Source organism: Glycine soja, chromosome 10, assembly GCF_004193775.1.
Source record: "Glycine soja cultivar W05 chromosome 10, ASM419377v2, whole genome shotgun sequence".
Classification (NCBI taxonomy): domain Eukaryota; kingdom Viridiplantae; phylum Streptophyta; class Magnoliopsida; order Fabales; family Fabaceae; genus Glycine; species Glycine soja.
The window spans coordinates 45,892,787-45,964,875 of NC_041011.1; the positions used below are offsets into that span (position 1 = coordinate 45,892,787).

General features: G+C 31.6%; 5 protein-coding genes and 2 long non-coding RNA genes across 7 annotated transcripts in view; 4 read left to right on the forward strand and 3 right to left on the reverse strand.

Moving 5' to 3' along the window:
- The window catches only part of LOC114370608, a 4,316-nt gene extending 3,501 nt beyond the window's left edge, over positions 1 to 815 (forward strand). The window contains exon 3 of the long non-coding RNA XR_003657883.1: positions 647 to 815. This is a non-coding gene — a long non-coding RNA (uncharacterized LOC114370608). The remainder of the gene's footprint in view (positions 1 to 646) is intronic.
- A 2,235-nt stretch (positions 816 to 3,050) lies between these two features.
- LOC114372373 (caffeoylshikimate esterase-like) lies at positions 3,051 to 4,382 on the forward strand. Its single transcript, XM_028329884.1, has one exon. The coding sequence runs from the start codon at positions 3,230 to 3,232 to the stop codon at positions 4,205 to 4,207; it is 978 nt and encodes a 325-aa protein (XP_028185685.1). The 5' UTR covers positions 3,051 to 3,229; the 3' UTR covers positions 4,208 to 4,382.
- Positions 4,383 to 16,318: 11,936 nt separating this feature from the next.
- LOC114369906 (patatin-like protein 6) lies at positions 16,319 to 21,909 on the forward strand. The gene is made up of 4 exons (XM_028327182.1): positions 16,319 to 16,873; positions 16,973 to 18,255; positions 19,261 to 19,577; positions 21,361 to 21,909. Exons 2-3 carry the CDS (start codon positions 17,134 to 17,136, stop codon positions 19,528 to 19,530), a joined length of 1,392 nt encoding a protein of 463 aa, XP_028182983.1. The 5' UTR covers positions 16,319 to 16,873; positions 16,973 to 17,133; the 3' UTR covers positions 19,531 to 19,577; positions 21,361 to 21,909.
- Positions 21,910 to 34,522: 12,613 nt separating this feature from the next.
- LOC114370154 (chorismate synthase, chloroplastic-like) lies at positions 34,523 to 44,726 on the reverse strand. Its single transcript, XM_028327439.1, has 13 exons — positions 43,587 to 44,726; positions 42,633 to 42,783; positions 42,323 to 42,399; positions 42,182 to 42,240; positions 42,002 to 42,085; positions 41,814 to 41,906; positions 40,259 to 40,339; positions 38,987 to 39,118; positions 37,681 to 37,783; positions 37,444 to 37,538; positions 37,273 to 37,338; positions 35,434 to 35,518; positions 34,523 to 35,075 (listed from the first exon to the last, which is right to left on the reverse strand). Exons 1-13 carry the CDS (start codon positions 43,723 to 43,725, stop codon positions 34,930 to 34,932), a joined length of 1,311 nt encoding a protein of 436 aa, XP_028183240.1. The 5' UTR covers positions 43,726 to 44,726; the 3' UTR covers positions 34,523 to 34,929.
- Positions 44,727 to 53,908: 9,182 nt separating this feature from the next.
- LOC114371807 (uncharacterized protein At2g29880-like) lies at positions 53,909 to 54,274 on the reverse strand. The gene has a single exon (XM_028329137.1). The coding sequence runs from the start codon at positions 54,272 to 54,274 to the stop codon at positions 53,909 to 53,911; it is 366 nt and encodes a 121-aa protein (XP_028184938.1).
- Positions 54,275 to 55,901: 1,627 nt separating this feature from the next.
- LOC114370688 (aminodeoxychorismate synthase, chloroplastic-like) lies at positions 55,902 to 65,559 on the forward strand. Its single transcript, XM_028328080.1, has 15 exons — positions 55,902 to 56,060; positions 56,230 to 56,267; positions 56,383 to 56,762; positions 57,028 to 57,159; positions 58,458 to 58,525; positions 58,978 to 59,042; positions 59,203 to 59,269; positions 59,762 to 60,043; positions 60,144 to 60,267; positions 60,944 to 61,269; positions 61,640 to 61,719; positions 61,975 to 62,077; positions 62,628 to 62,710; positions 63,837 to 64,454; positions 64,866 to 65,559. Exons 3-15 carry the CDS (start codon positions 56,408 to 56,410, stop codon positions 65,344 to 65,346), a joined length of 2,784 nt encoding a protein of 927 aa, XP_028183881.1. The 5' UTR covers positions 55,902 to 56,060; positions 56,230 to 56,267; positions 56,383 to 56,407; the 3' UTR covers positions 65,347 to 65,559.
- A 6,503-nt stretch (positions 65,560 to 72,062) lies between these two features.
- Positions 72,063 to 72,089, reverse strand: part of LOC114369194 — a 3,513-nt gene continuing 3,486 nt past the window's right edge. Inside the window, exon 2 of the long non-coding RNA XR_003657557.1 lies at positions 72,063 to 72,089. This exon is cut by the window's right edge and continues 2,387 nt beyond it. This is a non-coding gene — a long non-coding RNA (uncharacterized LOC114369194).

Consider the following 72,089-nt stretch of genomic DNA (forward strand, 5'->3'; position numbering starts at 1 on the left):
TGTATCAATTTCTCTCATTAAAAATAAAAAAATCAACCTTTACTATCATGTCTGTGTTAATTTGATACTTAAAACAATTTTTTTTCCCCAAAATGTTCCTCTACTGCTAGGTGCATAGAGTCAACTTGTATGTTCTGGGTATAGAAATCCTCTAGTCTATCCAGTTTGAGCTACCTTTGTTTTGTTGTTTGCAACGCAGTCACAACAGTACATCTCTTGGTATGATACAGTTCTCCTCACTAGATCTCTTTACTTTCTGTAAAATTCCTGGTTTGTAGGTTATTTGACGCAGAATATTTTTGTAGTTTTGTTGAATCCTCTAAATGAAGTACTAAAATTCTAATATATAAACATTTGAATTGTGAAAAATATAAACCGTAAAAGGACAAGGTAGAAAATATTTAGATAGAGACCTAGACAATGAAGGCAATATTTGCTACTTAGTAATTTGAATTCATATTTAACTTATCTTCCTGTCATACAAATGTTATTATGCTTTTGTTTTTAATTCTTCTATCATATAGGTACTTTTATTTAACTAAGTTTTGAGCATCCAGGATATGAATCAGCCTGACCTGCATATTATTTAGATGTAGCACTTTAAAGGGTTGAAATGAGTTTTATGAGCTATGAATTTGTTGTGTAGCTTTCAAGATGAAGAAGGGGGTTCTCATTTTGAGTGAGGTAATTCAGATTCTTTTTTAGCTGCATCTTGGATATTCAAGATGTTCAATTGCTCTTCTTATCTGAAAAGTTATACTGTATCTTACTAAGATCACTATAATTACAAATAAAGCTGACATTATGCACTGTAATCTCTCGGGAGTTCAAGGACCGTGTCAGCAATGCAGGTTTAGCTCTTTAGCTTAGACAGTTAAACATGAAAGCAAGTCAATTGTCAATATTCTCATTTAACGAATGAGATTGGCATGCCTTTGCTTTTGTTTGCCTGAGAGTACAATTTCTGAAAGCTAGTGGTAATTAAAATAAGTCTTTGCATTTACAGGTCCCACATTGTGCACAACATGAAACAAAATAAGCTTTATAAAGCCTCTGACAATGCTGTCACCCATGCATTTAGGCCTGGTGAGCCTAAATGGTGGATGCTTGGACCTGAATTTTTTAAAACACCATTTTGCTTTTTTCTGCTGTTTGGTGGGTTTTAGTTGAGCCTGTTAAGTTCCTTCCACTCTAAAAAAAAAAAGTGCTGCTAGGTGCACCCAGCATTATTGTTGGTACACCCAGCACTAACCACGAAAAGGCAGAAATATCCCTTACGGATCAAGTTGATTCGTAAGTTAATTTTTAAGACTTACGGATCAACTTGATCCATAAGTCTTTTACAGATCCGTAAGTTGATTTTTAAGACTTACAAATCAAGTTGTTCCATAAGTCTTTTACGGATCAAATTAATTCGTAAGTTTTTTACGGATCAAGTTGATCCATAAGTCTTAAAAATAAACTTACGGATCAACTTAATTCGTATGGGGAGAAATTAGCAGGGACAATTTTGTCATTTTCAAAGAATGCTGATGCACCTAGCAACACAAAAAAAAAGGATTATGAGCCCAATTACTGTGGTACTATGACAATTGCTATTTGCACTCTATGAATTGCTTCCAGAATGACGTAGAACAAATTAATTGCGCACATGATATTTACAGAAATGGATAGCTTTTTTTACTTGTTCCAACTACTTTCTTCATCCTCATTAATTGCAAGTGGTAAGTAAAACTTCAACATCCACCTCTCGCATCACATTAATGTGCCACTGTAGGTTGTAGTTGTAGTTGTAGGTGCTCTTCATTCAACGTGACCACTACTTGGACTAAATATAGGCAAATATATTCAAATGTAGTGTATGCATGAATAATTTAGTGAAATTCTAATTATATAAAGATTAATTTAAAAATTATGGAAAACCTGCATAATTAATTCAATAGAAGTTGTAAATTGAGAATGACTTCATGAATAGCAAACTAATTTATCAAGGTAGTCTGCTCTAGTCCGATTCCACGGTAGTATTTGTTAGACATCTTTGAAAGAGAAGAAAGAAAACATACAAAATTTATGTTATGATTGGTACATTTTTTAAAATAAAAGAGAATATGTGATTAAAAAATCACACATTTTGATTTCCTTGGAAAGTGGTTGAATCAAGGTGAACAATAATAAAATAAATATTTCATTCTGTTTTTGATTAGGAAACAAACGTTGTTTCTACAATAAATTTAAGTTTAATATCTTTACCTACTCTTCCTTTATTACTGTAAAGGAAAAATAAAGAAATCACGGGTGTTGGCGATATCATCTACGCGGGCTATTAGATTATTGACATCAAGATATAATATTAATTTAGTTCATAAATAGTATAGTTATTGTACGTATCTAACTTAAAATTTTGCTTCCAAACGCTCAAAACCCTGCGTTTCATACTATAAACGAAAATGCAGTGCTCAAGTAAGACTTCAAAAAATTCACACACGCACACACAAAAAAACAAGTAAAACTTCAAAACATTTTCTTTTGTTCTGTCTCAAAACATCTTTATTAGTTTTGGCAAATTCACAAGTTTGACAATTTTGCATGAGAACATCTTAAACTTTTATAAAGTAAAGTTCATATTATCAACTAATAATTTGTCAAAAGCATAAAAAAAATTATTCATCTAAAACTCGAATCACTTTGAACTATAATTCAATTTAAATGAACTTATTTAAAGGAGTAAAAATATATTTTTTTTTCCACTCAAACAAACAAACGTTAAGATGAGAAAATAAGACATATGATCAACACTTAAAAAACAAAAAGCCATTTAATACAGGAGAATGCTATATAATCCATTTATAATCTGATTAGACACCAAGAAGTAACAAAATAAAAAGACATTTATTTCTATCACTGGTCATGTAAGTAACCAAAAGAAGACATCAAGTAGTTGCAATCCCCATTATTCCAAGAGGCTATTAAAGGATGAATATAGGAATTTAAACGGAATATTAGTAAAAAAAAAGAATCATTATCGTTTTAGATGTTGTTTTAAATTTAAAATTAATTATATAGTAAGCAGTAAATAGTAGTAACAGATAGGATATAAATAGTGAAGGAAAGTAAGAGTAAGATAAGAAAGCAGCTATTGTGTTATTGGGTGGAGTGTGAGAATCCAAATATCTGTATCTATCTATCTCCCTCTGCAATTATCCATTTTCTGGGGCGCATTTTAGCAACAATGGTGCACCCAATAGCAGAGGCAAACGAGGAAAGTCCGTTCGGGAAACTAACGCCGGAAGAGTTCTACGCGCATCACTCAGTGAGTCACGGTTCCGAGTTCGTGACGAACCCTAGAGGTCTCAAGCTCTTCACACAGTGGTGGACCCCACTCCCTCCAAAAACCATCATTGGAACCCTCGCCGTCGTGCACGGATACACCGGCGAGTCCAGCTGGCTCCTCCAGCTCACCGCCGTCCACTTCGCCAAGGCCGGTTTCGCCACCTGCGCCCTCGACCACCAGGGCCATGGCTTCTCCGACGGCCTCGTCGCTCACATCCCCGACATCAACCCCGTCGTCGACGACTGCATCACCTTCTTCGAGAATTTCCGTTCTCGCTTCGATCCCTCGCTTCCTTCGTTTCTCTACGCCGAATCCCTCGGCGGCGCAATCGCGCTTTTAATCACTCTCCGCCGCCGCGAAATGCTGTGGAGCGGCGTTATTCTCAACGGCGCCATGTGCGGGATCAGCGCCAAGTTCAAGCCGCCGTGGCCGCTCGAGCACTTCCTCTCCGTCGTCGCCGCGGTCATCCCGACGTGGCGCGTGGTTCCCACGCGCGGCTCCATCCCCGAGGTGTCGTTCAAGGTTGAGTGGAAGCGGAGGCTGGCGCTGGCGAGCCCGCGGAGGACGGTGGCGCGTCCACGAGCCGCCACCGCGCAGGAGCTGCTTCGGATCTGCCGGGAGCTTCAGGGGAGGTACGAGGAGGTGGAGGTGCCGCTGCTGGTGGCGCACGGCGGCGACGACGTGGTGTGCGACCCCGCGTGCGTGGAGGAGTTGCACGCACGCGCCGCGAGTAAGGATAAGACGCTGAAGATATATCCCGGGATGTGGCATCAGATGGTTGGGGAACCCGAAGAGAACGTGGAGCTAGTGTTTGGGGACATGTTGGAGTGGCTTCGTACACGCGCTCAACGCGCCCCCGTGCACGGTGTTGCTTAGGGTCAACTCTTTTACTTTATATTATAATAATAATAATAATAATATTATTATAATAGTGTTGGTTGGGCCAGGTTGGCTTGTGCTCTGATAAGATATTATTGTTTATTCCTATAAATTGTTATGGGTTCCATTCCACGGTTCATAAAAAATAGAGTAGTGATAGTTTCGTTGTTAATTAATTCCAAACTATTTATGAATTTTAAAGGGTTTTTTTATAAAAATAATTGTATAATAAATGCAGTGTATAGATATATAATACTTATTCAATATCCTATGTTTATAATTCTTTTTTTTTTTTCTGAATATGTTTATAATTCGTTAGTATAAGTTATTTTAAATTAGAAGTATAATTTTTGTAAACGATAAATGTATAGAAGTATTTATAGCTGTTATATTGTTGTCCTAACGTCCAACCTCCAATTTTATGGGATATCCGTCCACCAAAAGCATGACCCACCAAATTTTGTCGCGCCAACAAAGTACAATTGTTTCATTTTCTATTTTTTTAAAAATAAAATCAAAATATACTTATATTTTCAATTGAATAATTGTTAGTGATTTTTTTAAAAATTTGTAGGACTTTATTGTTCTATTAAGTTTTTTAATTATTTTTTATATTTACCAACTTTTAGTAAAGTTTTTATACTTTCAAAATTTTGTACTTAAAAACTACTATCTCAACAAAAAAAAAACTCTTAAAAATTAATAGTTATTTACCTTTTTTATCTCGTTATTGCCTCCTCTATTCTTGTCCATGGTAAATATTGGTCCAATTTTCTTTATCACCGAACGCACATTACAATCATTGCTAAACCATCAATTCACCCATTAAACGTGGGAGCTCTAAACTCAATTTGGAGGACAAACTCATCTTTTTGACATGTTTAGCTACCTTAAAAGTACGCTTACATATAAATTTTTTACCTGAAAACTCTTTTGTAGGAGTAGGACTAGGACTCAGGTTACTTTTGTAAACTTTACATACCTATGTATTAAGCCTATAAAAGTATGAAAATGGTTAAAAAAAAAGAAAAAGAGGAGTCTAAGTGTGGAATATTAACAAAACAAACTTAGTCCTTGGACCACTATAATCAATCGGATCTCCACCAATAAGCAATAAACAGATGCAATTTTGGAACACCCTAACCAAATTTCATACTTCTCTGATAACTCACTCTACTTTATGATGATATCCACCTTGGCCAATTGGCCCAAGCCCAACATCAAACCATGATCCTTTGCATCCTCCGAGGGAAGTGCTTAACAATGGCCACACCACTTGGGATTGAAGTTATCACAATTCAAAATTTTCTCACCATAACCACCAAAACATCCTCTTCAGCTATATCGGAATAAATGCAATGTTTTGATGATGCTTAAGATTGTAACAATAGAAGCAATGAATTTGATATCATAATCTATTTTTTGTGATAAAGAAGGCTACATCATTGGGTTGATAACGATTAAAGAGATTATTGAAAATCTATTTCATCGTTTTAGTTGCGTTTTACAAAAATAAGTTGTAAAATAGAGTTTTACAGAAACTAGTTGTAAAAGACATACACAAAAACACGTTTTCGTCAATGTTCAATTTTAATCCTTTAATTATTTTTTCTTATTTTTATTCCTATACTTTTGAAATTTATTTTTATCCTTAAAGTAACATTTAATAGCGCTTATAAAGGGGTATCTAAAAAAAAAAATTCAGATTAAAAGTAGTGTATTTCAAAATTAGAGAGACAAAAATAAGAAAAAAGAAAAATATTAGAGAGAGAACCCGAATTTTGAATAGTTTAGAAGGACAACAAATATATTTTATCCTATTAATAATTTATTGTGGTGGACTATAAGTCTAAAACTATGCAAATATCCTTAAGCCCGCTTAAAATAGCAATCCCTATTTTCATTATTTTGTTTACTGTAGAATTTTTGTCAAAGATGAACGTTGCGATAAGTTATCAATTCTGTTATTCTACGCATGATATTTTACATTGTATAAATGTGTATTGAAATTAAGGGACATGATTTTTTCTTTGAAAAAATATGTTTTTGGTCCTTCAACCAGAGTTAAAAAAAATAAAAATAATAACCATTAACTGATGTATAGAATGTGTATGATCTTAGAAGTAGACCATATTTTTTTTTTATAGTTTCCCCCTTTTGGGAGGATGAAGTTTCATAAGAGGTATAAAAAAATGGTAATTTCATTTTTTGGTTGATGAAAATTTTACAAACATGGGACTTGGCAGTTGTTTGAAATTACATGCAAGCCCATACATAGCAGGCTCAATTTGTGGGTTTTGCATTTTTGTTTAATCCATGAAACACGATGACAACTCAACATGATAACACAGAAGAACACATGAGAGACAGTTAGATATGAGGTCTGTTACTTTAAAGGGAATATTTTTATAAAAAATTGTGTGGCTCATTTTTTTTTTAATGGATTGGACCTTTGTTGGGTGTGTTAAATTAATACCTTGAGAATTGGTATTCTCACCCACCACATACTTTAATTTTTTCCCCCAAAATGTTCATTCAAATAAAACATAATTCCATTGTAGTATAGGAGATGCATACAAAAATAAAAATGAAAAATCATTTTCCTGTAATAAATATACAACGAAAATGTATTTTTGTTTTGTTTCTTGTACAACGAAAATGGAGAAAAGCATCGGGGGTGTTATGTGATGCAAAGGTACCGATCAAGCTAAAGGGAAAGTTTTATCGGACTGCGGTAAGACCGGCGATTTTGTACGGAACAGAATGTTGGGCGGTCAAGAGCCAACATGAGAATAAAGTCGGTGTAGCGGAGATGAGGATGTTGCGGTGGATGTGTGGTAAGACTCGACAGGATAAAATTAGAAACGAAGCTATTAGAGAGAGGGTTGGAGTAGCGCCTATTGTAGAGAAGATGGTGGAAAATAGACTTAGGTGGTTTGGGCATGTAGAGAGAAGACCGGTAGACTCTGTAGTGAGGAGAGTGGACCAGATGGAGAGAAGACAAACAATTCGAGGCAGAGGAAGACCCAAAAAGACTATAAGAGAGGTTATAAAAAAGGATCTCGAAATTAATGGTTTGGATAGAAGTATGGTACTTGATAGAACATTATGGCGGAAGTTGATCCATGTAGCCGACCCCACCTAGTGGGATAAGGCGTTGTTGTTGTTGTTGTTGTTTTGTTTCTTGTACACACGCCTATGCTACAATAGAAACACATCTTTGTTGTGTATTTTGTATGCAGAAATATATTTCCATTTTGTTTATCTTGCCCTCCTTATATTACAATGGAAATGCGATTTTGTTTTTGTCTGTGCCAACTGCAAAACGAAATCTTGGTTATGTGTCCTCAATAGAGCATAATCCTGATTTTGTTGCAACCAAAAGCCAAATTTAAGGGATGAGTTGAAAGGGAAGGTAAGAGAGTTAATTTTGTTTTCATATTTTTGTGAAAATAGAAATTCCCTACCTCTATACTTTGGGCCATTTATAGATCTGGCCTAAACCCATTTTGAAAACCTGAAAACTAGCTGAAACTACTGGTTAAAATGGTGCAAAAATTGGACCCAAAAAAATAATAGAGGAAAAGAAAGAAAAGCTGGTTTTTAGTTTGCTTTCATTGTTGAGTTGTTAACATTATGATTTGCTTTACAGGTTGGACAGTTGAAGATTATAAAGTCAAAAACCCAAGTAAAATAGTTGAAGAAGTGGAATTAATTTCGCCTAAAGATCGGGGAAAAGTTTGAGCAAACCATGCTTTAATTTTATGCACCACGCTAATCTAGTGTAAAGAACAAATTAGCTAGTAAGAATTTAGCTAGAATTAAAATAAATAAGAAAATGCCAAGGTTATTATTTTTCTCAAGAGTTCAGTAATTTTACATCACGGACATGTATAAATTTAGTATTATTTTACTATTTGTTTCTATCTTTTTTTCATTTTCTTTCTCTTGAACGGACCATAATGTTTCATAAAACCTCAATGACAACTCTTGAGAAAACTTCGGTGATTTTTCATCGGAATTAACTTATATTTTAATTATTTAATCAGTAAACTATTAACCCAACGTTATAATCGAATAAAAAATCGGTCTAAATCTTGAAGTTAAATAGCCCATCCTCACACGCTTCGGCTGCTTTGTTGACTTTTATTCTTTTTAGTGCAACACATTTATTGACTTGTTTTATCTCTCTTTTTAAGGGAGAGTAAAATTAAGTTGTTTGATTTTATTCTTCTTTTTCGACCACGCTTTAACTGCATATATTTACTGTGTTTGAGAACATGGTACATTGGTACAGGTACGATAAACCAAATTAAATTTGCTTAAAGATGTAGAAGTCATACCTACTAACTTTACAAAAAAAAAAAAGTAGAAACCACATCAATAACGTGTGATAAAAACATGTGTCGGTACATGCTTATTACATTTTTTAGGCAAAGTCTCACAAATATGGGTCGTGACAAGTACAAACTTTGTTTGGTCGAAGCAAAATACAAATTGTTTTTAAGTGACATCATTTTTTATGGGGTCAATAAGGTAACATCATGCAATAAATAAGCTTTCACCCGTACATGAATTCGTGGAGTAATCTACATGGATTAACAGTTCCTAAAAAGCCTATAAAGTTTTGAGCCCAAGAAGTCCCTTTCTAACGGGGGTGGCAAGACAACATTTGTCGTGGTTGTAGTGCACCACGCAAGCACCTACATTTTTTTATGATTCCAAATACCTACATATATAGATCAAATGTAGTGTTGTAAACCAACAATTTATAACCAAAAAATGTGCTTGATTACGGTCAAGTAAAAAGCTAGGGTACTAATGAAATCAAATGATTCCTAGTTGTGGACATTAGAATATCGCCTCGTGCCTCGTTTAATAATAAGCTTTTGTTGTTGAAAGATCCTTGTCTTCTTATTGGGTCCGTCTACCAATGTTTGAATAGATTATTGGGCTCTTAAATCTTGGTGAAACGACGAAAATGGATTTTTTTTTAAATTATAAAATCTAGGTAAAATTTAAATTAATATAAAAAAGATAAATTACAATTTTTGAATTAAAGATGGTAAACTATATTATAATTTTTTTTTTTATTTTTTCATCGAATTCATAAAAAACTTTACGACTTTAATTTTTATTATTAGTTTTTTTTATTGAAATCGTAAAACGACTTCAATTTTTTTTGGAATATAACTTTAAATTTGTGAGTATTTTTTTATTTTTTAAAGTCGTAAATCATTTATCATTTTAAAATCATAAATAATTTTTTATTTTAATTATTTAACAAATTAATATATGTTTTATTTCCATGATTTTCCAGCATACGAGAGAGTAGCTTTAATACGTTGAAACAGTATGAGGAGGCATTGAAGCTTTAATATTGGTGTTTATTTTGAATAACAGAAAGTCCAGCATTGGATGTATATGTGTATCCATTAATTACGAAGAAAAGAAAGTAAAATAAGTCACTGTCTGGGTGTGGATATAGAGACAAATTAATAGACTCGCAACAAATGGACATGGCTGGGATATTGAATAGGACTAGGATTAATTGGTAAGAGTTTAGGAAATTAATGTGAAAGGGACCGGAAAGTTATGGAGATAACTAGTTACTAAAGTTTAATGATGAATACAAAATTTCTTATTTCTTATTTATTATTTGTGGTTTTTTTTTTATTTTGTTACTAAAATTATTTATAATATTCATCAATTGATAATTTTATTATATAATATATTTATGAAAGTAAAATAAAACTTTTAATATACTAACGTAACATTGATTAAAGTGAAACTAGATTTAAATTTTTTAAATAAAATATCAAATTTAAACTTTAAAAAATTATGTATAGAAGGGATAATTCACTGAAAATGCTTAACCACTAATCAACTTTTCATGATGATTTGATTGACAAAACTAGTTGACACTTCACACTGTTATGTAATAAAACAACACTTTTAAAAATTTTATTATTAAGTAAAAATAAAGATTATAAAATTTAATACTTAAATATAAACATATTAAGCATATATATTATTTTTTTATTAAAAAATAGTTTATAAAATTTATTTTAAATTGAGAAGTATATGCATTAATACAAGACAACATATTTTATCACGAGAGACATCTTGTATAAGAATAAAACGATTAAATTTAAACCGTATAATTATAAATGAAAAATTAAGATTCAATGTAAAAAATTCACGTTATTTTTTTAAAAACTCACATAATTTTTAAGTGGTCACATGAAATTAAATTTTGATTGTACATGTTTGATTATACGGACCAAATTAAATTCTCTCACTCTCATATAAAATAAAAATGATATTAATATATTTTCAAATTATTTAGTTTTTTATATGTTAAAAATTAACTTAGTCTAATAAAAAATATTATTTTATGAATATAATATAGTAACTTGAATTTTGTTTACTACAAATAATTAAATAAAAAAGAAATCCATTTATTAACTTGTTTTTCCCTATTTAATTTGTAGTTTTTCACATTCAAATCAATTCATAATAAGCAAGAATATTATATCTAGTTTCCTATGAAAACAAACCATCTTTATAAATAGATTATGAATTAACAGCGAAAATAGTTATTTCGTACTGTCATGGATTTATAAATTATTATGGTTAGTTTGTTAATTTTTATAATAATATTTTAAAAATTATATTAATAATAATTTATTATTGACAAACACTAAAAAAATTATACTAATGCATTTATATTAAACTCTAATACTAAGTTACTAACACGGTTACAGCGAGACAGAAAAAAGAAGAAGATTGAAAGTGAAAATTTAATAAACGAACAGATTGGGGGAAAAAACTTGTAGAATGCATCCAAAGCTCCACATGTTTCTGGCCACAGCAAAGTTTGGGCAAATTCACATGACAAATTGATTTATATTGTGAAAAGAAGTGGTTCCTTGAAATAGAAAATAAATCACGATCTTTACATGGAGAGAAAATCAAGTCAGTGATTGATGCCCTGCCATGGCAGACACGCATGCAAAGAATTGCTAGATGACAAGAACAAATACAAATAAAGAAGGACTCTACTCTATTATGATTTATGAGAATATCTATATTGATATGAATGCCCAAATGACATTGTAAAAGTAAAAGGAGTGATTTATTACTTTATTATCATATGAATATGAAAGAGCAAAGTTGAGAGTATGAGTGGTCATTCAAATGTCTTTCAATCTATTCAGCCTCAACTTGCTTGTCCGTTTCCTAATCAAATTGACTTATAATTCCTCTTTTAGAGGGTCACTTAGATTTATCAAAGTCTCTGTTTAGCAATTTCTTCTTTGTGATTAATGGCCAAACTTGGATTAGTGGAGCATGTTCGCCACTGTTGACTTTGGGATACTAATGGACTTTGCAGTCACAATTAGGCAACTATAGTCTAACATTATTCACATTTAAGTAATGACACAGCGACCCAACGGCTAAATCTATAGGGGTAAAAAACGATTAGTCACAAAAGAAGATAGAAATTTATTTTGCAATCGAACACAAGTATTGCAAAATTAAAATCATCCAATAGTTAAAAATAATGAACATTTGTCATCTATTGGGATGTATAAATTTCAAGGGAAAAGAGAAATAATAATAATAATAAAAGTAGTGAGGTAAAAAAAAACAAATATAAAAAACGAAATCTAAAATTATAAATGTATGATTAAAATGAAAATCGTAAACCACCAAATATATGAATTAATAGGTGCAAGATTGTTGCAGTTTAATTAGTGATGTGAAATTTAAGTATTAAATATATACTTTTATTGAATATTTTAAGGAGAAAACTATTTTTATTATATTTCTACTTGACTTAAATAAGATTATCTTTCATGAATAGATATTATTGGATATAGGAAGAAAACAACTACTTATATATGAAATTATGGATGACAAATGTCATCATTACAATGAAGATCATTTGAAAGTGAAAAAAAACGAGAAAACATTTTTTATAATATAAATATATTAAATTTTAACAATCACAAGAAAACTGAGAAATAAAAAAAGAGATAAAATATAAAATAAAATTAGTAATATATGATAGAAAAATAAAAAATAATATTGTAAAATATTATTATACGAATAGTATGCTTAAAAGAAAATAGTAGAAATCATGCTATAAAATGAGCGCCTTGCAAAAAACTTTCCCTGATTCTTCCTTTTTTTACAGTTTTTTTAAAGGTAAAACACATTTTGTTAATGAAGGGTGATTAAACACAAGGTGTATCCAATCAGATAATTGATAAGAATTCAATATTACTGTGGATCACGGTGAAATTCACATAGTTCCAATGATTGGTATCGTCAAAGAAGTGTCGTCTGAAAATGAAAAAAAAAAAACATATCTTGAGTCTTGTCGCATTTAAGATCCTCTCAGGGACGGGGCTAACAAATTCTGGGAGGCAAAACTGGCTGGCATGGCAGTAGAAGAATTTTTTGAAAAGAATAGTTTATTCTTTACCTATATCCGTTTCATAAAATAAATAAAATTAAAGCAAATGGCAGAATCTCTTGCTCATCTTTCCTACATTGTAAAACCTAAGTACATCATCGGGGTTAATCTACATCAGATAATTGACTAGAATGGTAAATTATCTTTCGCTATTAATCTTTAATTCTTGCCAATTAAAAAAAATTAAATACATATGTAAAATCATACTATATTTTTAATTAAGAAAGTCAAAACATAAATCATCGAAAATCCGTATAATGAGTTAATTAAATAGAAAACTCTATAAATCTACATATATTAATTATAAATTATTAATAAGTAATTGGTTTGAGTGATTGTAAACTTGATTTTTTTAAATAAGATTTTTGGTTTGAATTTTGTGAATAAAAAAAAAAGATATGATTAAATAAGAGATTCCACTAAAATTGACTAGTCAAATTTTCTGATGAAAATTAATCATACGTGAAACTAATGAATATTCCACACTAATATTATAGTATCAACAAAATATTAATTATAAATTTATTACATATTGAGAGGCATTTAAGATAACTACCTAAAATTGGCAAAAAGTTATCGTAAGTTCATTCATAGACAAGTTTGTATTAATTCATTCATTTTACTAGAACTCATCCGAATTTATTCACTCTAATCTCTAAAAGACAACCCCCCTAAAAAAAAATCTCACGGATACACCATTTATATTTTATCTTATTTTGTTTTTCATTTTCTAATTATTCATATCATATTATTGTTTCTCTCTTGTCATTTCTTATGATCTCTCTCTTAATAGGATGTATGCACATACATAGATATCAAGAAAACTTTTCCAAATATTTTATCCAAGGCGAGAACAACATATACTTACATAGGACAGATTGCTCAAGTACCAAGCTAGTTTATATTGCATTTGACGACAACTGATTATGACTTGAATTAGTCATAAGACTCGATCATAACCATTCGAGGCTGGATCGCATGCCCATATTTATAATGCATGTTGTTTTGTTTGTGTCCATGCAGTATGTCTTGTATTATGTGTCAATATATCTATCCGTATTTCTTATAAATCATTTGTAGTGATCCACACGTAAGTCACCTTTAAACCAAAAAATAAATAACTGATATGATAGGTGATGAGAAGGCGTTAATTAAAAACTTTTAATTTATTAAAAGAATTAATGACTTAAGAGTTAAGTTTTAAAAAAAAGGTTATAAAAACAAGTTATATAAAGTAAAATCTCAGGCTATAAACTAAAAAAACAAGTGTTAAAAGGTGTGTTCATAGCATTTTTTTTCTCTTAAAATGCACTTAACTAAAAGAAAATAGGACATCAAGTAATTTAGAAGGAGGTTTTGGGATGATCAATGTTTTTTTTTTGTCAGCTAAAAGGTGAAATTCATTTAACTGGTACCCGAAGTACCAAATGTTGTTACAATCAGATAAGAGAAATTATAGGCATTTGCACCCCAATGTTATCTCCCACATACATGAATCGGTTATCTATTATGGGCATCTGGGATGATCAATGTAAATTTGAGTATTCTCCAAGGAGTTGTTATTTTTTATTTTTTTTTTCAGTTAAGAACTAACTCTTATGGTGTTTGGTTCCAATGGTTTAATTGATATATTTTTTATATTCTACCAGTATATAAGGTCAAGTACATTTTATCCTTTCTTGTTTACAAAATAATTCTAAGTGCTGTCATATTAAGTATTCCAAAAGTTAGGAGAGATTTTAGTAAAGTAACAATAGGGTGAAAAGTATGCATACTTAGCTTGATTGTTTTTTCTACTAGCGGGACTTTATCCCATAATTCATTTATCGGATTTTTTGTAATTGACAGACAAGGTCTTCTCTATTATAGGTTTACATAGGGGGTTTTTGGTTCTCATGTTCTCCCATGGTGTCTTGTTACTTTTCTTTTTCTTATATGTTTATCGGATCCAGGCTCTGCAGCAAAGGATATTAGGGGAGGTAGTGCCAATCTTGTCGGATTCCTAATCCTCTTTCCTCTTGTTGGATTTTGTGTTAAACGTCAATGGATATATGTTCATTAGTTATAAATATATTATAGATTAAATAATTACATATTTTTTGTTCGCGATAATATATTTTTTTAATTACTATTAAGATTTTCAATAATAAGAATCTATAAATACATCATTATTTTAAATTAAATGCATAAAATGTTTAATGATTTTTTTTATCAAAATTGATTGAACCAAACGTATTTTTAATGTCTTAGAAAATAGAAAATAGAAAGTTAAAACAAATATATTTTCTAAATGTTTGAAAATGTGAAAACGAGAACTCTTTTTAGAAAATAAAAACAAAAAAAAAGAAGAAAAAACTAAATCAGACCCAGCGTCCCCTAAGAAAAGAAATAATGTAAATACAGAAAATTAAAGAATCGAAGTATTATTATTATTATTTTTTGAAATGAAGAGAAAAAAGAATGAAATTAGAAGAAATAATAGTAATATTGATTGGCAGTGGAATTTATGCACCTGATGAGCAGAAATTGTCCCCCTGTCCGGGCTGTCTTTTGTGGATTGTCCTTCCTGACTGGTCCCCACCGCTCCCCCTTATCTGCTTTCCGTGGCCAAATTAGTCAATTCCTTCCCCCAAACACTGCAACAATTAGAAAAACAACCATTTGGTAACAGCAGCAATACTGATACACACTAGTTCTACTTGTACTAGTGCTTTCCCTCTTCTCGCCGACTCAACCTATATAAATTAAACCCTGCTCCCACACGTAACCACCACCACAATTCTTCCCCTTACTTTCACTACGTATCAAAGTTTGTACACAACTGCATTTATTTTTTTATATTTAAAATTTAAAATAACAATATGTTATTAAATTGCTCATATAAATAACCTCTTATCTTTTTTATAAGCAACAAGTGTAATGTATTTTTACACTAGTAAATTTTGTGTCAGAATCAAAAATAACTATCGAATGTTATAGTTCATAGTTGGATTGGTAACAAGTTGAATTCACAATGATTTGAGTTCACTTTGAATACAAATACTCATCAAGTGGTTTGATATTTGAATATTTCTATTAAAGGATTGAAATTCAATTTCTGCCTTAAAAATGAAGTCATAATTCTAAATATAATTTTTATTTAAAATCTTTATGATTAAAATGAAAATCTTTTACTGATAAATTTTCTTAAACAAAATTTAGGAATTTTGGTGAATGAAATGATGCCGAAAGTTGGAGTGAATGAAAAAAATGTTTAGCACGGTGGAATATAATTGTTTTTTTCACATACAATTTTTATATTAAATAAAATCTCTAGATGATGTAAAATCCACTTTTGTATTAATAAGATAGACGCTACATGGCTGCATTGGAATGAATGTGAAGTGTACACGTTAGAAATTGGGAAATTGAAACGTTGATCACGGAGGAAAATAGTGCTGGTGCAATCTGAGCCATGGATGGGAAGAACCAAGATTGACGGTGTACAAGTGTCGGTGGCTCATTGGCGATGATGCTCCATTGCTCAAAACACAATTCCTGTTGTGGGACCCACGACATGTCCCACCTTTTTCTAATTCTCCGTAGTTGAGTTGAGGAGGCCACAAACACAGAACAACGCCTATTTTATCACGACCTCTCTCTCTCTCTCTCTCTCACATTCTTGTTTCTTATTATTTATATTTGTTTTTTCCATGATGGGCATTGAACAGAAACTGTAGAAGCCTGTCGAACAGTGAATTGTAATAGTGGTAAAATGAAAGAATGAATGGGTATATATATGTGTGGGAGTATACAGATATAGATATAGATATGGTGGTGCAGCTGTGGTGATTTGGCATTTTCTGGTTTTTGTTCGGTGCTTGTTGGTATTGGTTGGTTTGTTGGTTCCATTTGATGTTTACATAGAGGAGCTAGCTTAGCCACTTTCGGCAAAAGAACTCACAGAGATACATTTACACAAAGAAAGAACGCGTTTACTGTTTAGAGACCAAACCCCATCTTTTGTACCACTCAATGAATCATTAGTCTCATACTCAAACTCTGAAAGCGAGTGTTTTTTTAGAGCTGAGACAAATAGTATATATTTGAGTTTGGGTGATTGGAGAAGAAACTGAAGAAGAGAGATTGCAAAATGAGAGTGTGCTGTCTTGGTTGGTTGAGCATTCTTGTCAAATGAGGTATGTGTTTTCGAATGTTCTAATTCCTTTGAATCTTCTTCTACAAAACCAAAACCCCTTTCTCCTCAAATTAAATTCATATTTTTCTTTTTTGTATAGGTTTCCCTTTCCGAGGTGATTTATTTGGACACGCAGATTAAACTGCATGCAATTGACGCGCAAGATGTTTTAAAAGACCACGCAAGAAAGAGAACAAAAGAAAAAGAAAAAAGTCTTGTTTCTAAATTTTCCCAATTTTGAAGGAAAACTAAAAGAGAAAAATGGATTGTAGTAACGAGTTGGATATGCAAGAACCGAGCATTGAGACGGATAAGCTTAGTTACGAAATCTTCTCCATTCTCGAAAGCAAGTTTCTCTTCGGCTACGACGATCCAAAGCTCTGGTTCCCCAAGCAAATACCTCCCAAGCCGGAATCTCAGACTCCGGCAGCTACCGCCGCCGTGGACTGCGTCTCCGCAGTCAAGAACCAGCGCGGCAAGATATGCATTCTCGCCATCGACGGCGGCGGCATGCGCGGGATTCTCGCCGGAAAAGCCCTCGCCTACCTGGAAGCCGCGCTGAAGAAGAAATCCGGCGACCAGAACGCCACCATCGCAGACTACTTCGACGTGGCCGCTGGCGCCGGAGTCGGCGGCATCTTCACGGCGATGCTCTTCTCCACCAAAGACCACCGCCGCCCGATTTTCTCCGCCGACGACACGTGGCGGTTTCTGGCAGAGAAAGGAAACAAATTCTACCGCGCGGGAGGCAGCGCAAGCAACCGGGGGTTGCTGAAGAGGTTACTTTCCAGTGGAGGTTCCGGCTCGGTGTCGTCGGCGACGGCGGGTTTGGAGAAAGCGGTGAAGGAAGCGTTCACGGCGGAGAATGGTGGTGGGAGTTTGACTCTAAAGGACACTCTAAAACCGGTTCTGATTCCGTGCTACGACTTATCGAGTACGGCGCCGTTTTTGTTCTCACGTGCGGACGCGTTGGAAACGGATAGCTTCGACTTCCGGTTGTGGGAGGTATGTCGTGCCACCTCGGCCGAACCGGGTTTGTTCGAACCGGTTCAGATGCGTTCCGTGGATGGTCAAACAAAGTGCGTGGCCGTGGACGGAGGTTTAGCGATGAGTAACCCAACGGGGGCGGCAATCACGCACGTGCTGCACAACAAGCAAGAGTTTCCGTTCGTGCGAGGCGTGGAGGACCTTCTTGTTCTGTCCCTCGGAACGGGTCAACTATTGGAGGTGAGTTACGACTTTGACCGAGTCAAACGCTGGAAGGCCAAGGATTGGGCCAGGCCCATGGCCCGCATTTCCGCCGACGGCTCCTCTGACCTCGTCGACCAGGCCATCGCCATGGCCTTTGGTCAGTGCCGCAGCACCAATTATGTCCGCATTCAGGTATTTTTTTTATTATTATTTATTTTGGTTTGCTAGTCTAGTTGTCAATTGTCACCCCCTAGCCTGTTTTAGTTTAATAAGAAATTTTAAATTAAAGTCTTAAATATATAGTTATGTTAAATATTTGAAGCAAAAATTTGCCACCAATAATCATCATACAAAGTTCAAACAAGATTGACTGGAAATTACCTGTAGTCTATGCCAAAAAAAATTTCAATCGTCGCAGAATGTCACAATTATGGTTTGAAAAATGGGAAAAGGAAACTGTTGATGTCTTTCTATTTTTTGGGCTCATTTCTGGTAACTGGTTGAGTTTGTGAATTTCATAAACGTTAAGGGAGGGTATTGAATGGAGTAAATTTCACACCAGCCGGAGGGTAGGGGGTGTGGGGTTTCTGTTGTGTGTTTGTTGTCTGGATGTAGCTAGCAAGTTGGATGAGTATGTATGGGGGTAGCAATAGCATAGCTGGATTTGGACTTGTTAGAGGGATATCTATTGATGAACGGGTGTTAATTAATGAAATGCTTTTTGTCCATTTTGTATTGTGTATCAATGTTAAGAAAACCTTGTCATTCTTGAGCAACTTGGTTTTAGTTATACCATGGAAAATGGATACAAATGCAATTTGGTATTCTCATTTGGATTGAAGGAATGCCCATTTGCGACTCTTTCTTAATTAGAGCCGTGTCGTGTGTAGTATAGTAATACACCTTTTTAATTTTAGGTATAACTAATATGAAAGCCCATTCCATATCGGTTGGGATTATGATCACCAAAGTGGTTGATTTTAATTGAGATTAATGCGTGTATGAGTGTATCTTCACTATCTTGTCATTTAATTTCTTTCATGCTCATTCATTTTGTCCTTTTCAATTGAGTTTATGATCCTGGCAGCTGGCTGGCATTGAAATCTTGCTGACACCATTATAGGGCTGAGTGCAAGTAAAATATACTTACTAGGTATATTTCAGTTTTTACATGATGGATTCTTATATATGTGACAGGCAAATGGGTCAAGTATGGGGCGATGTGGACCCAATGTGGATACAGATTCAAGTCCCGGCAATGTGAAGATGCTAGTAGGAATAGCAGAAGAGATGTTGAAGCAGGAGAATGTAGAGTCAGTACTGTTTGGAGGAAAGAGAATTGGGGAGCAGAGTAACTTCGAGAAACTTGACTGGTTTGCTGGAGAACTTGTTCAGGAGCATCAGAGGAGGAGCTGCAGAATAGCTCCCACTGTTGCTTTCAAGCAAGCAACCCCAAAAGCGACTTAGGCCATCCATGGCCAACAACAGTTCAAAGAATCAACCTAAAGAAAAAGGTAACCACTCTTTGCTGTTTTTTTGTGTGTTTTACCTCAATAATTTATAGACATCCTTTCAAAGAAAGCGTTTTAGGGGACCCCGCTGAATAAATTACCAAAGGGAAGAAGGCATCTTAATTAAAATAGTGATGGCAATCAAATACTACTATTCAGGTGTTTTTGTTTTTACTTTTTTTTAATAAATCAAACATGCCCTACATTGCTTTGCTCAACTAACCCCATTTAATTTCTAATAGCTTCATTTTATCAAATCACAAGCTTTTATGTCGATGTATGACAGCATAACATTGTTAAATTCTTTTTCTTGTCCAGTCATTTCGCTGGTTACTTGAAAGTGTGTTTACCGAATGAACCCCCTTTCCTTTATTTTTTTTCTTTTTCCTTTTTTGGTTTATAGTTATTTTCCTGTTCTCTTGGTGATGGGGTGAAATGTTGAACATAGTATTTAACTGGTGGGGGGCGATCACCCACTTGTGGATGTCTTGTAGTGAAATATCATACAGGTTCATCCTAACTACCCCAGTTGAATTTCATTGACTAGCAAAGAATTGTTATCCAGAACAGGTGCTGAATTTGTCAGCTTCTGTGTATGCGTGGACGTGAACTTATCTAAGTTGTCTCCTTATTAGGTCAGTTTAGATTATCAAATCTTTTTAACAAGCAATTGTGGTTATATATGTCGTATTGAAGGAAGATGAAGAACATAGGTGATGTGGGGCCACCGACACTTATGTTAGTATTGGGAAAAGGGCATTGTGGTCAATTTATTTCAAAAGGGAAAAAGCGGGGTGGGAACTTGGAAGATGTTGAGAGGGTATTTTGATCATAAAGAATGAGATCATGGCGGGACACCCTTAAAAGTATTTCCGTAGTCCTGAAAAGGTGCTTCTCATGTCATGATGCCAAGGGTGGTTGGTTGGTTTCATTTATAAAAAATTGGTGTGGTTGACTATTAACTTTGCTCTTCAAAGTAAATCAAATAAGTATTATTGAGATTCTTAACTAGTTACTAACTTGTAATTGCATGTGCAGAGGGCATTGAGGTAATTTGCTTGAAAGTTTAGTATTCACTAGTTGTGGGTCATACCCCTAATTAAGTAGGTTCCTTTTTCTGCTGTTTGTCGTATCTTGTTTCCTCATTCGATCCGTATATTTGGTTGCACATCTCTCTTTATCTTTTTCCAACCTATGACGGTAGTTTTCTAGGCCCTTGAATAAATTACTAGGCGAATCAACTTTTGTAAATTTGTAGATTATTATTCGAACCACTTAATTTTGTGTGAGATTTCACAGAAACCAATTTTCATACTTCAATTGAGTAGAATGCGGCTCTTTTTATAAGTATGTTTCTGGGGTATCATATGGGAAATTAACCTTATTACATAATATTGACTAAATAAAGAACATTTGGGCAGTCAGAGAGAAAGAAATTGGTTTGCTAGATTCGGGGAAGTCTGACTATGAAGGGAACAGTGAAATGGAGACAACGTTACAAGGCATGAACGCTTCAGCAGTTTTTTTATTAATAAAAAAAGAAAATAGCTGAACAAAAGGTATTCACTATTAGGTCACTGCTCACATGTCCCCTAGAAGAGAGAATGTTCAACACAGACTCAAATCCAAATATATTCCTTTTTTTTCTTTCAAACTCGAATGATTATGTTTGCCAACCCCAACAGCCAATGGGGTTCTATGAAATTAAAATCTAAAGCATCTAATTATTTTCATTTTGACTAAATTCTTGAAGTTTAAATAATTTCATTGTGACTATTTCTTGCAGTGAAAAACCGATATAGTAGGAAGCAGGAGCAAGGAAAAAGAAGGGGAAAAAAAAACAAAAGAAAAAGGCAGATAGTATAGTATAGCAGCTTTACTTTTCAAGATAGACAAAGAAGGTTAGGGAGTCGAGTGAAAAGGACAAGTGGTGTAAAAAGGGTGGAAAATTTTTGTGGGATACTTTGCTCTCCAGAGGACAGACATTGTGGTGTCCACACTACCTTTCTATTAGGGTAAGAAACCAAGAAAGAAAAAGCCAAGTGTCTGAGTTGAAGCTTTTTAGGGTCAAACATGAATCAAGTGTGAATTTTTTATTTTTAAAATGAGAATTCAGGGTGGTTAATTGGATCACATTCTTCCATTCCATTCTAGTTTTCTTCTTCTTAAGGATATTTTGTAAATCTTTTTTTCATATTAAAAAAGTTTCATCCCTGCTTCAAAGGAACTGTGGAGGTGGTGGGCTACGTTGTTATTATAAATTTTAAATATGTGGCCACACTTGTCTCTGACCAAAGATCGATTGTTATTGTTCTTATTGTTTGTTGAATTCTTAGCATGGTTATGTTGAGTGTGATCTTTTTTTAATGATCATCACTGTCGCCTGTGACGATGGATGGCCAGTCATGTTCATGGCTCGGAACTATCGGATTAAGAAATTATTTTTTTATTAACATTACTAACATATTAAATGTTGTATTACTGACCCACTAGGGTTGATCCTTGGCTTAAAAAAAAAAAACAGGATCCAACCAATGGTGAGGGATTGAGGTAGAATGCATAAAGTTATATGTTTAAATTTCACCATATCATTGTATACTAAAAAATTGTATTATTAAACGGGTAGATTGATTGACACATAATTATTTTAACTTAATTAATAATCTCAAATTTAAATCTTGAATATATGATTGTACTAAATATTTAGAGAATTTTTTTTTATCATTCATAATAATTCATAATGATATAATTCAACTTGATAACAACTATTTCTCATACCGTGTCTTTAAAAAAACATTTGAAATGTTGTGATTTTTTTTTTATCGAAGCTTTTATTTTATTTTTATAGTTTTATTTAATCTTTTAAAATCTGGTTAAAGAGTCTAAATATATTGATTAAAAATTAATAAATAAAAAATTTATCAAAATTATAATGTGGTGCATTGAAAACATTAATTCATAAAATTTATTTATTTGACTTTTTATCTGTATTTGATTAGATTTTATCTTGTAAGAATATAAATTCCAAGGTCAATATGAGCTCTTTTTTTATAATTGATATTTTGCAATGTGTTCTGATTTGAAGTTTGTAAAAGTGAAATGCCTATTCTTTTGTTTATATTGCTGTCTGTATCAAGTGGTAGTTATTAGACAAGTACCCGTTGTTCTCCTGGCTCTTCTCTTTGCTGTGTGTGTGCCTTGTGGAAGAGTGTTATTTTATCTCCTTTGTGGCACCTAACCAAGCGATTTTACCATTTGGCAAGTAAGTGATGTTGCACTAAAAAATAACTATATAATGAGTTAGGAAATGAAGTTTTGACTATGGTCCATGCGCATGCTGAACTCATGAAGCCTTATTCTTCATGCGGTACAGTTCTATTTGCTTCTAAACAAAGCAACAAAACCCATCTGAGATATTTTTTTAACGTTTACAAAACAGAGGGCAAATAAGAATAATTGTTATAATAAACTCAAATCGACATTATAGCTTAAAAGACTAAGGTTTTGTTTGAAGGATTTTTTTTATATCGATGAGTACTCACCAGAGGAGAAGAAAATCAGATATTCAACTCTTTTTTTATAAACTAATATCAACTCATGTAATATGTATCTTAATTTTTGTAGAAGTTAGAAAGGAAAAAGTTTTTTAAAATTAAATATTGTAAAAGAATTGAAACTAAATATCCAAAATTTAAAAATTTAAAAATAGTTATATTTTTTTATTAAAAATAAACTTAATTAAAAATAACAATAAAAAAATCCAACTAAGTGCCTGATTGAGTAGCATATGAAACAGTCTGATTTGTATCAAAACAAGTTTTATATAACTAAGGCTACTTTTGTTTTATTATTGGATGTCTTTTATCCATTATTTGGTTGTGCAAAGAGAAAAGGAGAGAAGAAAAATAGGTAAAAAAATACACCGAAAAGAAAAATAATTTGGTTGAAGTGAAATAGAATACAAAAGAAAAATATTTAAATTAAAGTTGTTTGATAAATAAACAAATAAAATTAAAGAAATTGATAATTTATGAAAATACTATTTTATCCTTTAGTTATATTTTTCTCTCTCCCAACATAAGCTATTTCTAACAAATCACCTAAGTAAATTTATAGGTTTTCTCTTTCTCCTAACTTAATAGTATTTAACTTTTTTATTTCTCCTCGACGTTATTCCAACACTTTCTTCCTCTCAAATCCGGGTATTTCATATAAGATTAAATTTGACATGAATCCCACTACAAAAATTGAAATCTTAGTGTGTAAACATCCAAGATATTTATTCTCTCTTCTCTCCTTTCCCATATTTGCTCTCAACCAAACAAGCACTTAGTGTGTTTGTCTTTCCATTTCAACACCCTCAAACCAACATTAAGACAAAAGCAAGAAATTGTTACTTTCCAGAAAACGATTTTATATGCAACAATAGTCATCTCAAAATTTATATTTACTATGATTTCTGATAACTGGTAGGGCAGATTTCTTTACACTAACTAGATAGTAGATAGAAGTTAAAGTCTCCAATTTTTTATGTCTGCATGTGAATCAACAGTGTGGGTTTCCAACAATCAAAACATTGTGCGGCAATAGGATTGAAAGCTGACAAATAAGAAACAAGAAGTGAAAGAATAATAAGAAGATGATCTGGTGGCCATTACTTTTCATTCCCCGTAATTGAGGGTAACGTACGTTTTAACTTTTAGGACTTGTTGTTGGGCCCTTTGATTTGTTGACATTTTGGCTTTTGGATAGAAATTTTACTTTATGGTGGACACATTCTGGGGAGTTCAAATTTAGCAACGAGACAAGTTCATTTCGAGAAGGGGATGAGTCTATCATTAACCTCAACCACGATTTGATAATGACATATCAACGAGAGATTACAAAATATGATTGAACAGAATGCCATTTATAGGTGTTGGAGATATCCTATTTATTTAACTAAACGGCCAATCCTATATCCTTACTAAGTAAACTGAATTCAAAAGTCTAACTAAGAAAATGACAATAACGAGCACATCTATTTATTATTAATTAACCCATGCATGTCATGAATCACCCTTAGTCCTCTTCTCCAAGAGAATTATAAAAGTAAACTAAACTAAATTAATTTTTAAAATTCTTCAAAATTTTAAATGTATGTATTTTTATATTTTAATTTATATTTATATTAACAAAATTCTACCAATTAAATCTTCTCTTCAATATTTTCTATATATTTAAAAAATCATACATTACAGACGTATGGCTTAATCCCATTTTTATTCAAAAGTATTGTATTTAATGAAACGTCCCAATTAGTACATATGTCATCATTCAAGATAATAAATTAAACCTCTAATATTTAATTTGGACGAATATCAATCTGCCTAAGCTGCCGTAAAAGACTAAAGCATGACCCTACCATTGTTTCACATGCATGAGCAGACAAGAAATATGTTCTACTGTTCCAGTGAAAAAAAGTTAACGTTGTTGAGAGTGTTTACCAACTATTCAACTAATTCTTTTTGCAATTTCTGAGTAATCATGTATCAATATCTTACAACCACTGTTTGATCCTTTCCGTCCTATCTTACAGAAAGATACTTTTCCCTTGATCATTTTCCCACCTATAATTAAATAGCCCTCTACTAATCAAACAGACATAAAGATAAATTGATTGATTCTTGTCAAGTGTTGCTCTTTTGACATTTTTGTCTTGCTTTGATCACATTTAGCATCTCATAATAGGATGCTTTGTCCATCTTTTCCACTATTCAATGTGAAAGAAAGATCACCATATAATATATTCAGATAAAGCACCTTATATAGTCTTTACTAATTTCAGATTAAGCCTACTATACATGATTAAAAAAAATGTCACCGTCTAATCAACCAATTGGTGGAACACTGTGAGTCATGAGGTTAGAAAAGAAAGTATAGCTATATTGGAGGAAGTCCTAACTTAATTTCCTGTTTGGAAAGTGGAAAATTTCTTTTCTTTTTGGGGGGAAAGTGTGGGGAGGATATCTTATAAATTAAAGAGATAATGAAGTTAATATGGACCTAGAATTATAGGTGATAGCTATTAGCTAGTGGGAGTGCAATCTGTTCATTAATAAGTACTAGTCATTTTTAAAGTCATTGTAGCTGGTGCTAAGTCGTTGTTTTAAGAAAAATAATAGTGGGTACGTTCCCTTTTTGTCATGTTCTTTAGGGCTATTCATCTTTTCCGTGTACATGCCATTTGTCTAGATAACCTACTTATATCTTCATATATATTAATTTTGATGCTCTTTTGTTTGGTCCTGGCTGCAACCACAGGGTTCGAATTATCTTTAATTTGCCATTTGGTGCCGCCCTTTCCCCTTACTTTACATGTATAAATTATAGGGTGTTGGGGAATAATGTACTAAGATCCTGATTAATGAATCTAAAAAAATTTGTAGAAATCACAAGAAGAATCACACAAAAAAAATTATAAATAATTTTATAAAATCTTAATGAAAATTTTTATTTTTAGTTCCTTAACTAGTAATAACAAATAGTCATTAAAACATTGACTAAGGAACTAAAAAACATACTTTATTAGGATGTGAAAAATTACATTACTTATAACTCAATTTTTTATATTCTCCTTTAATCTCTACAATAATTATTATCTTTTTAACTTTTAATCAATGCTCTAAGAATATTGTTAAGTAAGACTCATTAAATATTAACCAATCTGGTCTTTATGGATGACCAAATTTCATAATGGAATCTTTCTTTTGTTATTCAAAATTATTGGCTTATCCTTGTTCCATTTGGGCATTTTTTGCTATCTTTTAACCCAATGAGCCTCCATTGTTCCCACCCGTTATGATTATGTTAATGGGATTAGCACGCTCATAGGGCCCTCAAACACGACTTCCTACTAAATTAAATTAGATTATAATAACAGCGAAAATGATCACGATGATAATGACAAAAAGTGGCTCATTAGAGCTCTATCCTCCGCACAAAATAATTCCATTTAGTGTTTAAATAATAAATAATTTACATCACTAATTGCTCGGTCGCGCTTTTTTTCTCTCTTCAGTCATCATATGTGAGCTGAAATATAATGAAAAGGCAATCAATCATATATTTCTGGCTCTTGTTGCTATTGGATTAGAAGGGTAGCTAACTGAAAGTGATGACACCAAAAATAAGAATAATGTGAGAGATTAAGTCCCTATTTACGTGCCGTGCTTGCAAAAACTTCTTATTTGGGTTGATTAGAGAGTTCAACTTCAACATGAATTGAAGTTCTGCACGCTGAATCTTTTAAGAATATATGATATAGTGATGTTTCGCTTTCACAACACAAGCCACTATAAAAGCATGAATTAGAATGCTACGTGGACATGGTATGATGGTTTACCAGTAATAATACCACTGAATTTTGCTTAACAGACAAGGACCGAATTAATTAACTAGCTAGGTATAAATATTGAAGGATGTGCATGATGCAATTGTGTATTTTATTAGAAGGAAATTAAAGCGTGTAGAATTAACTAATTTATACCATGATTAATTATGCGTTCAAGCATTTGTTCATATAATGAAGATAAGTATTTCTCACTTGTCTTTCATATTTATGTGCTAATTAAGATATGCATTTAATTTGAGTTTAAATCTAGACATCTGGTTGTCGTCTTAATAGGGTTGGTAATTTGATAAGGAAAATTCCGATTCACGTGTGATAGCACTCCACGTTGTTGTTATTAAACACACAATTAACACGAATACAAGTTTGTTTAATACTACGATAATATTAATATTTGTATCCGTAGTACGATAATACTTATTTAAAAAAAAATATAAAATCCAGAATTCTAAGATTTATAAGCAGAATTACAGATGTTAAATTTAAGTCAAGATAACTTCCCTTTATTTTGATTAATACAATAATACGATAAATTACTCTTCTCGTGTATGTTCTATGTTTACTATGTATCGCCTATATACAACCTACATAACTAAATCTGATTTCTGAAAATACCACAAGATATATAAGAGATTCATTAGATATTTAGTTGGGTTCTGAACTGTAAACCAAGTCAATATATTGGTCAAAGAATATCCCTCCCTCCCTCCCTCTTTCTTAAGCCTTATTCAATTTGTTGGTAAAAATATAATATTGCATTACATAAAAAATGTTATATTTTTTTATCAGCCAAGAAATGCATATATATTAAAAACCAATAAATGTTATATAATTATTGTTTTTCTTAGACCCGTAGTCATATTAGATTATGAATAATATGAGTATCTCTAAATTGATTTTTTTTAACAACCAAAAAGATATATTATATATAATAGATTGGTTATGGCACAAGCAGTGGCCATAGTCACCAATAAAAAATAAAAATAAAAAAAACAAAAGAGAAAAGAAATGTTTTATACCATAACAGATCTCACTTGTCTTAACCTGTTAGAGCCACACAGCAGTAATATAACAAATACATTAGACAATAAATGCTTCCTAATACCATGCTTGATTGCCAGCATCGATGCCCAATAGAATCATCATTAATTTCTACACCAAAGCTCCTGCCTACACTACTAAAAAATCCATTTTGTACGACGCACATTCTAAGACGGTTGTATTGAACCGTCTTAGAATGTATGGCAGTAGCATTCCTGTAATTAATGCTAAGAGGATGATAACGTTTTTGGTGCACCGTCTTTGTAAGTAGAGACGGAATGATAATTTGGTAAATTGCTTGTTATATTCAAAGGTAGTTTAGTCCATAGGATCGTCGTTGTTAGCGCAGTTCATATACTCACGTGTGCGGGTTGTCCTAGCCTCTTCTTCACTTACCTTGCATCTGATTCTAAGCCCTCAATTATCGACATCTGTCTCCGTCAATCGCACTCCTGTGCCGGCCTACCGTTGTGCCCTGACCCTACTGTGGTCCCGTCGTTGTCACCACCCGTCTCAGCCCTAAGCTTTGTCGCGCAGTCAACATTATTTCACAGTAATTTATTTGTTTTGATTTTCCTTTCTACACTTGGTTGCATTTTATTTGGGATTAATTTCAACACAATGTTGTCATAATTTGTATGCAGATGAACTTTATGAGCTTCATGGAAGAAAGTCAGTGCTAATATGTCACGGTCCATCATCACCAAGTACTTTGTTAAGGGTAAATATCTTTGCATATTAAGCCCATGATTATCCTTGTGCAAAGACTTGTGTTCTAGAACTTCAGGATCGATTCATTTCCAACAAAGTTTTCTGTTGAATACCACAAATTTGACGAGGTTGAATGTTTGTACTTGTTCCAGAAACTAGAGAACTTCTCTAAGGTGGAATCAATCTTCTTGATTTTTCAACATCTATAGCTACATTACTACAAACATAATTTTGAGGACCCACAAAGGAGATCATTTTTCCAAGAACTCTAGAGGTAACAATATTATCTTTATTGTAACTCAATATATAATACTCATGAATGTCATTACCTCGTTTTCATTTCTTTAAATTGTATGATATCGTAGCCGGTACCACACTACAAAACATGGATCGAAGTTGGATTAAAGCACCACGCATAAGTGACGACTATCAGAAGGGGATTGAAAGTTTCTTGCATTTTGCGCAAGAAAATGGATCAGCACTTTGTGGAAAATATTTTTGTCCTTGTGTTAAATGTGTGAATGGGAGACGTCAGTCATTAGATGACATTAGATCACATCTTATACGTGAAGGCTTCAGTCCGACTTACACAAACTGGATATGGCATGGTGAATTGCCACAAATATCAACTACCCCTGAGACTGAGGCGAATGATGCACAAACAGGAGATCGTATGGAAGACATGATACGCGATCTTGGGCAAGAGGGTTTTCGGCAAGCTCATGCAACTTATTACGACAAATTACAAACAGATTCAAAGATGCCATTGTATTTGGGATGCACAACCTTCACTCGGTTATCGGCGGTGTTAGGTTTGGTCAACTTAAAGGTCATATTTGAGTGGAGTGACAAAAGTTTCACCGACTTGCTTGTGTTGTTGAAAAATATGTTTCCTAAGGATAACATGTTACCGAAGAGTCACTACGAGACAAAGAAAATATTATGCCCCGTGGGTATGGAGTACCAGAAAATTCATGCATGTCTTAATTACTGTATTTTGTACAGGAATCAGTTTGCGAAAATGCACAATTGCCCAACATGCCCTACAAGCTAAACAATGACGAATGCAGTGATGATGCGGACACAAAGAACATTCGTCCAGCAAAGGTTTTTTGGTATCTTCCAATAATACCAAGGTTTAAGAGATTGTTTGCTAATGCGAAGGATGCAAAATACCTTCGAGTTACCAATTTCACATTGTATACATCTTGAAAAAAAATGGTTCGAGTTACCAATTTCATTATGTCTTGAAATTCATCACTTGTGCTTTATCCTTACTTCAATTCTCTTTTGATAATACTATTCAGGATTTTGCGCTTAATGTTGTGTGGAATGGGTGGAACATATCTTTTGTGCAGTACAATTGTATTGGCCTACGTAAAGCAAGATGATACTAGGCACAACTTTAATTTGGACACTCACTCAGTATGTGCAGCAGATAAAAGAAGAAAATAACAAGACAAATGAATTGAGCTTCCCTCATAAGTTAAAATTAACTTGTGCACTTTAGCTTTTTCGACAAGGAAGATGAGAGAACCTCTATAAAAGTTAAGTGCAGAAGTTGATTTTAACTTGTAGGACAAATTCTATAGCTAGTTCTTATTTAGAAGTTTCCTCTCTGACAGCTAAGCACTATTTATTCCACTTTATCCTAACTTGCCACGATTATTAGTGTTTAATATGCTAATGATCTATATTAAGTTATCACCTCCTTATCACTTTATGATTTGATAAGCTTTTATGACCACTATGTATTTTGTTTACAATTACGTACTAATTAAGACAACTTTTTATTTTGGTATATTATTTTAGTTGTAGAAGGTTTTATTCTTTGTTTTGTGGAACTAATATCTATGACCCTTTATTTTTATTAATTTCTTGAGCAAACTAATGTCGAGACTAGGTACTTTAACTAATGTTTGGTTTTTAAAAACAAAAATCATTTTCTAAGACAGTTCTATCGAGAATCGTCTTAGAATGTACAACATTTTAAAACGGTCCTTTCGGGGAGACTGCCTTAGAATGTCATACATTCCAAGACAGGTGTGTCACGCAGACCGTCTTATAATGTTGTACATTCTAAGACAATCTACAGGATAAATCCATCTTAGAGTGTATGACATAAGCCCGTCTTAAAATGTATGACATTCTAAGACGAGTTTGTGTTGGAGACCGTTTTAGAATGTACATCATTCTAAGACGGTCCTATGAACCGTCGTGGTAGACCGTCAATGTTTTTACGACGTCCGCTACGACAATGTCTCAGAACCAACGATGTATGTGTCAAATAATCATCATAAAAACGTACTTTTCTAATAGTGCTATTATGTTCACCGCTATGAAGGGTTAAATTGTTATTCATCACATTATGAATAATCTCTTCCATTTTTTTTTTAGAATGAATAATCTCTTCCATTAAACTAAAATATTGTTGATGACGAATGGCCCATTTAATATCATTGATTGGCAATAAAAGTTATCCATCAATTTAACCGTAACTAATTGTGTTTTTTTTATCATTATTATTATCATAAACTCGATATATAGATATAAAAGTCGCTTGATTGAAAAATATGAATGACTTAAAGATTCAATTCTCTCGATCCACACATGATAATATTCTAAGGTTATTTATTAACATATACTTTTTATTAAATGATTCGTTTTGGTCTTATATATTGGAAGAAACTAGAAAGTTTCCGTTAACCAAAATATTAAGAATAGAATAGTTTAGTTGTATATAATTTCAATAAATGAACAAAAGCTGTCATTAGACATATCTTATCGTGCATTCCATGCAGATCCTTCAGTTGTAACTACCGGATTATTTAAAAATAAACATTAATAGTAGTGTGACATGTAATCAAAGTTAATGAGAAATTTGATAAACTTCTAATATAACATACCATATGGTGAATATAACTATCTGAAACCGCTAACAAAAGTCATTAACAATTAATATTAATATTAATATTATTAAAGATAAAACAATATTTATCATAAATAAAAGGTGGGTTCTGTACTACTGTCTACTAGATGATATAAAGTCAATTCGTGCAAATAGGACATTTCACAAAAAATATAGGCTGTCGTCTAAATGAGTCACCATTGTGGATAGTAACAAAAACTACAATTTGAGAGCCATTATACGTGTGAAAGTAATTCGATGACATTTAATTTCTTCACTTCTGCTAAACATTATTGGTCGTTATCTTGAAGAGTTGAATGTGATAGAAAGATAGTGACTGCCATAGTCTTTGGATAGATTTCGAAAATATTTTTTTTTTAGGATTGATTATGTTTTTAATATTTATAATATATCCATTTTATATGGTTTCAGTTCTTATAAAAGAAGTATCGACTTTTATTTCTATAAAATTTTGTTTTACAGTTTGTTTTTATTACTACAATTCACGGATAGCTGTAACAATCATATATTGGATTACAGACACGATGTTTATTAAATATGATTATAGATTAAAATGAATATGCTTATCGAGAAAAGGATTCAATTATCATCCAATCTAATTCAAGGCAAACTAAGATTCTTTAACAACCTGGACTATATTAGATGGGCTGACTTTTTAGGATTGACAAAGTTTGAATAGTTAGTTATAATCTTAACCAAATTTTAACCCAAATGAATATATTAATTGTTTAATATTTGACTAAGACTCTTGGATTAGATCAGAGATTCAGACATAGCACATGGAGAGCAGGGGTAGGGACTAGGGAGTATATCTCTCCTTTCCCCGTTGCTGCAAGATATTCTCCCATTTTTGTCTCCATTTTTTCTAGCCTAATTAGGGTGTTTGTTTTTCCTATCCCTATTCTCTAATCCCCATGAATCTTTGTAGGATCACAACGTTGAAATGAAAATTAATTGATAGTGCAATTTTTTTCACCATTAATTAATAAAAAAATGTTATAGTAGTTGATTTTTGATACTTTTATAGTTATTACTTTTAAAGTCATACTAAAAATCCAATTATTTGATAATATAAAAACTTTTATATAGTTCTGTTAAACTCTTATAATAATAATAATAATAAATAATAATAATAATAATAATAACAAAAATAATATTATCAATCATAAAAATTAAATTTATATATTTAATAAATTGAAGTCTCTTTTAATAAATTTAAATTTATATAAAGAATAATAATGAAAATAAGAAATTATTAAAAATACATTTATATATTTAACAATTATTCTAATAGTGATTCTTCCTTTCTCATCTATTATTATTATTTAATTTATACATTCCACACAAAAAATGTTTAATTCTATATAATTGAAGAATATAATAAATAAACATTTTCAATGTATAAATTATATTATAATTAAAATTTATAATAAATAAATAAATAATTTTGAATATATAAATTATATTTTTATTTACAATCAATACTTTAAGTTGCGATCTAATTAATGTTATTTTTTACTATTGACGATTTTCTTATAAAAAAATACCATCGAATTCAGTTTAGAGATAAAGTAAAAAAGAGTAGATTGAAAACATTAGACAACTAAACAGATCAAATACTAAAAAAGCTTCTGTTAGTTTGTGAAGATACTCTCCTCACTCTTTGAAACTCAATTAGAATTTTTTAATATTTTCTTCCTTTTCTCCTTTGAAAGTACAATTCACATACTATTCCAGCAACTAACAAAACAAATCTCTCAATCATCTCAAATTACTCTTCTAACAAAAAAAAATCTCTCAATCATTTCAAATTCACATACTATTAGTCTTGTGTTAGTCACCCATCTCTTTCATTCCACTTTTATCTAAGTCTCTAAATTAAATTTCAATATTTTCTTTTAAAAAAATGTCAATATTTAAAAATAATTTTATCTCAATTTAAATTTTCTATTGTAAATTCAAAATATAACTTATAGATTCAAAGACATTTATATATACATTTTAATTATATAGAAATAAAAGTATCTCAACTCATATGCTGAAATACTAAATTAAAAATAAATATAAAAGTTACATAACAATTTATTTTTTTAATTGATTAATTATCAAATGCTAAAAAGAATCCTGAACAACCTTTCACATATAACACTTAGTGCGATTCTCCACTTATTTTTGTTCAGCAAGAAGTCCTTAGGTACAGGCAGGGACTTCCTTTTTATAGATTTCCCTAGCTCATCTCCATTAGTTATGGTTTGGTCCTCCCAATTGTTTTGTAATTCTGTTTCTTAATATATTTGGAAGGGGGTTGTTTAGGAGTTGTTGAGGTTAGGGTGTCAACATAGTTTGCATGTCAATCTTCTTTTCTCCTTAGCCCTCCCTCGGTCTTTTCACAAAAAAGAAAAAACCTTTCACATATAACAAGTTAACAAAATTGTCAGAATTTTGCTAAAATTTAAGCACGCTGACAAGGGATTCAATTTCCCAAATGTGTACAGAAAAAACTTTGAATTCAATTCCTTAATTGTGCGAATGAAAAATACTTTGATAAGAGAAACAAAATTCACTTAAGTGATTTTCAAGTATAACCATATTTTAAAACCCACTTCCCTTGCCACTATTCGTGTCTACATTTTAAACAACGTGAAAGAGTATGTTTTTTGCAAATGATTCAATTATATTTTATGTTGTGTGGTTTGCGGTTACTGTGGATTTCTTTGTTACGTGCTAAATAAGTCTAAATATTTGTGTCCAAAGCATATTTTAACAATTTGAAGAATCTGTCACCGCTACTATAAAACTTCGCTAGAAATTTATGTTGATTTATGCACATATAAGTAACAATAAAGATATAAAACTAAAAAGCTGACACCATAATCATAATGCATAATATGAACAGCCAGTTAAACTTGCCAAAGCTTTCATTTATTGAAAAGCATAGCAACACTTATTGAGACCAAAAACTGATACATTTCTTACAATTTTTAATATCAGTTCACTTTTAAGAATGCCCCTATCTCTGTGCTTTTGCAACAAGGTTTACCGGAAACAATGTTCACCCTCAAAAAGAAAATAGGAGAGAAGAAAATAAACATAGTTTAACTTACATTAATACAAAACGATAGATTGCACCCGCAAAAATATCTGCCACAATGCGACCAGGAGCCGAATGCTCGCAAGGGGGGAACTTGGACTTGTCATCAAAGTGAATTAACCGCCAACTAAACACTAGCCAGAAGGAAGATTTTATCCAAGGCCAATTACTGGTTTATGCACCCCCTTCATCTTCAGAGAAGCGCTTCTTCTGGCCGTAATATGGGCACCAGGGGTTCTTGCAAATCTGAGTTTACGGGAAACAGATTACACTGCGCATATTGTGCCATCAATTGGTCCACAAGAACCAAAGCTACCATTGCCTCTACCATAGGTACAGCTGCAAGCCAAATCCAAACAAAAAATTCAGAAATTTTCTTTCCTACTGATGAAAATGCAAGTCAAAAAGAGTTGAAAACCTGAAATTTCCTCATGATAGAAATCATGCACAGACACATAATACACAAGTTCTCCTTTGTTTCTGACATTAGTTTTAGATGTCCTCAAGAAAAAGTTGTCATGTTACTCATGTAACAAATTATCTTGCCAATCAGGTAATTGTTGTTAACAGTTCTAAATTCTAAAGGCTCGTCTTCTGAGCAACTTAGACGAATTATTATATCAAGAGTTTTGAAAAACATAAAAAATGACCTCTGAGAATAATACAAACAGCACTAAAAAAAGCCAGAGTTATTAACCTCTTGGGACAACACAAGGATCATGGCGACCACGGGCTATAAACTCTGTTTCTTTTTTATCTCGAGTCACAGTATTTTGCTTCTTCTGCACAAGTGTAATACCATGTTCATATCAAATACATACAGTAAAGCAAAGTAATCGTCATGTGTAATTAAATATGCAAAAAACCACCTGATCAGCTTAACATGGGGTGAACATATGCATGCCTAGGAATGGATGGAGGTTATAGTTGGGTGGGACCAAGAGGACAAACACCCAAGGCTCCCCCAAAACCAAAAAATACTTTATTTTTTGAAAAATAATGAATAACCTTATATCCTCATATATACCTCTCACATACGGAAAAAGGAAATCAAAGAAGCAGCTTCAGCACGGTAGCAGTAATACTATTTCCTAAAGAGTCATACTAAGGTTTGATTAATGGATAGGACATTTCTTTACCGTATTCTATGTATAAAGAATTAAAGATTAATGCATAAGGCAAAGTCTAACCCTCATCCTCTTCAAACAGTGTGAGCAACAGCTATCTTTTTATGGATATGGGTGAATTAGGAAGAAAGGTCAATAAAATGAACCAAATAATGCATTATCAGTGTTTCCTGCTGAAAACAAGCATATTCTGTTCTCAAGGTCTCCAACTTATGTGGTTTGCAAAGTTTTATACCCAGTCTACCAAATGACGAATTACACAGGGAAATAAGGAAATATATCATTCAATATGGGTCAATTTACATACATGGAAATATGTAATCATTGTTACACTGGTTGTTTCATGCATTCATTTTTTATAACCTTAAAATTGAGGAAGTTATGGTTGATTTTTTATTTTTATTTTTTTTAGAGATTTTTTGGGTTTAACTCCTAGAGTATAAATATTTGTTGTAGGCTCGTAGCATAAATAATGTTTCTCCCATATAGGAAAAATGTTATACACTACTTCAAAGTTCAAACACATTACACTTAAAGGAGAAAAGATGTGTGTTTGTGTGTAAGGAGATTCATTAAAATAGATAGAAGATGATTAGATTTAGTTAGGAGGGATTCTTTTTAACATATAAAGAAAACAAACAGCAAAGAATGATGAAAAACAACACTGAATGAATGTATATGCATGAGTATATCAACATATATTGGCAACATTTTGGGTTCTGGCATGAACACAAAATGTCATATCGTAAATGAGTAGATAAAGGATCAAGATTCCATTTTATGTTGCAATTCCCCAGTGCTAGTCAAATTACATGGCATTATCCGTGAGTAATAAAATTGTTGAAATTAAGGGAGTAGGGTTGAGGTAGATTAGAAAATTAGGAAAAGAAAGATAAAGCGTGCAGCTCAATAGATGAACGCTTGGCGTGTAGCAATGTGGCGGCTCCAGTGGTGGGAAACATGAGGGGAACGAGTCCAAGGCAGATCCATTAGCCCACAAACTAGCCAAGGCACCCATTTGGAAGGTGTACGCTAGGCAGCATGGGAAACAATGGGAGTAACTGCCTGGTTTAGATAGAGGAGGAAAAGAGGGATAGAAGAGACCAGATAACACTCTATTAGGTATATAGATGAGATGTAATATGTCATTATTCACAATCTCTTCCCATTCGTCCACCTAAATCCCTAAAATTTCAGCAGAAGTAATGAAATACAAAACCCCTCTTGAGATTATTACTAAGCTACTCTAAAATATCCTTAAGATACTAAATATTATAAAACATTTTCTAGATATTCTAACAAGAATAAGCAGAGTGAAAGATATCAGTGAACATATCTGGGTGGCTAGTATCTGTGTGATGAGTGAATGAGATAGTGATGAAGACAGAAAGAGAAGAGATTAGACTTACTCCAATTGTTGATGTTGGCTTGAAAGCTATTCTCATATTAATGATTTCCCCATTGGAAATTCCACCCTGATTGTCAATACAGATAATATAAGTAAAACAAATATAGACATGTGACTGATATAGTGCATATCTAGAAACAACTAATTAGTAATTACAGAACAGCACAAATACCTGTATCCCACCAGAGCGATTTGTTCTTGTTCTTGTGTTTCCATGTTCATCTATATAGAACTCATCATTGTGTTCACTCCCAGTCAAAAAGGTGCCTATAATAATTTCACTAAGCCATTAGAACACACTTCAGACACAAGTGATCAAGAAAATAACATTGTTCAATTGATCCCTGTTTAGTCGGCCAATATCATAAGACAAGGGCACTCGGACATATACATAAGCAAGTTTTAGTACCTGCAAACCCACTACCAAACTGAAAGCCCTTGGTTGCAGGCAATGACATAGCAGCTTTAGCTAGTTCAGCTTCAAGTTTGTCAAATACTGGTGAACCGAGACCCTGAGAAATAACAATGTCAACTTCATTCTATGTGGAAAAGTTCATGAAAAATCTGAATAATACAAATAAAAATTATGTGGTGTTAGAATGAGAACTGAGAGGTGCCCTACAAGATATCAGAAATGCAAGTAGACATATTAAGGGAGATTCAAAATTGCAAAACAACAAGCATGGTTTCAAAGCAGAGTGGTCAAAAGACCTCAAAAAGCAATCTAATACTGGGCCCGCTTGTTTAACTTTAAAAAAAATCTTTTTTTAATAAAATAAACAGTTTTTTGCTTTTTTGACGTGCTTGTTTCAATTGTTTTTCTAAGAAAAAACAGTTTTCTGCTTTTTTTGAAGAAGCAAATTTTATTTGCTTTTTAAAAAAATCACTTTTTTTAAGTTTAAACCAACTGGCCCATTTAATTGGCAGGGCCACAACTTAATTGTTCTAAAAGTAAATGTACCCTATACATGGAAGGGAAGCTATAAAACTCAAATGACTAAAGAGTACAGCTTGTCAGAGTCTAGTTATAGCCAAATTTCCACAGCTTTCTAGAGTTTCAACAAAAATTCATGTCATGTGTATTTATTAGATTAATTTAGGATCATTACGCACTATTGCAGGTACGTGCATAGAAGTTATTGTTAGAAGGGGAAAAAATGAAGCTAAAATATGTTTTTCTTGCCTGAAAAATTAACTAATTTTGTTTTTGGCCACAAAAACACATCATTGACATGTGGCAAAACCTGATTATGCCCCATCATCACTTAACAAAGCAAATCTAATGACAAGGACTAAAATTAAAAACATGTATTTTAATAAAATTAGGTATCAAACAGGAAAAAAATAAAAATTGACTAATTTTTTTAGGGACAAAAAGCATATTTAAGCCAAAAAAAATAAACAATAATATTTAGGGGGACCAAACCAATATATTAAAATGCATGTAAAAATATATTTTTCAGAAATTGGAGGGGGGATACACTTACCTCAACCCTGATTACAGGAGATTTAATTTATTTTTTAAAATTTTGGTTTTTGAATTGTTTCCACTATAGTTGTATTTCTATTTAAAGCCAACTAGCCATGTGATAGCTGAGTTTCCTAATAAAACCCCTTGCAGTTGCTATTACTTTTATAATTTAATTTGCAACCTAAACTCTACTTGCTATCTTGCCCAATTATTTGTGCTTAATAGAGACAGATGGAGGACTTACACGTGGACAGTTCCTCACAATGCATGTTACAACACCACCAACAGAATCACCTCTCACTCGCACAGCATCAATTGCAGATATCATCTTCTCTGCATATTCCGGGTCTGGACATCGAACAATGTTACTCTCAATCTGGACAAATTCCAAAAAAAATGGTAAACCAGGAATTTGGCTTCAGAATTGCAAGAAAAATAATAATGATAAAAACATCAATAGAAAGTATTCTCAATATAAGTTATAACAATAATTAGTCAATTTGAAATATTGCATTGTAAATGTCTGAACAGAACAGCATGATGGCACCGGTTCAATAAAAGAAATGATAGGGTATTCACACATTATTAATAATTTAAATCAACATTAGTTTCCTTTCAAACGTGTAACAAATTGGATAGGGCACTGTATGAATTCTAGACCAAGTTAGCAGCAAATAGACAATTATTCTAGTTAAATGCATTAGCCATGTTTCACGATAATAAAAATTTATCCATTTTATATGAATGCAGCCCCCCTTTACTGTCAATAACTCATTGTCAGTTAAAAATAAATAGATTTTGACATGTTTATTCATGAACTAACGTATTCTGTAATCTGTACAAATTGTAAGATCAAATTTAAGAGAACAATAAAGATGCATATGCACATTGGCCTGAAATTCAGCAGTGTGCCTGAATGCCCAGGGGAGAGCGTTGGGCATGGGACAGTAAAAGTATTCATCACTCATTTCCTTAGTAATGGTAAAAGTCATTTCCTTAGTAATATTCATTGGTAATGTTGAAAATGTTGAAGTTTCAATTATGGATTGCTATGAGATTTCTTTGGCAAAAATCATTAGTGTTAGAGTAGCATTTAGACAAACGTATTTGGAGAAATCAGTTTTAGTTTTAGAAATGAGGGTTACATACTAAGGTAAGTGAACTAAAACTTTTTTTTTCTCAATTCAGTAAACTTACTGGGGGTGGGGGAAGAAATGTTATGAACAAGTAGTCAAGACCAAATGCAATTTAGTCATATTATTTATGAATAGCAATTTCTTTTTCCAACAAAGAGAGTTGCAAGCGTAATTTGCTAAATGCATTCCATTGCCAATAAGTGGGCTGGATCAATTTTTTTGTTAGTTTGTGATATCCAAAATCCATAAAAGGAAACATTGAAAAATAAAACAGATAGTCATCTGCATGTTTAGAATACATGAAATTCACTTCAAACAGCTTTAGAATGGAACCACTGTGCTGCTTGTGCATACATAAATATGAATATTAACTTTAATACCTGATCAAGAGTCAGAGTGTCATGATCAATAAGGTCCTCTGGAAGAACAATATTATAAACTTGAGAGACATAGGCAAGAATCTGAAAAATAAGAGACCTTTAGCTAGGATCTTTCTTAAGGAATTGGCAAATAAAAAACATGTTACATGTACATATATTAGTATTATTATATCTGTATCAATCATGCATTATTGAATGAAGATTTGAATTTTGTTAAAAAAGAAGAGAGAAAAAGAATCAAATCAGATAGAGAGATCTGGTCAAATTAGCCTCTGACAAGTGTATAAGCTGACCTTATATATGACCAGTAGGGATAGGATGTCAACCCAGTGATCAATGCAATTCATGCTAGTCTTTTGAAGTTTACTTCTTAGGTAATGTTTCTTTTAAATCATCATACTCTACTAGTACATTCGCACTCAATGCACATTTACCTAATATAAGTATGCATAGGATGCCAACCCAGTGACAACTGCAACTCACACTAGTCATTGGAAGCTTATTTCATAAGGTAATGTTTCTTGATCATTGTTTCATTAAGTTTAGGAGATTTTTTTTTTTTTGCTCAGCAAAAATATATATTATATATATAAGAGAGTACCGGAGGTACTGTAGGTACAGGTAAAAGTTTAAAACACAGCTGGTGCAGAAAATTATGTCCCAGTTATACCCCATAATTAAGTTTAGGAGATAATAGTCATATTGTGTTTTAGAAGGAATTTTGGGTGAGGAATGTTTCTTTCTTTTAGAGGCTTTGGACACCTTTATCATCTGTATTCCATACATAAATCAACCATTAAGAACTTTTATTTTAATCAGGGTCCAAATTTACTTGGAACTTTCATTTTAGCAGAAACCTCAGTGATAATTAAACTCGTGAAATCAAATCCCTTACACTTTTACTTGAATCTACTCATCTCTCTACTAATCCAGATGGAAGGGATAGGACTTTGGGTTCTTGAGTTTTTCTAGTGTTATTTTAAATCTTTTTAGTTTCTAGCTCAAAATCATGAAAGTTTCCTTCTTGACAAATTCATTTGCATGACAAGATGTCCCTTTAAAGTCAAGTCTTTCACTTCAACAGCACTATTTAATAGGATTAGCACACATGGCATATGCAGCTAATAGGCCTCACAAAAACATGTTATATGCAGATCTAATTTAGAAATAGAATGCTACTCATTTTTGAATTGGACGGGGAAATTCATATGAAAGGTTCTCAGTGTTATCAATGGCAGATGGGGGAAGGCCAAAATTCTGCCTTATAAACACGCCATTGCGCCTTGTGGCAGACCTCCCTTCACAAATTTCCTACAGTGGTTGGCAAAAATTCCACCCCGCCATTCCGCCAAGGTCGCTATTTAATAATACTAAAGGTTCTTGGTGATCATTGGGTGTATCCTCTAACTTACAATATAGATATATAGATTAAGAAAAGCTAACACATTCCCAAAATAATACATCCTTCTTGGCCAGTTATAACAACAATAAAAAAACACAAAGAAAATACTACAAAAAAGAATAATAACCTAAACTCATGAGACAAGTAACACACCTCAGTTCCAGAAAAGTCTTTAAGGATTTTCTTAGCAACAGCACCAGAAGCAACCCTTCCAATTGTTTCTCTTGCAGAAGATCTACCACCACCCTTAAACATAAGAAAAATCAGATGTATGAGCATAATACATATACATATTACAATGAATAAAAATGTTAGACTCATTACACTAAAAAAATCAGTACCTGAACGGATCTGACACCATACTTCATGTCATAGGTAGCATCTGCATGGGAAGGCCTATAAGCTACTGCCATCTCAGTATAGTCCTGAAAAAGTTTCCCAGAGTACGATATTTTATCAGCATCCCTAAATTAAGATAATTGTTGCTTGTCATAAACAAGCTCCTAGCATTAGATACTCACATGTCCTCTTTGATCAGTATTGGGTACAAATACATGAATTGGAGTTCCAGTAGTAAGTCCTGCAATTAACAGATTATACTTCAAACCTTTCCCAAGAAAGGTATAATTTAACCGCTAATAATAGTCGGAAGAAATATTGACCTTCAGAAACTCCTGAAAATATTTTACATGTATCAGTCTCCTTTCTAGGAGTTGTAATTCGGCTCTGACCTGGCCTCCTATACATAAGAACTTACGCGGTTATTCTTTGAGGACAAGTTGCATCAGAAGCAATTACAAACATTGCCAACCATTCATAAATGTCATATTCCCTTACTAGCAGTTTAGCACACATTTCAATAATTCAATCAAAACTATCCTATAAAGTATTTCTCTTCAACCTCCCAAGTGTTTTTATCCCACAATGCAAGCAGTTCAATGAAGATAAAGAGATGATTTCATAGGCAAGCACCTTCTGTCAAGATCCAATTGCATATCAGCTTCGGAGAGAGGAAGGTGAGGAGGACATCCATCAATAATACAACCAACACCTCCTCCATGCGATTCTCCATATGTTGAAACACGAAAGTGATTTCCATAGATACTCCCAGCAGCCCGTATCTCTGTAATATGTCAACAGTCTCAGAAAGTTAAAAACCGAGCTATCTCAATTCCATTAATTTAGAATTCTTAACATGTAATGTAACTGGCATGAGAACCAATCATTTCCTTTAATTCATTGGCATTGTGTTCATCATTCATCATAGACTCCAATCCTACTTATTGAATTTGTAAGTTATATAGAAAGTTAAAAAAGCTATTGACCGTAGTTTCTGAGAATTTTCAATTCTTACCAGCTAAAAGAAGATGCCGCAAACATGGTTTTCAGACTAAGCCTACATACATCAACCAGTGAGCCTAAAAGTTAAAGTGAGGCGGTTTCGGGAATATAAGCAATAGCAGCCGTGAGTCCGTGCCCAAAGGAATGCAATGCAAACGATGGGGATTTGAGAAACACGACATCCAATTTCACTCAGCATGATATATGCACTTTGTTTCAGAAACTCTTACACGAATTACATAATAACAATGTCACACAAATGACAATGCATTCCTTTACAACAAGTTACAACCGATACCAAAAACCTAGACACCAGAACTAAGAAGAACAGCAATTCAGCGAACGATTTGAGATATTTAGTTGACAAATTCGATTCAGCGAAGCAAAAAAAAAAAAAAGATAAGATAAGATAAGCATGAAAAAACAAGAAGAAGAAGATTCTAGTAGCTGGAATTCCTCAAATTAATTCTAAGTAATGGCATAAAAACAAACAATAATACACATATAAGCAATTGAAGAATAAAAACGTGAAAATAAGGATTAATTGAAAATGAAACCATTAACAGAGAGAGAAAGAGGACTTACGAAGTCTCTTGGGAAGACGAGGACGGAGTGAGAGACGGAGGTAGCCGGGGGAGAAGGATCGGAGATCGGGATTGAGAGAAGCGAAGGCGGAGAGAGCGTCGGTTGATGAGAATGGTTTGGTGGAGAGAGAAGAAGCCATTGAGAGAATTAGATTGATTGAGGAACAAAAACACTCACAGTATCTATCAAGTTCAAAGTTTAGTTGTTGAGTTGAGTTGAGAGAGAAAAAGAAAAAAAAAAAAAAAAAAAAGGGAGGTTGGTGATGGTTGGTGGCAATGAGTGTAAATTATGAAGGGAGAGAAAGACAAGTGGCTACCACCTACCACCCTTCTCTCTATTCGTCGATATCATCTTCATGTTTGGTGTGCGCCACGGACCAGTCTACGCCCAGGTCTAGTGTTTGGTACAAATGTTATTCCTATTCCTGCTTACTTAATCATGACGACAAAAACTTCTTGGGCACCATGTGCAAGTTTTGGTGAAAAAAAAAAAAAATGCATCGTCTCCATCCGATTTTAAAATTAAAAAAAAATTTAAAATTTAAAAAATCAAACGGTTAAGATCGATTAAGATAAGATGAAATTGTTTACACAGATCTTTTCTCTCTCTCTTCCGAGCTTCTCCCTCTTTTGGTCATCGGCGACAAGGGCCATCGCAGCGTCTCCGGTGGTGAACGTCGCCGCGTCTCCATCGGCACCGACATCATCCACGACCCCATCGTGCTCTTCCTCGACGAACCAACCTCCAACCTCGACTCCACCAGCGCCTTCATGGTCGTCAAAGTCTTACAGCGAATCGCTCAGAGCGGAAACATCTTCATCATGTCCATTCACTAACCTAGCTACAGAATCTCTCTTAGACCACTTGATCTTCCTCTCCCACGGCAACACCGTCTTCAGCGAGGAGGCGGTTGCACGGGGAATCGACGACGAGGCCGAGGAAGGCGACATTTGCGGGAAGGTCGGTGTCTGAGATGAAGGTTTCCACGACCCCCACATCGGAGACGGCAGCGATAATGCGCTGGCGAAGGGATCCAAGGAGGAAGTGCTGCGGTGGTGATGGTGTGGGTGGTGTCAGAGAAAGAAGGGTGATCAGAGACCAGTGACAAGCTCGGAGGAGAGAGAAAAAAGAAAAAAATCTCATATTTTTTATTTTATCTGATGTAAAAAATTTCATCATATCTTAATCAATTTTGACCGTTTGATTTTCTAATTTTAAAATTGAACGGATGCGATGCATTTTTTTTTTTCTAAAACTTATCCACGGTTCACTTACGCACCCTAAAATTCACCCTTAATCATTTCTAATTATTTTTTTAATGATTTATTTATTTTTTATCTTATTTTTTTATTTAGTTTGATTTTTTTTTTTAATTTCAATTTGAATATTATTTTATTTTTATCTTTTATCTTTTTAAAAAGTTTATTTGCCTTTTTATCTTATTTTTTTTATTTAGTTTGATTTTTATCTAAATTTTTTTAATTTGATTCTTTAATCTATTTAAGAGTGATATCATAAATCATTTAAAAATATTTTTTTTTGTTCACTTTTCTCTCATTCCTTTCAATTTCATTTTTAACAAAAAAAGTTCATTCTTAAATAATTTACGATATAATTTTTTTTACAGATAAAGGTGTAAATTGAACCAAACAAATTAAATAAATGATTAAATTGAACTTTTTAAAAAATAAAACATCAATTTGAAAAAAAAAAATAAAGGATCAAATTGGTCATTTGATCTTATTTTTTCAATATATTACCTATCTTCTTTGTCTACAAAATCTTGTTAATCAATACTTTTAGGATTAATGAATGTGGAGCAAGACAAGTGAGATACGTCTTGACCTTGATTTATATCATAACTAGCGGAAACACGCATGCTGTTCACATTTCTATTGTATTATTGCATAAAAAGATAATATGCGACAATAATTTCTAATTATAATTTTTGAATTATGTTTAATGAATGATACACTCCAATTGAAAAAATAAAAAAACAAATTGAACAGCACAACTAAAAATAAAAATAATTAGTTGGTCATAAGAAAACCACAATAATTTTGGCTTTGAAAAAAATATTCTCCTTTTCCCTTTTTCCATAAATTGCCTTCTTATTGATAATGACAATTTCCAAATGCATATCCCATGAAAGACCTATTAAATGAATTAAAACAATAATTAGTAACAAATAAAGGAAATAAAATATAAAAAAAAATGTGTAAGAATGAGTCGAAATTAAAAAAAAAAAAAAAAACTATGGATAAATACTTAAAGTGATGAGAGGGACAATGGGAGAAAAAATGTGTTATGTACTAAAATTCTTATAATTGAGGAAAACACCTTTGATCAAAATTGTAGAAATAATGGAGAATGCAACAACACTAAAATACTAGGAAGAAAAAAGAATGCAAATATGGCTCAGGAAAAAATAAAATTAGAAGCAACAATAATTGAATGGGAGCTTTGAGAAGCAGTGCAATTATATTTATAGTGTACAGTAAAAGTGAGATAAAGGGACAAAATTGGCTAGATGAAAGTGGAGATTTGTTAGTTGTTATTCATGAGTAGTTTTATATAGAATATTTGCAAGGAAATAGGGCGTTACCTCCAATTTATGGTTCTTTTAGTAGGAATTGTACATATTTTTATGTTTAGTGTGATTTTATAGAGTAGATACTCCTATTTTTATGAATTAATGTTGAATCCAACTCAATTTCAAGTCAAAGAAGAGAAGGTTCAAGTAGCTGATGACTTACTCAGCGAGACAGGTCCGCTTAATGAGTGACATCCGTTTAATGAGGCATATAGCTCGCTTAGTAGGTTGGGAAACCCTAGAAGAGGATCTGTTAGAGATGTGCTCGCCCAGCGCGTAGCTAGTCCGCCCAACGAGATCGTTGTCTCTTCTTGCGCTTAACGGGCCCATTCTCGCTAAGCCAAAATTCACTTACTCTCGCTTAGTAAGTCAGTCTCGCTAAGCAAGCATTCAGAAGCTGAAAAGTCTAAAAGCCTTTAAAACATTGAAGTTGACGGAAATAAAAGAGAGTCTTTTTGATAGAGTGCGAGGGCGCACAAAAGGAAGCTGAGAAGACAGAAGGAAGGCAGTTGAGAGAGCTTAAGTTAGAAAGAGTGAAGTTTAGGGTTTAGAGATTGTAGGAAACATCCTCGACCATCCTTTGCCATTTTCTTTCACTCAAAACTATTCCTTCCTTGTATTAAGAGCTTGTATTACTCGTAATGAAAGACTAAGCCTCTTGGTCGAGGAGTTCTGCTGAGACCTTGGTGTAACATTCTTTCACTATCTATTTAATATTATTTTTATGTGTTCATTGCTTTTATCTGTGTTTATTTTTACATGCTTGTGGTTTGATTACCCATTTGTATGTATAGTTAAGATTTTTAGCATTGGAAAATGCATTAAAGCCTCAGAACTTGGTAGAGCAAGCTAGAAATCTGTATGTCTAGGAATGAAGTGCGGTGATCTAGTTCATATTATGTTGTAGTAGACTTAATGCAACTTTTTTAGACTAAGTTTGTTGAGTGATCAAGGATGAAGTTTAAAGAGAGTTAGATTCATTCACTAGAGGAATTTTGGTTTGAGTAGTTTCTCAGTATAAGAATACTATGATAACGTTAAAGAGAAAAATACACATTAACATCAAGAGAAATTCAATAGAGCAACCCAATGCTTTTTACTTAATAGTTTTCACTTCCAAAATTTTAGATATTTAGTTTATATTCCAATAGACTTTAGTACATAATTCAACTTGATATTTACCTTGCTTTTAATGCATACAAATGTTTGCATGCTAGATGTACAATGTCTGAGTGAAACAAATTCTCTGAGAATACGATACTCGGTCTTACCATTTTATACTACTAGAGCGAATCAGTACATTTGCCAAAGAACACTAACAAGATTACATAAAAGATTTTTCATTTTTTTATTCTCTATTTTTATATGGTTATTATTATTTTTATTTTAAACATAAAGAGACATTTAGGATAAAATAAACAAATAAAAGTGAAGCTCAATGAGTGCTTACACATCTATATCTATTGTTATAGATTATTAAGTATGAATCTAACTTATTTATTTATTACAAAATATTTATTAAGTATTGGTATGATGTATTTAAATGTTTGAGCTGACTTAAAAACTTACTTATATGATATATTCTGTAGAAATCTCGTCAATAAATTATTAAACATATAGATCTAAATAGGTAAATGAGTATATCAAACTTATTATTAATATATATATATTATAAACAAACCCGTCTATCATAGACTTTTTAAAATGTTTAAAGTTTAACTTTTTTTTAATAAAAAGACTTTTTATAAAAGCTCAAGTCTGTGTTTTATATCTTATTTAAAAAAATTGAGTCATGTATCACCTACATAAACGATTTATTGATAAAATAGTTGTTACTGATATTTAAACGAACTTAAAAAACAAAAATAAACTACATTAAAAAAAATGATAGGAAATTAATTCCTTTTGATTATAGTAATATTTTATAAGAAAGATAAATGTTTACAAATTATTCCACTAAAAAAAATATTGTTTCAAGTTTCAACTTCCCCTCCTCAGTGACTCCCTAACTTGTTAGTATAATTCCTTTTGACTATACTTGTCGCATAAGATTATCTTTCATAAATAAGAAACAAGAATTTATGTATTTTGATTGGAGTGGTAATAGAGAAGAGATGAAACAAATTATGTTGGACCCAAAAAAAATAATTTCCCCCACCCCCGAGTATCTGTTGACCATACCTTTTAAAATTAAATACATTTATTGGAACATAAATAAATAAACAATATTTTATAATTGAAAAGTAACATGTTAAAAAAACTGACAAATAGTATGGTCAAATTTAATTTAGATTTTAAAAAATTATAATATGCAAAAATAATAAATAATTTTACGTTAAGAACAAAATAATGGATTTTTTTTCATTCAATATATTTATTTCTTCTCTCTCTTTTCCACTTTTTCAAACAAGCAAAGAGAAAAAAATCCACTCTTTCCCTTCTATTAATCCAAATTATACATAGTTTTATCCCATTTTTCTTTTATTTATATCCTTCCTCTTCCTCTCTTTTTTATTTATTTTCTCACTATTTCACTCTAAATTATTTTACTTGGTAGCATGCATCCATTAGAATAAGACGGATAGCTATATTAATATCCAGTGTGCACATTGAATAATGGAGCAAACATGGTACACGCATCCCAATGTAAATAAACCACAAAAAAGATTACAAAAAGTAATATAAATTAAATGGAACGTGATAAAGGGAAAGAATGAGTGAATATAGGTATAAATAAACACCAATAAATCACAAATAATTATGTAAGTGAACTTAAAATTTAAGTTTATGAATTTTATGTTTACTTCAATCATTTTTATATGATGTGAGATTGATGTATTCTAACACAACCGTACAAGAGGAAAAAAAATATAAAGATGAGTATCAGATTTGTGAATGAAAATGAATGAGCCGAGAGAAGAAGAAATAATATGTATAACAAAAAAGAGAAAGATGGATAAAAAGGAGGATTTTTTTGGGACGTTAAAAATGTTAATTCCTATCTTGACTATCACCACCCTCGTTGCCTTGATGATCATGAATGTTGCACTTAATTAATTTCTTTAAGCTCACTGCAACATCATTAATAAATGAGATAGGGAGTGAATAAAAGGTAGTGTGAACAGAGCCTAAAGGTTGGAGCCTTGGAGCCGGAGGTGTTCCAGTGTATCCCTCTCTTTCTTATTTAGTTCTTTTGGGTTTTGGCCATTAACAAATGAACCTATGCTTCTTGTGACAGCTGGTGTGTTATTTTAAAAGAAAATATATATATTTTTGTCAATAAATTATATTGAACAAGTTATGAAAATAAGCTCAAAACATCTTATAAATTACTCCACTATCAGATATTTTGTTAAGTTCTCACAAACACTACCATAAGCACTTATAATAAAAGTAAGTCTGAAGAACTCATTGGTTTTTACCATGAAGAAGCATCGAAATGGCCCATGTGTAGGCCATCATTCTTAATCATTAGATATAGTGATAAAAAAAAAAATAGGATTAAAGATTGGATACTTATTAATATTTTGGTTAGGAATTTGCAATCCAGTTCCTTTATATATATATATGCAAAATTTGATTGAAACAAATTTGGCTAAATGAAACCCTGACAAAGAGATGCGCCACAAGGTAGACGGCAAAGACCAACTCCTCTCTTTTACATCTCAATAATAATCAACGAAAAGCGAAAGAAAGACAAAACGTTTGCATATATGGATTCAGAAAGTAGTAGAAAGGAGGAAAAGGCATAGACTTGGATGATCATTGAGCTTTGAGGACTATTTTACAATTTTAAAATTTTCTCGTGAACCCATTGTGTCCTCTTTTATCTTCTTTAGCCAATAAATTTTGGTCATGCACTGGTGGATCATATATAATGCTAGTCTACTGTAGAATCTACCAAAAAACTCATAATTAAAAAGTTGTTCATAAACTCTTTTAATTCTTTCAAGGGCCACCATTTCTCATCCTTTAACCTTTAACCTTTAATCTCAATTATTATTAAATTAATTCAATGATCCCAAAACAACTGGAAAAGAGGTTATCGAAAGACTTATTGGAAAAAATCTAGAAGCATCATGGTACATATTTGTTAATGATTTTTTTTATAGATATTTGCTAATGATCTTGAAAAACAGAACACCTCAATAGATACATTACATTTAATCTAAGAAAAAAATATTATATACTTACAATGTAACTCAATCATTTAATCATAATTTATTAACTTTTACAATAATTATCTTAAAATAATTTAAACATACATACATTAAACTCTTGGTCTAAACTCTCAAAATGCAAAATGCAACCTCTAAAGTCTAAAGAGGAGTTAATAAGATATTCAAGTCCACGGCATATGCATGATAAGAGTAGTGGTTTTTTTTTTTTTGGGTACATATAATAAGACTAGTGGAGTATCTTAGAAACATTACAAATGAATATCACGTAGTACATTTCATCAGAATTATTTTTTTATTCTCCTTTTGGCTCTTCCATATGTGCATAAGATGGTGTGATGTGAGGAGTTATCCCTGTTAATGAAATAAAGTGAAAGTGAACGTCGATTGGAGTAGGTGGAGGGAGGCCACATACTGATGAGTGATGGAAGGAAGTTCTCCCAGACTACACGAAATGCTTTGTTATTATTATTTTATTTTTTAAAAATCTGTTTTAACAAAAACTTATTAGTAGTAAAATTTGTATTATAAACAGGAATACAAATAAAATAAAAATAAAATTTATTATAAAATAGGAGAAATTGAATCAATCAAAGATAAACATATAAGTATAACAAAAAATAAAGATAAATATACGATTATTTTATATTAAATAGAATATGCGTATTAATTTTTACTTGAAAATTATTTATTCATAAATAATTTAAGTTACTCAATCTGTGATTAACTGAATGCAGGATAGATTTATCCAACTTCCAATCACTGGAGTCTGGAATGTAAACATATTGCAGAAAATAAATCAATTTATCTTTAAATTCGGTATGTGTTTGTATTAGCATTCTTGATATAAGTTTAATAAAATTTTCAAGTCAACATGTACCAACAGCAATTAAAGGTGTCATGTAAGTTTTATATTTCTCTTATTACTCCCTTTCATCATCGCAATTTTTTTTTTAGTTTTCATGAAACTTATCTAGTAAAGTATAGATAAAAAATTATTTTGTAAAGTATATATATATATATATATATATATATATATATATATATATATATATATATATATATATATATTATTTTCTTTCGTGAAAACTCTATTTTTATTTTTCAATGCTATCCATTTTGGGGTATAAGTAAATGGTTTCGATGGTATCATTCTTCACGACTAATTTTAAATATAAAAACTGTTTTTATCAAGAAGTAAAATATTTATTATAAAAATATAGAAGTATTAAAAAAAATTAAATAAAAGCTTTAGTTGTTTTTATATTTTTCTTTGATAAATAAGATCTTGTAAAAAATAATAAAGATAAAAATAAATATAAAGTTTAGACATAACTTATACATTAAGTGGCGAAATATGAATTTGGAATATAAGATTTGATATTCCGGAAGGTGCTTCACTTTTTCCCTCATTTATTTACTATTTCTCTAACCTCTCACCTTTTTACCAAAATCCCTTTCTCTTTTTCAACTTATTGCACCCCTACCAAAAAAACTTAATGTACACAACACATTATCTTCTTCAAATGATCATGTATATTAATCATAGGAATTTTTATTTTTAGGGGAATCAATGTCAAGCCCTTAACCCAAACCCCTCATTTATATGTAGATGATGAGGAATTGAGTAAACTTTTTGAAGTTGAAGGAAAAAATTAGTTATCACGCAAATGAACATAAAAAGTGAGATGATACTTTTGTTATTTTTGGTGATTTTATTTGACTCAATTATGAATAAAGTAGATTAAACTTAAATTCACACATAAAATAATCTTTTCAATGAAAAATTAATTCTATAAAATAGTTTTTATGCGTAATTCTATAAAATACTTAATTCAGTTAATTAATTTATCAATTTCAAATTTTAAACTTGAATATACAAATGTGTTAACGATTCAAAGAAAAAACTTTGTCATTCACTAAATTTTACCCAGATAAAAAATGATCATTGCAAATATATATTTTTTTGAAAGATAGCGGAGATACAACAGTGCATCAAAAAAAAAGTCTGAATTGGAATTGGAATTGGAATCTAATAAGTGCATGGAGGAAAGATGTGGCAAGCATAACAATGAACATATTATATATTTTTTTTTTGGATTCATCTCTATATATATGAAAAAGGATTATATTCTCGGTGGATATAAAACGTTTTATATAATTATTTAATTATAATTCATTATATATAATAAATATTTTTTTAAATATCTAAACTATCTATATATTAAAAAAACACTAACAACACATTTTTGTGAAAATACTTTTTATTTATTTATTAAAATTTATATTTTATTTAATGATTTTTTAAAGTCATAAAATTCAATATATTTAAACTTATGAGTTAAAATAAGTTTATATTTTAAGGGGGGTGTATTGGATTGGGATTTTGAGAGAATATTTTGACAAAAATAATCTTGAAGATTTTAAAAGATTATGTGGGATTGTATTGATTTTGTGGGATTTTAAAAAAAAATTTTAAAAGACTTTTTACAATCAGGATTCTTAACCCAAGATTTTAATGGATTTCTAACACAGATTTTTAAAGTACTTTATGGATTTTTAAGATTTTGAAAGATTAATACATTTTAAACAAAAAAATAACGGAAGTTACAAAAGTGAATGAAAAAGATGATAAATAAATTATAATGTTTGAATAAAGAAAATAAAAACGATAGAAATTTTAAACCTTTTAATAACAAAGTCATTATTGCCTAAAAAAATAATAACAAAGTGATTCAAGAATAGAGACCCAAAAGATATAGTTCAACAAACTCACGATGTTTAAAATAATATGTTAATAATAGATGATCAAAATATTAATTATTCCCTAACTTAAAGTTTATCCAAGATGAGCGTTCTTCCGGTGACATCTTCAAGAAAAAATCCTTTTTTGCTTTAGTATTTAACAATTCAGCTGTCTTGAAACGCGTTATGTCATCCAAATTTGGAATTTCTTTTATAACATCCCAAATAATACCCTCAAGCTCTCTATCTCTATCTCTATCTTTTTCTCTTTTCTCCATCATGCTGGATATTTTTTCAAAATTCACAGCAATAGTCCCAATGCCAACAGAAAGATTTTCCAGAACGTTGCCTTGATTGTTGATCCCAACAGCGCTTGAACTCCCTCCATACTCGGATCTCCTTCGCTTGTGACAGTTTTGTTTTTCTATGGGAACCTCTGAATCTAAAGGGGGGTGGGATGGTGGACTTGGTTGGTTTGGTGATGGAGGCTGATATGCTGGTTCATAGTTATTTGGTGTTATGAATGTATCACTATTAGGATCATATGAAAATTCTTCTATCCCAACAGTTTTATTTTCTGGCTCAAAAGTTATTGCATCAGTATCATCTGGATCGACTGATATAGAATTATTCCCGCTAGAAACTCCACCCCCAACAACGATCTTCAAATACTCATAATCAACCATACTTTTTCCTCGAAGTTTGCTGTGACTTGGGTGAGACTAAAAAAAAATCATTGTTAATATACTACAAATATTATAATTTACTAAATTTATAACTATTAATATATTTAAAAGATTATGAACTTAGCTCAGCTTTAAGTAATCTTTCCATACATCCTCATGAGCAGTGAAAGTTTTTCCAATTGGGTCCCATCCAAAGCCAGAGTTGTTGCGCATAAGGGTTGACATCATGTTATACTGGTTTCGAAACCACTTCATCCGACTCAAATAATGACTATAAGTTTTAGGGAATTTAGTTTTTGCATTGAGTTGAGGAAGTATTATTCGTTCTACATTTTGTTTGCTAAGTGACCCATTGGCATCACGCAATCCCCTATTCATAGCATCCACCAAGAGGTGCAACAACTCATTGGTATCCTCCATAGTCCAAGATACATAATTATCTTTGTCTCTACTCTTTCCTTTGTTATTTTCTTGTGAATCCCCCATTTGATCGCTAATATATATATAAGAAACTAGTTATTTGACAAAAATAGTTATTGTTTCCTAATTGTCAAAAGTATAGTGACTATATCCCGAATAATATACAATTCAATAGAAAAACCAATAAAAAACTACCTAATAATAAAATAAGGGTCATGCTAACATGCGCACTTAGGGCACATGTTAAGGATACTTCCAATAGTAACTATGTCTTAAAAACAACAATTTTTGACTTTTAAAAAAGTAAATTGCACAACTTTCAATACAAAATTTCTATACATAATACACTAACAAGTGTCTTAAGGGCACATGTTAGCATTTTCCATAAAAATAATACTCATATATCATAAAATTATTTAAAAAAAAACTATTAACAAAATAACAATAATAATAACACAATAACAATTAAAAAATTATTAACACACTAATAATAATAATAACACGCTGTCAAAAAAATAATAATAACACATTAATAATTAACATTTTAATAATAACACAAGAAAATAATAATAATAATAATGGACGTTGTAAAAAAACAAGTTGAAGAAACAGAAAAAAAAGAGTTTTTTATTTTGATTTGCATATACAGTACTAAAAAAAAAGCAATATGAAATCTTGATGCATATCAATTGCCATTCTTTTGATGCATATTCATTGCCTGGACGTTGAAAACAATATGAATACGAAATCTTGAAGCATATACAACACCCTTTTATTTTGATTTGCGTAATATACATATAGTATGAACAATATTGACTATCGATTGCCATTAAAAAAATAGGTAAAATTGATTGAAAAGTTGTAAGAGAATGAACCACAATCTTGATGCATATCAATTGTCATTCTTTTGATGCATATTCATTGCCTGGACGTTGAAAACAATATGAATACGAAATCTTGAAGCATATACAACACCCTTTTCTTTTGATTTGCGTAATATACATATAGTATGAACAATATTGACTATCGATTGCCATTAAAAAAATAGGTAAAATTGATTGAAAAGTTGTAAGAGAATGAACCACAATCTTGATGCATATCAATTGTCATTCTTTTGATGCATATTCATTGCCTGGACGTTGAAAACAATATGAATACGAAATCTTGAAGCATATACAGCACCCTTTTCTTTTGATTTGCGTAATATACATATAGTATGAACAATATTGACTATCGATTGCCATTAAAAAAATAGGTAAAATTGATTGAAAAGTTGTAAGAGAATGAACCTGGTAGTGGTTTGTGTCTTGTTCGGCAGGAGAAGAAAAAGTCTTTGGAAGATTATGAAAAGTCTCAAGGGTTTGGGTGAGATTGTTGGAGGAGTATTTTATGTGTATTTCTAACTAAAAAGTCTCTCAAAATCCATTCCACAAAAGAATCCATCAAAATCTATTTACTTTTGAATACCAAAAGACATTTTAAAAGTGATAAGAAATCTCAATTGAATACCAACAGATTTTTGTTGCCCTGAAAAAAAAATCTTTATTGTCTTAATTGAATATCACAAGATTTGTTTATATTTTATAAAAGTCTTATTGAATACCACAAGACTTTTTAATCATAAAAAAGTCTTTTAAAATCATTTAAAATCTTAATCCAATACATCCCCCAAACTAGAAGAGAGAATGTGTAAAAAGAAAGCATTAGCCATTAGCCATTAGCCATTAACAAAGTAGCTCAGTCCCTCTCCACCACCAACACCACTTTGCTTCTTCTCCCGCTCGATCTGAGTCATGCCTATTGCTATTGCTACCCTCAATCTGCATCTAAAAGCAATCACATAAAAATATACGTAAGCGTACATGCGCCTCTGTTTAATTTCTTTGCTCATCTCCTTTTCCATGCATGATTTGTTCTATGGTGTATTATAACTACACGTCTTACCATGCCCCACAAGACACACTGATGAGTGATGAGGAAAACCACTCTTCTTCGCTCACATGTCTCCTTTCTTTTTTCAGATCTAATCTTTACCCATTACCTAAGCGTCTGATTAGAGGTGAAACTTCACTTTTTTTTTAATTCTGCATTTCAAATGTTTTTTTTTTTTTTTATAGTTTGCATCTGATTCATTACAGCCAACAATTATTAATTGTATGCGTAATTATGTGCAGAAGCAGAACACTTTTCCTTGCGAAAATGAATTCGTCTCTGCGTTTGTTTTCTTCCGAGCTCACCTGTCCTGCGAGTGAATCCACGCAAAACGCGAATGTGAACTTCCTTCTGTCAAGACCATCATTAAGGGTTTCTTGTTTCGTTAAGAAAGGTGGTGATGCTCGAGTAAGAGTAAGTAATCGCGATGGAAGGAAAACGAAGGCGGTGGTTTGTTGCCAATTGATGCATAGCCACAAGGAGGAGTCGGATGAGAGAAAGAGAAGGCTACAGGTGGTGCCTGTGCCTGTGCAGAAGGCAGATTTTGTGAGGACATTGTTGATTGACAACTATGACAGTTACACTTATAATATATTCCAGGAACTATCTATTATTAATGGCGGTAAGTTCTCTCTCCCTTGAATGTGGTCCAGGATGTGTGTACAATTGGAAAATGTTTAGCTATAAGTTTTTTTTTTTTCTTAAAAAACCTAAACATCCTAAAAATGAACTTTAGTGATTCATTACAGATATACAATTCAATTTGTCCTGCATAAAATCATTTCTAAAATCTTGTACAGAATGCTTTATGCTTGGAAGGTTTAAGAAGTTTTTGTAAGGAGTTTGAGTCCATTTTTAACAGCTGGTTTGGTTTATCATTTTGCCAGTGCCTCCTGTGGTGATCCAAAATGATGATTGGACATGGGAAGAACTTTGCCATTACTTATACAAAGAAAATGCTTTTGATAATATTGTAATATCACCTGGACCCGGTTCTCCAGCATGCCCGGAAGATATAGGTAAGGATCGCAGAATGCCCTTGTGGATTGATAGTTTCATTGCATTTACTTAATGCTCCAAAAGATGCAACAGAAAAATAAGTTGCTGCTATTATAGATTTAAATATTTGTGTTAAAATGTCCCATGTTAGTTAGGAATCTGGCTAAAATACTCCTATTAAGGACTGGACAATCCTTCTCCCATGAGCTGGTTTTTGGGATTGAGTTAAGCTTACTCCATTCTAACATGATATCATAACCTATCCAATCTTGATGTGGGGATACCCATAGATGTCCAATCATGCAGATTTTGTGCTCCAAATGTCCATTCTTGGGCGTGAGGTGAGTGTGTTAAGATGTCCTATGTCAGCTAGGAATATAATTAAAATACTAAGGTTTGGACAATCCTCCTTCCTTGAGTTAGCTTTTGTGGTTGAGTTTGATGTGAGTGGATATATAGTCCTTGTTTTTGTTACATTCAAAGTCCTCTTTCATTGTATGATATATTCATGGTAAAACTACACTTGCAGCCGTTGTGGGTTATGTGGCCCTATGGATGTTTCAATTACAATTGTAAAATATTTTGGAACGCTGATATCCCTGGTGGCAACGTGGCTCGAGAAGTTGGTTAAAGAGTAACTCTGCTAACAGAGCATTCATGTAAGAGTCACATGACAACCTCTGTTATTTCTTACGATCAAATTGACCCTTCAACACCATTCATAGTTACCCAGATGCAAAATATAAGAGATTTTAAGGGAAGATATTTGGATTTGAAAAAGTTAAAATATTGAAATGTGGGATTGGGTGAATGATCAATCAACATCATTAGGTGCTATCTAAACCAAAATTTTCATTAGATCAAACTAGAGAGAGTAAGGTCGTTTTTAATTGTTTCTCCCAAATTCTTGTTTGTTTAATCTTCCTCCTTTTAATTGCATCATCTACCATTTGATTCCATTTTCTCACCAGCACCTTGATTGGTCTTCTCTGCTTGACCAAACCATCTTATGCTAGTTTTTGTCATCTCTTCAAAAGGTGCTACTCCAACTATACACCTACATTTGTTCTAAATTTTGTATTTCCTCATATGTCTACACATACTCCTTAACATTCTCATCCCTATCACAATTGAAGGGGGTATGACTGTATTAGTTTGTAAGTCTACCTATGCCTGTATTTGTTTTAAAAGGACACCTAATTTAGTTTGCAGAATTTAATATTATTTTTTAATTTGATATGCTATCCTGATCTTTATTTCATGAAGTGTGGAAGATTTTTTGTTTTAACTTTTTTGGAAACGATTCTGTATGGTCCAGGCATTTGTCTTCAGCTGTTGCTTAAGTGCTGGGATATTCCTATTCTGGGTGTTTGCCTAGGACACCAGGTATTTTCTTTTCTTTTCTGCAAGATTGTTGCCTCCCCCCTGTTTAATTTAACTGCTTTCTTTCTGCACAAACATTCAATGGACCATGCTTCCTTCATTTCTAGAACATTATGTAAACCTTTTAAAGTTTCAACTTGTACTGTAAATATCGTGCCCGACTTTCAATATAGAGTGCACTTTATTTCTTGAATTCCAGTCTTGCAGTAACATACAACAGCTTTATCCCTTTATGTTTTGTTTAGCCTTCCCTTCTAGAACATTATGTAATCATACTAGGATAAAGTCTCATAATCTTATGTTGTCATGTCTTGGCTGCTATCAAGTATTATATTAAACTTAATCCTGTTGTAATTCATCCTTTTTGTTCATAATATCAGATGTTATACTTCTGCCTTTCACAACTGTTCTTTACATTATGTTCTTGTTTAATTTGTTAATCTTTGATTTGATAGGCATTAGGTTATGTGCATGGAGCTCAAGTTGTCCATGCATCTGAACCAATCCATGGTCGTTTGAGGTAAGGTTAGACATTTCAACACCATATCAGTTGTTTTTCCAGTACTTATTATGAAATTGCAACATTTAAGAAAATAAATATACCTAAAACAAAAATATCATCTGAAGGTTTTGTATCCATTCCTTCCCTCTTTTTTTAACTATCTCTTTGTACTTTACAGTGAAGTTGAGCACAACGGCTGCCAGCTTTTTCGTGATATACCTTCTGGTAAAAATTATGGATTCAAGGTTTGTTCTCCACTACATACTTGAAAAAACACAAATTCGATTCCTTTAAAGTCATTTTTAGTAATATTGGTTGAAATTCTTATGAATGCTTGATTGATGTGTTTGACTTAATTGCACATAAATAGTAACCTTCGCCATTTCCCCAAAATCACCAATGTTCAATTCAATTTAATCAAAAGAGGGAGCCATTCCTAGCAATTCTAAAACATTTTCCATACTAAAAGCCCTCTATTATAGATTTGTAGTTCATTTCGATAATTTGTATTTTAGAACACTTGGTTTAATAAGTAAATAACTAGTTGATATAATCTGAAAAGATTGATGCAGTGATGCAATCCTTCATCTAAAATTACAAAATGCAAAATGTGCTTTTGCAAATATTTTTTTTATCCTTTTTTCCCTCTTATATTTCTTCTTTTCTTGTCAAAATTTAATTAAAAAGCATCTGATGCACCATCCTAGTCATAAATTGTTGTTTGTCACATGTTTCAGGTGGTTCGATATCATTCACTGGTTATAGATTCTGAATCACTTCCTGCAGAGCTCATTCCAATAGCATGGACCTCTTCCACTAGCACACTTCCATTTATTGGGTCCAAAGATTTTGGCAAGTCCAATACTCATGAAGCTCAGCCAGATCAAAGCATTTCCATTGATCCTCTTTTAGCTAAAGTAGGAAATGGAAGTTCAAACCATTTTGATTATGGAAAAACTAGAAGTGCAAGAGTTCTTATGGGAATCAGGCATTCTACAAGACCACACTATGGTGTGCAGGTGTCAAGTGCATAAGTGATCTGCTTATAATATTTCCTTTGTGTTTATATTTATTTATTAGTTTGTTAAATATGTTCAACTCAACAATTTTGGCCTTCAGTTTCATCCTGAAAGTGTTGCAACCTGCTATGGGAGTCAAATATTCAAGAATTTTAGGGAGATTACAGATGATTATTGGCTGAGATTTAGGTCATCATTCAAGGAAACACATGCATATTCTGATGGTAAACTGTAGAACTTTGTTATTAAAATTTACTCTCTGTTGTACATGCATGTAACATCAGGTTTAATTACTTCACACTTTACTATTAGTTTTTCCACTTTTCCAACAGTAGTGGGCTGTATCAATATCTGTTGTAGTTTATTGAAGTGCCCTTTTATTGTTGGGTTTGAATGAAATTTTCAAATTGAAAATATTTTTCTAGACAAAGTAAATCATTATTTAGCAAGGAGTGAACAAGATTAATTAAGGTGGAGAAATAAATTAAAATAATCGGTGAATTTTGAAATAAGGGTAATTTTAGAAAGTTTACATCATTTTTACTAATTTATCACAATTAATTTTAACGAACTTTCTTAATTTGTGTGAATTAGTTAAAAGGGACTTATAATAAGGAATGGTAGGGGGTATTTGTCTGGATACTAATTTGGGAGTTATGCTTGCTTAATTATTAGGGATGCCACTTTTCATTTTCTGATTTTTTTTTATTCTCTTGAGAAAGAAATAGTCTGATACTAGTATTTTGTTGTATCTTGTATCCCAATCTTTGTTGTTCCTGAACTAGAGTAAGATCCTTTTAACATTGTTTACAGATTCCATAATTCTATTTTCAATTTCTATTGGCCTTAAAATATATATGTTAGTTCTCTATAATTTACCCGGGCAGAAACTTTCTTTAGCATGCATGCAGGTTTCAAGTGCTAATAGACTCTACAGAGAGGTTTGCAGAAGTATTAGCACAGAGAATAATGCAGTGGATCAGTTAAAACAAATAGTTCATGCAGATAGACATTTGGAATATAATAAAGCTGAGATGAAGCATTTAGAAATGTTCAACATGGTAAATACTCATCATGCAACCACTGGTTATAAGTGTTTGAAGTTGAAATGGAGGAAATTTGGTCACTTGGCTGGTCAAGTTGGTGGAGCAAAAGGTATATTTTGTGGGTTGTTTGGACTTGAAGCTGAAAACACCTTTTGGTTGGATAGTTCCTCCACAGAGAAGGTATTTCTATGCTTTCAAGTTTAGTAATCTTTGATTTTTTTTATTTTTTATTTTTGGTATTAAGGGGGCCAAAGCCCATGACTACAAAGCAACTCTACGGGTCATAGGAAGACCCATAGCATCCCTACAAATTAAAGGAACACACCCTGAAGGTTAATCTCTGATTATTCAAACATATGCTGAAGACACCTTTTGTTATCTCAAACCCATTTGTGAACCGTGTTTATAATACACAATACATAGATCTTTTCTCATTTGGATCTTTTAACTATAATAATTAAGCAACATAGCTTCTCTTCATATTGAAGTAAAATGCTTCACCATATACTACTTATAATCCTATATTTATTCTTCTTTCCATCTTGATTAGGGAAGAGCACGCTTTTCATTTATGGGAGGAAAAGGCGGATCACTTTGGAAGCAGTTAGTGTTCAGATTGTCCCATCAAAGGTTTGAAATCAATCCTCTTAACTGTTAATTTTTTATTTCTTTCTTTTCTTCAATTCTTTCTTTTATGTATCAGATTCTTTTCTTTTTTAATTATGTTATTTTATGTGAGGTGTTGGTGAATGGGTTTCTTGAAAATAATTGGTCTGCTTGGGTTCTGTTGTATGCTTCACGAGTTGAGCTGTACTAGTTATTTTAATTGATGCATGGACATGATAGAAAGTATTTCTCTAACACCGTCCACTTAACTTTTTCCAGTGATGGGAGTTCAAAAGGAGGTGGTTATTTGTCAACTGAAGATTCTCAAGGTTCTGCTGAAACAATATTTTTGGAAGAAGGTTTTCTTGATTTTTTGAACAAGGTACTACAGACTGAAACCATGTTGGCCTTATGATGATTTATTCTCGCATATCACACTCCTCAACTAGGGTATACCTTATTGTTAGACTTAGACATATAAGAACATATTCTGCCCCCGTTTTTCTCATGATTTTTTTTTAATCCAAAATGGTTTATCCTAAACAGGACATATGTTAGTAGAACAAATTTTCCAATACATTCAAAAAAGATCCTTATTGCCCATTCTCTAGTGATTTACACCAATACAATGCCATGTATCACTTTGAATGTTGTATGCTTTGATTAGAGATGAAGTTAAGAAATGAAAGATGGTGGGGTAGGATTCAGGATAAAGTAAGCATGGGTAAGAATTCAATTTTTTTGTGTATTGAACCTCCATCATTTATATATTTTTCTTGGTGCATGTTTGAATTATTTCCCAACATACTTGGATCTTCCCAATCATGATAAACCTTGTATTAATTTTTCTAACAAGCATACTTAAATATATTTAATTTTTTCCCTGTTACTCCTTTCTCCCACTTAAAATTGTTGCCTTCACAATGTTGCAGGAGCTTCAATCATATCGTTATGATAAAAATGAATATGAAGGCTTGCCATTTGATTTTCACGGTGGATATATTGGTTACATTGGGTAGGTGGGAAAGTCAAGCAATTAATATGTCTACATTGAATCAACCTAAATGCTTAAGCATATGTCAAATATTTGCATGGTTTTCTAATTGTATCTTTATTTATGATGCTTTTACTTCTGCTTTGTGGGTATTGTAGCTACTTTTTCTCGTCCTCCCTTCTTTCTCTGATTTTATGTAGTTTGAGTCTTACTGATATTAACTTAGACGATCATCACTAATTGTCATAGTAGACAACCCTACGTCTATTCTATGTTTGAAATATTGTGGATCTTCATTTTGATATTTTGAATGTCATCCATCCCCTTGCTAAGTATGTTTACTTGCATTATGTTGTTATATAAAATTTCTGGTATTGATTCTATATATGAAAAGTATCCAATAGTATATTGATTCTATATCTTAAGAATAATTTAAAGTATCTTAGATTATCTCTCAGAATTAGTTTTAATATTTCTTTATTATCTTTTAATTTGTTTCCTTGGTTAATTAGGACTATAATTTAGTATTAATATAAATAAGGGCAAGTGCTTTATGATTTGTATCTCATGTAACACATCATATCGTAATATTAGTACCCACTAGGGTTGGTTTAGTGGTGGGGAGTTGGGGTAGATGCATCAAGTCCCAGGCTAAATCCTCATTGCCGCTATTGTACACTAAAAAAAATCTTAATACTAGTGTTAGAATATTTAGTCTTTATTCTCTAAATTTCTTCAATATCTAAAACCCTATAATTTCAACAAAGTATTAGAGTGGCATCGTCTTTCGTAACTTTCCTTGTCACTATTCTGCTGCCTCATATCAACATTCAACACAAATTACTGGCGCACCATGTTTTTATGTCCTAGATGCATTCTGGCCACGCTGTTTTTTTGCAAGTTGATTTTGAGGGATTGAGTTGGACTAGAAGCCCAAATTCTAAGTCATTATCTTGTGATCTGTTTTTTTATTTATTTATTTAGGATTATGATTTAGTATTAATACAAATTAAGGTTAGTGTTTTATGTTTTCTATCAATAATCTATTCTCTAGATTTTCTCCTTCAACCATTTAAAAACCTATAATTTCAATGTGGCCTCTTCAATGAACCAATACTAGACAAATAATTGGTTTCTTGTGTTGCAGGTATAACCTCAAAGTTGAGTGTGGTGTGAAATCGAACCGTCACAAATCTAAAACTCCTGATGCATGCTTTTTCTTTGCTGATAATCTTGTAGCTATTGACCACAAAAATGATGATGTTTATATATTGGCTATACATGAAGAAAGTTCAAGTATTACACAGTGGTTGAATGACACAGAGGAGAAACTTCTGAGCTTAAATGGCTCTGTGAGAATGGCTTTGGAAAGACAAAAGTCTCTTCCTTTAACTTTTTCCTCATGTAAGGTTGGTTTTGCAGCTGAAAAATCTAAAGAGCAGTACATTGAGGATGTTAAGAAGTGTCTAAACTACATTAAAGATGGAGAAAGCTATGAGTTATGCCTCACAACTCAGATAAGGAAATCGATTGAGGAATTGAATTCCCTTGAACTTTATCTGCATTTGAGAGAAAGGAATCCGGCACCTTATGCTGCTTGGCTTAATTTTTCAAAGGTGGATCTGAGTATTTGCTGTTCTTCTCCTGAGAGGTTCCTGCAGTTGGATAGGAAGAATATACTAGAAGCTAAGCCCATCAAGGGAACGATAGCTCGTGGTGCTACTGAAGAGGAAGATGAGCAACTAAAATTTAAATTACAGTTCAGGTGACCTATATTTATTATTTTATTTATACACCACTGTTTTAACAAATGTTTCTACCACATTAGTTTAAATTTTGGAATTATTTCTCTAAGGATTTTTTTCCTCTTCCATCATGTGATAAATTGAATTTCAAGTATATTTAATGCTTTAATAATTTGAAAACTATCAAGACACATTAAAATGTGTGATACTCCTATTTGGTTGCAAATATAGTTGTGAAAAGTTTATTATGAATCTGTTATGTTAAACTTTAGATGCTCCGGAGAATTTAAGATCCAATTTACAATGGGCTTTTCTAACTTAAAATTGATATAAGTATTCAATATCCAGAATTGTAACATGTTAAAACAAAGCACTCTAACTTGCTTTTAGTTGGGTGAATCTGTTGTGAACTAACTTGCTTTCTCTTTCAGCGAAAAGGATCAGGCTGAAAACCTGATGATTGTTGACCTTCTAAGGAATGACCTTGGCCGTGTTTGTGATCCTGGATCTGTTCATGTGCCACGTCTCATGGATGTGGAATCATATGCAACTGTTCACACAATGGTGAGTACTATTCGTGGGAAGAAGCGGTCAGATGTCAGTGCTGTAGACTGTGTCAAAGCTGCATTTCCTGGTGGTTCAATGACAGGTGCACCTAAGTTGAGATCAATGGAACTTCTTGATTCTATTGAAAGTTGTTCTCGAGGTATCTACTCAGGCTGTATTGGATTTTTCTCATATAATCAAGCATTTGATCTAAATATTGTGATAAGAACAGTCATTGTACACGAGGGTGAAGCTTCAATAGGAGCTGGAGGGGCAATTGTTGCTCTGTCAAACCCTGAAGACGAGTATGAAGAGATGGTTTTGAAGACAAAAGCCCCAACAAGGGCTGTGATGCATTTTGCTTAGAGCTCATAAGCCAAACAATAGCTTTTTTCTTTCATAGAATAGTAAGGAGTGTTGTAGTGTAGCAAGGCTTAATTGTTTTAGGGTTAGAAGTCAGTTGGTTTTTTTTTTCACACAGGAGGGTTCCTTTCAATTTTTAGAAGCATAGATGGTTTGTATTAGTAATATTTATGCATAGATGGTTTTAATTTAATTACTTTTTGTATTTTTAATCAATATTTTATTTTTCAAATTTTCATAATTAATTAAAACCGGATAACAGGTATGAGTATGGATATTTAGGTATGTAAAAAAAGAACATTAGTATTAACGTTACTATGCAGGTATGAGTCTAAATAAGAGAATTTTTTAAAGTTCTATAAAAAAAGATAACTTTTTAAAGGACGGATATATATACCCTATCCAATTACCTACTCATTGACTCAGTTTATTCAAATTAAAAAAAATTAAAATATTTTTTTAAAAATATTTATTTATTAAATGGATATGATTTGTTTAACGAAATAAATAAAAAATTATTTTTAAACAGATCTCACCAAAAGTTTTCTAGATCTCAAGGCTATCCTCCAACTTTGTTTTTTTGGCACCACACATTCCTCTCTTTCCGCTCCTTTTTTTAACAAAATCGTAGGAAAAGACAATATTGTCCTTTTCTCGTACAACCCCTATTTACTAACATTAATTTATTTTTTCTTTCATTGAGAGTTGATACTAATCCTTATGAAGGGAGTAGAAAAATAATTTGACACTGGATTCCAACAAGATTCTCTTCAATAAAACACACGGGCGATCTCTACTAACAAAAATGAAGGGAGCAGAAGAGAAAAAGAGAATGAAAAAGAGTAGAGTGCATTGTGGGAGATCAAATTGATGTACATACTGATAATTTAAATTTTACATTTTAACCAAGCTACCCTGAAAGGATACTAACATAGCTTTATTCATCGTAAAAAAGAAAAGGAATTAGTTTGCAAATACCTATTTAACTGCATGCCGTGATTAGCTCCTCAGTTTGCTACGTTATGTAACCATTATACAATGGTCAATATTGGTCATTGACCGCGTCCTCGTGGCTTTTGATGTGAAAAAAGTTTGGCTAAAACAAAATTTGCATTGGTCAGTACAAAGAATGTACACTGTATTATGTTGACTAGAAAACGTGGATTGAACTTGAATATATGGTACCCGCATAATCAATCTTATAATTCCAAAAGATACTTTCATTTAATACACGTGATTGATTACAAACATTTTTAAAGCATCGATCGGAGCATGTTATATATATTTTGATTGGAAGTTGAAAATCTTCGTGGCCCTATTTTTTTTCCAGCAAATAATATGTGTATTATATATAATTGGTACCAGAGAATAGATATATCAGGTTGGCAGGTTCCAAATGCAAAGAAATAAGGGAAAGAATGCTTTTATCCCTATAAAATGCCATTTCATTCCGCTGTGAAAATGGAGTGATGATTATTTGGAAAACCAATCTAATCTGCATGTAATCGATAATAACTAAATTTATAGTGTCTTTGGTTTTGTGAGAGAGAACCGATTATTTGTTCATCTTGAAGGTATCACAACTCTTTGTAGCTTCAAGTTTTCTACAGTAAAAAATGTGGTGTTGCCACGGAATCAAACATTCTCTTACAACATGATGCTCATGCAATTGTGGTTGAGTCTAGCATGAGAGAATAGTTCTTCATTGTGTTTGTAAAGATATTTGAATGATGTTTTAATTTAATTACTTTTTGTATTTTTAATCAATATTTTATTTTTCAAATTTTCATAGTTAATTAAAATCGGATAACAGGTATGAGTATGGATATTTAGGTATATAAAAAAAGAACATTAGTATTAACGTTACTATGCAGGTATGAGTCTAAATAAGAGAATTTTTTAAAGTTCTATAAAAAAAAAGATAACTTTTTAAAGGACGGATATATATACCCTATCCAATTACCTACTCATTGACTCAGTTTATTCAAATTAAAAAAAATTAAAATATTTTTTTAAAAATATTTATTTATTAAATGGATATATTTGTTTAACGAAATAAATAAAAAATTATTTTTAAACAGAAACAATTTAAATAAATATATTAAAAAACAGAGAATTATTTATTTTATTAAAATAAATATTTTTTAATAAATAACTTTAAACAAACTGACTTATTATCTACCCTACTGTTGACCATTCTTTTTTTTCTAATATTGTATTTTTAAAATAATAAGAAGAAGATTTTGTTATTTTTAAACTAATAAAAGATGCTAACAGCAAGAAGAAGTTTACAAATGGTGACTTATCTCGCGGGGCGTATCGGATAAGTTATAGCTTAATTAGTCTTTTTTTTTTTTCTCAGCAAAAATAATAAAGTATATTAATTGAGTACCAGAGGTACTAGAAATACATATTACAGTCCAAATTTGATCCCATGACAATTGTTAACAATATTTTCTTATTATTATACACGGTTAAATTGTTAACAATAGATCATTATTATTGTTAGTTTAACAATAGATAATAATAATTATTTCTCAATTTCAATTATTATAATTATCATTTATCATTCAGTTGTTATCTCCATCTATATACGAAATATGTTCCTTCGTTTAATAAATTAAACTCATTCATCCTCTCTCTATTATTATATAATATCAAAACTTATTTTAGATTCATTAAAATGTCACTTACCATATTATTTACATAACTCTAGAAATATATGGGTTTAAGAGAATATATTGAACAAAATTTAAGTTGACATGGACTAAAAATAATATCAAGATAGAATTTATATAAGTGAAAGTAGTCCATGAATTTACTTTTTGAGATTTAATTAGATCCAAATTCATAAGAGGAGTGTAACTTAAAGTTTTCAATATTAATGTCTGTACTAAAAATCACACACTATATTCTTACAGTAATCTTGTATAAATAACAAGAAATCGATTAAAATTTGAATTTGAATTCAGCAACGAAATATGCATGTCCGTTACAAAAATCATTATATATACCATACAAAGTCCGTATCTCAACTTTTGTTTCCATTAAACATTATGGTCAACAAATTTTGAATAGATTATTATAAACCATCACATCAAGGAACTGTTATAGATTCTATCTATTTGACAAACCTATTATACACAGGTTATTTATATCGTACACATGATTCTTCATTGTCATACCATGTCATTCGCGTTATGTAGTTTAGTATTTATTAATTAATAATTAACTTAGTTTTGAATGAATTTCATTTTATAAAATTAATTTAGTGATATACAATTTAAAATTGAAATTACTTATGGGTAAAAAATTCTATCATAACAACAAATTTATAATATAATTTTAAAATCTCAATTTAATGCAACAAATTTTTTTTTTTTTTAATTTTAGGTTCATTCAAAGGTAAAATTAGGTTTGGTCACCAAACATGCTTTCTTTCCTTAAAAATCGCATTGGATCCAAACACTGCGATCTACATATATTGTGTTGTTTGATAATAAAGTAGAAAATAAATAAAAATAACAAAACCTATGAAAAGTATGAATGCAAATATTGGAATGAAGTGCATATGCATCTAAAAGACGATCTATTATTATTAAAAGATAAGCATATGATGCAGATGACAACTAAGAATGAAGTGACACTTGCCTATAAGGGCTCCCTTGTGCATCAGATCGATGTCTCTTCCTAAAACAAGACAAATAACAAATAGCAGAGACACCAAAAGATCACAATGTATATAAAACAAAAAAATAGGAAAATATAAAATAAGATAAATGATTTGATAAAGAGAAATAAAAAAGTAAGTTACAAAAAAAAAATATTATATGAACCTCCTCACAAAACAAGTATATTTCTTTGACATGGTACATTAATTTCTCTAGCCTATTTCTTCTTTTTTTAAACATCCATATAATGATATTTTTTTTTTATAAATTAACAATTCGATCAATTAATCTTAAAAGATTGGTTTAACAACTTGTTATTACCAACACGTTACAGGAGTATATAATGGTTTATCGTGTAATTAATGCATGTATATATGATTCCTTCTCAAAGGAGGAAATGTTAAGTATATACCCATTTTAAGGTGCAAGGAAGTGGAAGAAATATAATAAAGAATATATATGACAAGCAAGAAAGAATAATATAAGAAAAAACTGAAGTGAAAAAAGGAGATGAAAGAGAAATTAAGTACATAAAAAAAAAATTACCCTTTTAAAGTTATAAAATTTTAAGCTTCTTCAACTTAGAGAGTACTCAATAAATGATGAACTAATAGTTTCATTCTTTTTGAAATTTTAAGATAGTGTAAATGAAATTTAAATTACAAATTAAAGTGTATTATATATGAAGCGTGTGTTTATTTGTTTGCACATCAAAATAACACAGAAGCGTTTAATGTAGATCAATAAGCTTGACGTAGATCAATGATGTCAGACGCTAAATGACTTGGCATGAACTAAGTCTCTCTCTTTTTATATCTTTTGTGTATCATGTGTTTTTTCTCTCCAAAATAACATGTAATTTAAAAAAATTTCTCTCCTGAAAAGTAATACTATTATTCTTTTTCCCAAGATTATTAATTTGCTTGATGAAGTGTCATATTTTTATTGGAAATATATGAAAAGGGACAAACAAAAGAAGAAGAAAAAAGAGTTTGTCTAACATAAAGTTTAATCAAATATAAAATTTTGTTAGAAATTAATGTACCTAAGCTTTTAGCTAGGCAATCCAACGCGTACAAATACTCCAACAATAACACGTATGTATGTATATATAAAACAGAATAATATAGTTATATTTGTTTAAATAGACCAACCGTTAAAAAATTTAAATCACTACAAAAATGATTTTTAAATAGGTTAAAATATATTATTTTAAATCAGACGGGTTTTCAAAAAGATCTTTCACTTAGTATTTCTTTTTTCTTTTATCTATTTTCATCCGTATTTCATGTATCCTATTTGGTTTGAGAAAATACTTTTTTTCTACAAATAATAATAAAACTGATAAAAGTATCATCATATCTTTTTTCAAATAGTTATACAAATTAAAAACACTAAAAACGCTTCTTAGAAGATAAAAAAAATACAGTATTTCTCAAACCCTAAGATGACACAACCTTCCCCGGCCCGTATGTACATCTAAAGATAATTAGTTTTCTTAATTAATTGGGTTTACTAAATATTTTTAAAAATAATAACAGGGACCGTATGAATAACATTAAAAGAGAATAACGTTATCGTAACCTTAGAGTTTGTAAATCTCTTGGCGGTTTTGTTCATTTGATCGTCTGTTTGCGTGAAAAAAGAAAAGGAAAGAATCTCGAAGAGTCTTATACCATTTAGCTAGCAACATACTCCCTTCGTTATTATATATATTAAACTCAAATACCTAATTCTCAAAATTAAAAAACTGATTAATTTAATTTATAGTTATAAATTTTTCTTAAATTTATAATTTTTAAAATTATCCTTACCATTAATACTTATTTTTCTTCCAGTGATTTATCAATATATTCTCTTTTTTCTTTTAATAAGAATGATTTCTGGTATAAAATTATTAATATAAGAAATATTATAAATTAAGTCTTATAAAAATAATTAAACATTATTTTAAATTTAAATTTTATAAATAAAAATAAAAGAAATAATAATAATGCTCTTAAACAACAAGACATGAGACATGCAGGAGGTCAAACATTGCTGTTACAAATAATAGTGAAGAATCTTACAAATTTTTTCATATCTGGAGAGTTTTTAGCATCATTCATGGAGCAAATTTATTTTCAAGTTCAAGAATTTACAGAACTCTTTTTTCGGCACAATCATCATATATACCCATTTAAAACATAAAAGGACGACAATGCAACCACGATGCTTCTGCAAGCTAAACTGCTTTGTCTTTAGTGGTGAGAAGAAAGACTTGATGAAGAAAAAAACTTACATGAAATTACATTTGAAACTAAAATATAGTTGAACATGTTTGATTGTGCATCATTAATCTTGCCATTATATAAGAACATCAACGTGAAAACTGTCTTAATTGCATCTAGATTAAAGATGGGAAGACATTAAAATGGAAAGAGTGTGCGTGTGTGTTGTGGTTGATCGATCGTAATCATGTGATTCATTTGAGTAGTGTTGATCTGAAGACGAGGGGCATGAAACATGATGATATAAAAATATGTACAAAAAATTATACAAATTTCACCTTAAAATTAATCTGAGAAGAATCATGGAGAAAGGAAGATGTAAAGTAAAATTATTCATATAAATTCATCCTTGGACATAGTAAAAAAGCAAAAATGATATTCCCATGGCGAAAGTGAGACAGGAATAGTATAGAATCTACTTTCTCAGACTTGAAGAGTACAATTAATCTGCCAGCAGAGGCATCAAACACTGAGGAAGCGGGCCTAGCCAGCACCTTACATCATATGATTACTCTAATAATTTTATTCTCTTTCTTTCTCCAATATAACTGCAGGTTACTTTGCAGTTCCTACCTTAATTGCCTAAGATTTTCTAATCTTTTATTATCATCAAATTAAGGTTCAAATTAAAGTGTTTATCCTAAAAAGTGTTCAATCTATGCTAGTTAGTTTAAATAATTAAAAACAATGTGAACTAATTAGTGTCCTAAGATACTTATATATATGAATGTTAAACACATCAAATGATAATGGGAAAAAAGTACATGCCAATTAAAAGTTAAGAATATAAAATTAAATGATACTT

What these genes read in the sequence shown, in the direction of transcription:
- LOC114371807 (XM_028329137.1), bottom strand. Translation starts at nt 54,274, where the DNA reads ATGGGGGATTCACAAGAAAATAACAAAGGAAAGAGTAGAGACAAAGAT.
- LOC114372373 (XM_028329884.1), top strand. Translation starts at nt 3,230, where the DNA reads ATGGTGCACCCAATAGCAGAGGCAAACGAGGAAAGTCCGTTCGGGAAA.
- LOC114369906 (XM_028327182.1), top strand. Translation starts at nt 17,134, where the DNA reads ATGGATTGTAGTAACGAGTTGGATATGCAAGAACCGAGCATTGAGACG. An exon ending in CCAATTATGTCCGCATTCAG is followed by an intron (nt 18,256 to 19,260) that starts GTATTTTTTTTA and finishes TATATGTGACAG; the next exon opens with GCAAATGGGTCAAGTATGGG.
- LOC114370688 (XM_028328080.1), top strand. Translation starts at nt 56,408, where the DNA reads ATGAATTCGTCTCTGCGTTTGTTTTCTTCCGAGCTCACCTGTCCTGCG. An exon ending in GTGTTTGCCTAGGACACCAG is followed by an intron (nt 58,526 to 58,977) that starts GTATTTTCTTTT and finishes TTGATTTGATAG; the next exon opens with GCATTAGGTTATGTGCATGG. An exon ending in GTAAAAATTATGGATTCAAG is followed by an intron (nt 59,270 to 59,761) that starts GTTTGTTCTCCA and finishes CACATGTTTCAG; the next exon opens with GTGGTTCGATATCATTCACT.
- LOC114370154 (XM_028327439.1), bottom strand. Translation starts at nt 43,725, where the DNA reads ATGGCTTCTTCTCTCTCCACCAAACCATTCTCATCAACCGACGCTCTC. An exon ending in ATACTGATCAAAGAGGACAT is followed by an intron (nt 42,086 to 42,181) that starts GTGAGTATCTAA and finishes AAACTTTTTCAG; the next exon opens with GACTATACTGAGATGGCAGT. An exon ending in AGCCAACATCAACAATTGGA is followed by an intron (nt 35,519 to 37,272) that starts GTAAGTCTAATC and finishes ACACTTGTGCAG; the next exon opens with AAGAAGCAAAATACTGTGAC.